Below are 72,089 nucleotides of genomic sequence, written 5' to 3' on the forward strand. Positions count from 1 at the left end.
CATACATTCCCCAGTTTCCTCACTTTCCTCTTCTTAGATTTCTATGAACAGTTGTTCATACATATTGTAGCTCTAATATTAGGTGTGTCTGGAATCATTCTCACAGAAGAAGAAATGGATCTCAAGCAGTCACTTAATTAATCCTCTACACTAGTGAGAACATTTAGAAACTGGAATAAGCTCTAACCTCAGCTCCATGAATCTTGGAATAAAAGGAAATAGCTGTCTAGGGCCCTGTGCAGAGAGGAGCCTGTGCTGCAGCAGATTTGCTGGCAGGGGTTGTGACCCTGTGGGGACCCACCCTGGAGCAGCCTGCTCCTGAAGGCCTGCACTCCAGGGAAGGGAGCCATTCTGGAGCAGCTCATGAAGAACTGCAGCCTGTGGAAGGGATATGTGTCAGAGAAGTTTGTGGAGGACTGACTTCTGTGGGAATGACTCCACAGTGGAATGGAGGTGTGAGATGTCCTCCCTCTGGGGCAGAAGGAACAGCATAGAGGGTGTGTGATGAACTTACCACAGCCCTCATTTGCTGTCCCACTACACTGCTGGTGGGGAGAAGGTGCAGAATTTAGGCATGAAGTTGAGGAAGAAGGGAGTTGTGGGGAGGGAAGGTGTTTTTTAAAATTTAGGTTTTGTTTCTCATTAACCTACTCTGATTTGGTAATAAGTTAAATTAATTTTTTGCCCAGGTCATATCTTCATAACATTCATTATTTTTCCACTTCTACTTTGTTCTGTACAATGTTTCTTTTCCAGATAGCAGAGTCCAAGTCAGTTCTCACTTACATGGAATCCAATTCACAGGGCCTTTTGCAATAGAACAAGGGGTCATGGTTTTAAACTGAAGGAGGATTGATTTAGATTAGATATAAGAAAAATGATTTTTACAATGAGAATACTGAACAGATTGCCCGGAGAGGTGGATGCCACAGACCTGCAATTGTGTAAGGTCAGGTTGGACAGTGCTTTGAGCAACCTGATCTAGTTGAAGATGTCCCTGTTCATTGCAGAGAGGTTGGAATGGGTGACCTTTAAAAGTCTATTCCAATTTAAACCATCCCATGATTCTTGATTGTCTTGTTGTCCTTTCTGAACCCTTTTCAAATCTTAGATAGCTTTTCTTCATTTTTCCAACTCAGAGTCATTGGAGCACTTTACAGGATGAAACAATGCAAGCATTACACAGAACCAGATCACAACAGATCCCTGTGGAGTCCCATGTACTTTCTTGCATTTGGAAGTTGATAATGAATAAAATCTTGTTGGGGTATGTTTTCTTTACATTCAATTTTTACATAATTTTTTCATTCTCACTTTACAGCACTGTTATGTAGCCCATACTTTGGTTTGCCAAGATTATATCAACACCTGAAGCATCATTAAAGCCAAAATACCCAACACTGAATGCTCCTTCACGCTTGACAACATGTATTATTGTCCTAGAGGAAGAAATGAATTGACAGGCTCATGCTGGTAGTTGTTTCCTTGCACAGTTCCAAGTGTCTGTAGGTTTTGTGCCGGCACTAGAAGGGCAGTGAAGCTGGTGAAGGGTCTGGAGCTCCTGTGAGGAGCAGCTGAGGGACCTGGGGTTGTCTGGCCTGGAGAAAAGGAGGCTCAGGGGTGACCTTACCACCTGAAACGGGGCTGTAGCCAGGTGGGATTGGTCTCTTCACTCAGGCATCCAAGCCACAGGATGATAGGACATAGTGTTAAACTTCACCAGGGGAGGTTTAGGCTGGACATCAGGAAGAAGTTCTTCACAAAAAGGATGATGAGGCATTGGAATGGTGGTGGAATCACCATCCCTGGAGGGGTTTAAGAAAAGACTGAGTGTGGCACTTGGTGCCACGGTCTAGGTGACATGGTGGTGTTCAGTCATGGGTTGGACTCGGTGATTTCAGAGGTCTTTTCCAACATGATCGGTTCTGTCATTCTGTCCCGCCTAGGCGCGTTTGCAGCCCCATTCCCCGCCGTGCTTCCGGGGAAATGAGCCCGCACGGGCAGGATCACCTGGCAGGGGCGGCTTCAAAAGGCATCACATTTTTATTTTTATTTATAACAAGCAGACGTTTAAAGATCCCTTTTTCCACGAGATTTGAAAACCCATCGCCCACACCCCTTTCCTTCCTTGGGGAAAAAAGCAAAACTGGGGGAATTCGCCACCGCCCCCAGCTCCGCCCCGCGCATGCGCGCAGCCTCCCGGAGTGGCGGCGGCCTGGGCGGCCTCGGCGCCGCCAGCGCCGCGATGGGCTGAGAGAGGGCGGGCGGTGGCAGCGAGGGGTGTCCGTGGCTCCGGGCTGGCCGCTCCGAGGATGGAGAGAGCCATGGAGCAGCTCAACCGGCTGACCAGGTCCCTGCGCCGCGCCCGCACCGTGGAGCTGCCGGACGGTAGGAGCGGGGCCTTGACAGAGCGGTCGGTCCGGGCGGCCTCCGCACCCGGGCCGGCGGGGATGAGTTGAGGCGGCTGGGCAGGATGGGAGCGGGCTCTGTCCGCCTCTGACAGGCTCTGTTCGTTTGTTTGTGGTGCTGACAGCAGCAGCGGCTCCCCTTCCTTCCTTCCCCCGCCGGCTCCGTGGCGGGCGCGGGGGATCCGATCAGCCGGGGCTGCCGCCCTGAGCCCGGGAGCGGCTGCCCGGGGTGCCGGACACCGGCTGCGTTCGCTGCTGCATCCTTCGCCAGGTGCCTCGTCCATGACAGAGTAGTGATGAAAAGTCGTCGTGGGTTTTTTTTTTTTTTTTGTGTTTTTTTTGTCTTTTAGTAGTGCTGAATTTTGTAAGTCACTGTCACCCGTCACAGCCTAATTTTTTTGGCTCTAAACCGCTTCACATGGGTGCTGGTCCCCCATATCAGGATGGGTTTGAAAGCAGAGCTTCAGGCTCTTAGGGCAAGTGGTTTGTTGGGAGGACTCCCAAGTTTTTGGTAGGACTAACTGTAAAACTCTTGGACGGGAAGAATTCCTTTTCTTGTGAGTCATGTGCGGTCACTGTGCTTTCTTCAGTGTTTGCTTTAATGGATGAGTCCTTGGCTGCCTGTCTGCCAGCTTTCATCTCCAGTGGTGGAGGAGAGGGAGTAATATTCTGTTTTCTCTGTGCGTTCCCTGTTTGGACTTCCTGGTGTCCTGCTGAACTGTGCTACTACACCCTTCACTTATTGTCGCCTGTCGGTTCCAGTGCCTTGCAGTGCAGTTGCTAATGAATTTCACTTGACAGGCAAGTTTCAGGCAGATTTTGCTGCTGCTTGTAAGCCTTTGAATGGCAGCAGTGAAAATTGATGTAATACTATTAACTGAAGCTTAGACTTACAGAAATAATGGAGTAGCGCCAGTTCAACTGATTGAAGATGCTAATATGAATAACACTTTGCACAGCCTTTGTCAGTTGGAGCTGCTTTAAATTTACTTCAGTAGTAATGTAGGCAAATTGATTCTGAATTTTGTCTGTTTTCTTCACATCTTGGGCATTTTTATCTTGCACTTTATAGGTAGTTGTGTCTGTGGAATGGCAGTGCAAGTGTAAGCCTTGAGACCTTTGGAACGAGTACTTCTGTCATCCTGTAGTGCAGGTGCAAGCCCTGAGACCTTTGGAACGAGTACTTCTGTCATCCTGTAGTGCAAGTGCAAGCCCTGAGACCTTTGGAACAAGTACTTCTGTCATCCTGTAGTGCAGGTGCAAGCCCTGAGACCTTTGGAACAAGTACTTCTGTCATCCTGTAGTGCAGAAGGAGTGTGAGTTCTAGGATTCCTTAGGAGTTGCATGAAACAAATCAGTGGGACTGATATAAGGAGATAAATGGGCTTAAAGCTTTCCACACTGAAGTGTCAAACTGCATTGCAAGAAGGTCTCTGTTCAGTGGCCATCCAGCTTTGGGTCTGTCTTAGCTCGTTAGGTATCTTCTTTCTTGACCTTGGTGTTCCTTAGGTTCATGCAGGTCTGCCTAAACTCTTCCTGAGAAGCAGGTTTGGCTTGTAGTATGTTGTTGCAAACATGTACTGACAGGATCAGCTTGGAATATTCCACACTGGGCTAGGATAATACGTAGTTTGGTGGCTTGTTGTGTGCTGTGTCTGGCCTCTTGAATTAGGACTCCCCCCTCTTTACCCCCACTGTATTTGAATAATTTGGAAGATACATAGTTTACCCCTCCATCCTTAAAGTGGGAGTCATGGTTCTCTCACAGGAGATGGAGATGTATCTTTAAATTTATTTATGCTGAAGAAGGCAATAAATCCCAATAAATGAAAGTATTAAACTTCCATTGCATGTGTCATAGCCACTAGGGTATGATGTGCACAGTGCTGACACCTCTTTGAGATTGTGATCTCTGCCAACTTCACAACAGTATCTCTGAGGAAGTAAAGTAGTCAGTGTGTTTTGCCAAGGCAGGATTCTAGATTATGAATTTCTAGTGTTTTTTTTCTTAAAGCAAGTCTTAACACCTGAGTCCAGTGCCAGTGAATACCCTGAGCTTGCAAGTAGAACTTTTTTTTTTAAATCACTCTCCCAAAGTATCCTTCAGCAACTGTTTTGTGGACACTTGAGAACTGCACACAAATTTCTGGATGCTGCTATTTAGGCTCAGTGCCTGAAAACAAGGTCTTGCAGCCCAGAGCTGTGACACTATGATTGGTGTGCCTTTTTTTTGTCTTTATATAATCAAGATTTGAAAAGCAGGCAAATAAGTTTGGTGAGTCCGTGAGGTGTATAATGCTTTTTCTCTACCTGCTGTCATGTAGTTTGTGTCATTTGGAGCTTTTTTTCATTACTAGAGAAAATAATCACCAAAGATCGGTATGAAAGCTCCTTAGTCCCACACCCTCTTAATTACTTCTTACAGAAAAAACTCTGGGAAAATCTGCATGTGCTCCACAGTGTAATTTCTGTTAATAGAATAGCAAAAGGCTTGGGTTTGTAACTGTGCCATAAATGCCTGTTATGGCCCAGCTACACTTGGATTTAACTATTGACTTTTTCTAGATCACTGCACTTGCAATATAGTTAAATATAGTTAGAATCAATATTAAGCATTTCAATTAAATGTGCTGATATTTAAAAGTTTTTTTCACCTTTTTTGATGTCTTGTAAAGGGCCTGATTGTGGAAATATATAAGGATGTAATGTTTAAATTTAGTTGATATTGTTAAGTTTGGTTTTTTTGTTTTATTTGGAAAGCTTTATCTTCCTGCCCAGAGCTCTTTGAAACAGAGCTCGAGATATATTTTTGTTTTAGTTTGTGTATACTGGGAGCTAATCATGGATAGATTTTTTCGAAATGCTCAAATATTTTTCACAATTGATATTATTTAGCATCTATTTAATTTTGTTTCAGGATTCTTTCTCTCTGTGTCCCTTCCCTCCCAGCTTGTTCTTTCCCTAGCAGTCAAATCCTAGGGGTTTGTGTTGGAGATGGAGTTTTCTGATGCTCACAGAACTCTGCCATAAGAAACAATTTGTAGAGAGTTCAAACTTGAACTTAGTGATAGTTGGTGACTCCCTGCAATGTTTAATCATAATTTGGTGTTTTGAGAGGCTTGTGTCTCTTGCACCATGTGTTTTGTATAAGCAATGTTGATTTTTTAAAATTTTGTTTTAAAATTTTTATAGCTGATGAAATGTGATTTGAATTTTACTTATCTCTGTCCAGTGTTCAGAGGTAATAATAATGGATTATTAGAAAGAAGCATTGCTGCTTTCTTTTGCTAGCTAGGGACACACAACTTCAACTGGCTGATAGCAGCAGTAACCTTGGAGCAGTGGAGAACAATAATAGCAACAAACAGCAGAGCTGCAGCATGATAACAACTTCCTGGATTCCACTTCATAATTCTGAAGAATCTTTACTTAAAATAAATTCAGTAGATGTCACCTTGCCTACCTAGTGGAAGTAGTGAATATGTAGAGCATGGTCTGTAAAAGACACAAGATACTCTGCTGGTTTTAATTCTTCCTGTTCTGGTTGCTTTGTGACTTTGGTTCGATGAAGGTGATGAGAAAAAACTTGAAAATAAGAATTTTTGAGAACAGTCCTGTGTTTCCATATCCTGAAGCCATATACCTGGCTTCTCAGAAAGCACAGTCCCTCCTGTCATAAGTTGGTATCTACATGAACATTCTGTGGAGATTGTACTCTCAAAACGGGGTAGCTTGTTGAAGGGAAAAAATATAATAATTGTCCATAATAAAAGAAAAAATTGTTGTGCATTAAAACAATTCATAATTATTATATGTTAAAAGATTTTAAGTTTTGTCAAATTAATCTTCTAAAAATAGTATTTTATTTCAGGAAGTCTGTAAGTGACCAGACAGGCTCATCACAGCCATGCAGTGTGCTGGCACTTGCAGCAGCAGTGATGACAGAGTCTGTGTGACTGAATGTCTGTGTGTTCCCACCACTGACATGGATCTTTGACTTCTGGCCTTTTTTTGTTCCCTTCAAGTGTGAAATATGAAACTGATTAGAGATTAAAAAGTAAAATGAAACTTATTGCACTCAGGTTTTCAAGTATAGAGACAAATGGAATGGTTATGAAGTAATTTAAAAAAGTCACTACTACAAAATCATAGTCTCAGGACTGTGGAAGTCACTTTGGAAGACAGGAAACTTCTTTCTTTGTAAAATTAAATAGTTAAGTGTTTGAGTTTTGTTTGGGTTTTTTAAGAGATGTGCATTAAAAAACTTGGATTTAGTTAACAGAATTGTCAATTCAAAGAAACTGACACTCCAGTGAAAATTCTGTATTTTTTACTTTGTAAAAGAAAAAAAACCACATTGAAATTTCATATATTGCAATTCTGTTAATTCTGTCTTTTATCTAAGTAAGTGTAATGCCTTTTTCTTTTTAATGAAACTTTGTGTGCGTAGAATCTGTGTAAAAAAATATCTATTTCAAGTGGACACTTGAAAATGTAAATAAGTGTTGCTAGATACATTTATTTTACATGAAAGATATCCTTATGGTAACAGAGTAACTGAATTTCTTCCCAGATAATGAAACTGCTGTCTATACACTGATGCCTATGGTTATGGCTGACCAGCACAGGTGAGAGCTTCTTTAAATTTACCTTTTTTTTCGTTTTTTAAATCTCAGCCTGTTTGCTGAAGTCCTGTCTCCTAAAGCACTCTCAGAAGTCCAGCTGCTGAATTGCTGAGTTGTGTTCTAATTTGAAGTTAGTCACTGACTGTGCATCCCAGCTTTGTTTTACCTGTTTTGATTTATGCCATAGACCAGAACTGGGATTTGTTCTGTTGAGGCACATGGGAAAATTTATCCTAAGATAAGAACAAAATTGTTGTTTTGTAACTGTGTGTTAATTCTGTGTGTGTATTTATGGGTGACATAGAAGCTCTTAGTCTCATTTGACATCTGGAATTCCTCAGATGAGCAGCTGTTTCTCTTACTGAGTTGTCCTCGAAGTGCTTGGACCTGGAGGCTGCATAATGCCAGCTAAGTGGTGCTTCCTTCACAGGAATTTTGTAGGGAAGCAGTCAGTAACTCTTACTGCAAGAGAAAGCTGCTTTTCCAGCCAAGATAAACATTTGTTCTGCTATGTAGTATTTTGAGATCCCATGCAAGGGTTTTCAATTATGTGATCAGCTCATAACTGGAAGTTGAAAGGTCCTATTTAAATTTTTTATCCTGATCTTGTATCCTTCTACTTCATCATCATGATTTCACATACTGGTCTTCCCTCTGAACTTTGCCTACGTTTGGGAAAACTGTTGGATATGTGGTTGGGATGATTGTGATAAGGGGGAAAATGGGAATTTATATTTTGTTTAAACCAAAGCTGTTGAAGTGCTTGTTTTTTGTATTTGTAAAGAAGTGATTCAGTTGTTTGGTCTAATTCTTACTAGTTTAGATACTTACTTACTAGTTTGAAACAGTTTCCCAGTGTCACAGTTCATTTTTTATTACAGTAAATGGCATGGAAAGGTATTCTTAATCAGCAAATGCTTAAAAACTATGTGATCTCTTAGTAATTAGTTATATGGAGAAGAAATAGTGATTAAGTAAAGAAATAGAGTACTTGTGTACAACTTAGAGTATGAATTTTGCTTGGATACTGTGAGCTATTTTTAAAATTAAAAAAATTATTTTTCTCTTTGAAGGTCTGTCTCAGAGCTGCTGTCAAATTCAAAATTTGATGTGAATTATGCCTTTGGACGTGTGAAGAGAAGTTTGCTTCATATTGCAGCAAAGTAAGACTTACTTGAGTCCAGTCCAGAAGTTAACAATGAAAATATTGCCACAAATCTAAGGCACCAATGTAAGCTGGAAAACTCTATAGTGTCAGTTAACATTTCGTTTTCACACTTTTTGTATCTTGTTTGTTCTGCCTAGTAATGTACCGGCCTCATAAAGAGGATTTTACACATGGTATCAAATGGCTCTCCAAATTCCAGTGAAGGAAGTCTGGCTAGATACTTTTTTACCTTTCTGTGAAATCTCAAGTCTTTTAAAAAAATGCAGCCATGATGTGCATCCTGTATAGCTGGGTTACTCTTGCCTTTGTAGAGGCAGAGAACTCTCATTTGCAGGTGCTGATTGTTTTTGAGGTGTTCTGTAACAGTGGGAAGTGTTTGGATGTTTGTTGGGAAGCAGCTGTTCCAAAGTACTTCATGTGACCGTAACTGAAGGGACTCAGTTACTCAGGAGCTCACTTCTAATAAGTTTTGTATCCTGGATAGCTTCAGTGAAAATTTTGATCTACATTATTTGTTGTTTGTATAGCTCTTCAATGGGGATGACTCCATTTTATATGTAACTCTGCCAAGAAACAGACAGATTACTATCATAAATAGAAATTAACCAGATAGTGTGTGATGTGACTTTTCAGGAAACTAAACTGATGAATGAATGCTCTGTATTTATCTTCCCTTTTAAATATCTTGAAAGTTCTTACATTTAAATGGTTAAAAAAGTACAAAAAACAGAAAAGGAAATAGTAGTAGTATTGCATATATATAGCAGTATTTGGTCACAATAGAGGTTGAAATTCCAGCTTCTTAAACAGACTATTAGAAATAGCTGTTTCCCAACTATTTCATCTAAGAATTACATAGTGCTTATATAAAATTTACTTAAGGAAGGACTTACAAAAATGCAAGCAAATTTTTAGCATATCCTTTAGAATTATATTTGAAAATACACTGTACTTGCTGATTCTAAAGATACAAGAAGTTGTGTTACACTTAGTTTCTGGATTGTCTTTTATCTTGACTTAGTTATTGGGTCACAAAGGGGTCATCAAGCTGCTGGTTTTGCAACATATTGTACAGTTAGTCTTCAGTTTCTTGGAGTTGTTGTGTAGCAGTTCTGATGTTGGGAAGATTTATAAAAATTGATTAGCTGGTCACAACAGATACAAAAGTACTCTGTTTATCTTTTCAATCAGCTCTTCCTCTTACAGAGTTCAGGAGCAAGATAAATATGTAAAACAGAGTTTCTGTCCTCTTAGTGACATTGGTTATCCTGAAGAGCTGCTATATTATGTAAAGTAAAAGAGTTCAGCTCTTTATGACAGGTTCAAAGTTGCTAGCAAAGAAATATTTGTACTAGCAAATAAATATTTGTACAAGTTTTAGAATTTTCCTGATATTCAGACTTCTAAACATAACTTCCAGACACAGAAGCATAACAAACCCCAAAATCTCTAATGGAAAATTCAGTCCTGCTAATAGATTAGGGATGAGGAAGGTGAGAGGAAATTGAAAGCAAAACTTACATAGTTTTGTTTATAGTTTAAAGATTAACAGTCCTAAAGACTCACTGTTGTGTTTTAAAGTAATTAAAATCAAAGAGAAGGCTGCCATCTCTTCAATGCTACCGTTATATTTGGTCACTTCTCACTGCATTAAGTGACTTTCCTTTAGCTTTGTGTAGCCTGAGCTATGAGGTGTAACACAATTTTATGTAAAGATGTTCTAGTGAGTGTGATCTGCACATAATATTGCTGTTGTCTTTATGCCAATATTGATTTGTAAATATTCTTGTTACAGTTTTTCCCTTTCTTATTTTCTTCTTAGCTGTGGATCAGTTGAATGCCTTGTTCTATTATTAAAAAAAGGAGCAAATCCAAACTATCAGGACATCTCAGGATGTACTCCTCTCCATTTAGCAGCAAGGAATGGGTAAGTTTTTAAAATCCTTAAACTCTTAAAAATTTTTTGCATAATGCCCTTGAGCTGGCATCTTCCGTAATATTTTTGCATAGTTAAAAAAACACCTTTGGTTTTTGCTTTTGAAAATTGAGAACATGGAGGTTAAAATCCTTATTTTGAGTACTCACAGAGTAATATTTTATAAATAGTAAGTCATGTCTGAAATAGCACTTCCAGTCATTTTAGTGTTTTCTGTTAATCAGGGGTGTGGTGGTTTTCGCAGGGGTCCCAGGACCAGGAAAGAGATGAGAATGTTGACTCCATGTTTCAGAAGGCTGGTTTATTATTTTATGATATGTATTATATTAAAACCATACTAAAAGAGTAGAAGAAAGGATTTCATCAGAAGGCCTGAAAGGAAAGGAAAAGAATGGAAATGGAATGATAATAAAATCTTGTGACTGACTGCACAGTCCAAGACATCTGGACTGTGTTTGGCCATTAATTAGAAACAAGCACATGAGATCAATCAAAGATGCACCTGTTGCCTTCTACAGCAGCAGATAATAATTGTTTACATTTTGTTCCTGAGGCTTGTCAGCTTCCCAGGAGAAAAAATCCTAAGGAAAGGATTTTTCATAAAATGTGTCTGTGACACAGGGGCATAATGATTCTTACAACAGTAATGGAACGAGGGATACTTTCATCTTTCAGTTAGCTGAGTAAGAAAAGGTTTTGTAGGGCTTGGAGAGGGTCAAAGACTTTGGATTTTTCTGAGATAGTGTCTCTAAGAAAATTTTTCCTGCAAGAAAAGGAGTACAAAATTGGCACAGTGTTAGGAGAGAGTCAGAGAAAGAACTCTAAACCAGCGAGCAAGTACCTTTTAAAGATCCTACTTCTGGAATTGTAGTATGTGAAAACATCCAGTTGTGAAGGTAATGTTCTCTTTTTTCCTTTTAGGACATGTGTGTGATACAATAACTGAATTGTATCACAGGTGGTACTTCAGGTGAGGAGGTGGTAGAGTTTAGTGGCTTCTGGGTATGTGTGAGGTCTGTTTGTAGGAGAGGAAAGAAGCAGGCAAGTGGTTTATGAGGAAATGCAGAAAAACACACAGGAGACAGTTATGTGGAAATGAGTTATAAGAAAGGTACCAAATAAAAAGGAAAAGCAAAATAAATTTGTAAAGGTAAAGCACTTAGAGCATTAAAATGTTAAAAAACCAAACAAAACATGAATTAGGAAAAAATACCTCTAGTTTTATTCAGAAAGTGCCTGTACTTAACAAGGATTTGCATAGTTTTACAATGACTGTCTCATTAAGTTATGATTTAGTGGTGTACTGTAAACATGTCCACTGACATGTACAGGCAACAGTGAACTTCATGGACTTCTATTGGCTGAACTCTGGCTTTTTGTCTTGAAAGGGTAGTTCATGCAGAGCTGAAACTGTTACAGTAATGGTTAAGTGCTTCTGCACTTTCCACAAAACCAGCTGTGATTTTAGCCCTGTGTTGTTGTTTGCTACCCTTGCACTGTCTGAGTCTCTGTGAAGATCACTTCTCTCTTTCACATGCTCAGTACTGTGCTCCTTATAAATTGGAACTACCTGTTATGCTTAGAAAAATGATAAATTAGAGTGAGTGGAGCTCTAATAAGATATTTAGTCTTAGTAAGTGATTTTCCCTGACTGGATTTTAATGTGTTCTTTTGCTTATAGCCAGAAAAAATGTATGAGCAAGCTGCTGGAATACAGTGCAGATGTCAACATTTGTAATAATGAAGGCTTGACTGCAGTAAGTGCTATTAATTATCATAAAATGAATGAAGAATTTGGAGATTCTTGGTTTTTAAGCTTTTGCCATCTTACACATAAAACCAAACTGCTGTGTGTCCAGTGCCATCAAGAATCAAAAGATGTGATCAAAATACCCAAGCATATGATTGCATTGTTGAAAGCTTCTCTTAATATTATGCAAAGCTTCTCTTTGTGAAAGTGTTGACAATAATACAGTCAGGTTTGAAATAATTTTTATGGTGTATATATGCCATTGCTAAAGGAAACACATGTGTCATCATTTTGTGCTTAGATTCATTGGTTGGCTGTCAATGGACGAACAGAATTGCTTCATGATCTGGTTCAGCACGTCAGTAATGTCGATGTTGAAGATGCCATGGGACAGACAGCCCTTCATGTAGCTTGTCAAAATGGACACAAGACAGTAAGTTTCTAAACTGTATGAACACAATTGATTTGTGAAGATCTTGGTAATGCCTCAAAGTTGTTGTGGTTTTGTTATAAACTTCAGAGTAGTAATGCACATGATAGTGGCTACAAGTGTGAAGAATGCTGTTGGGTCTTAGTATTGACTGCATGCACTTTTTGGGAGTAACTTATTTATTCTTGTCGAGCTGATTGATCTCAGTGCCTATGGGAGTTGAGATGATTTACTGTATACTCTTCAGCTCTTCTGTAGTGCTATTATTGGCTTGTTAATTTCAAGTTTTTATGTAATTGTAAATGTTTGAAAATGTTTTGCCTTATTTTTCAGAATATGTTCAATTCATAATTGTGTAAGCTATTCTGTGATTTTGAAATCTGAAATATTAATTTACTGTGAATAAAAAATGAAAACAGAGTTGGATCAGTTACAGTTTAACTTTAGAAGTAAACAAGTTCAAATAAACTCTTTCATTATTGATCTGTGTGAATAATTTTTATATCTGGCCTTGTGTTAGGGATGACTATTTATATTCAGAGTATAAGTTTGGATACTTGAACTTTACTTGAACTGCATTAGAGCCCTCTAGAGTTATACAGATTGCCACTAGAACTATTTACTACTAAAAAGAATAAATTGTAATTCTACCTAGATCCTTTCTGTTGTTTGTCAGTGCTGGATTTTGGAAGGCCAAATTCTGAAAAACAGTTACCTATAAATATAGCCAATTTATGTGACTGAAATATAACATGAGAGTCTGCTCAGTATTTTCATATTTTAGGCATGCATTAAATATTTGCAGTAGGGTTTTCCACTGCTCTTTTTCTAAAGGCGATGTTTTGTTCTCTTGTAGACAGTGCAGTGCTTGCTGGACAGCGGTGCGGACATAAACAGGCCGAACGTTTCTGGGGCAACTCCGCTTTATTTTGCTTGCAGGTTATATACTTTTCACTTTTGAATACTGGCCTAAAAGTGAAATATTTTTCCCCTTTTGCAATAACTGATTAGAAATGACAAAATATAGGAAATATAAAAGCTGACTGGTGTTTAATCTTGTCTCGTTTTTGAGTGTGGTTTAGTATCTTATCTAAATACTTAGGTTTGTACTGCAGGCTTATGTACCTCTTTCTAACAGACATGTTAAACACATACCTGTACATGTTCTAGCATGAGTCATAAATTGATGGCTGCTGAACCCTTTTCTGAAAAAATGAATTCTGCCAACTTGGATTATTTGGAGTACACTAAAACTCAGAGCCTTTTATAAAGCAAGTTTGGCTATTACTTAATGTACAGTATGGTACTACAATATACATGTAATGTGCATATATGTGTCAAAGTTACAATATGGAATGGAAATTACATTGTTGCTTTGATCAATTATGCTTTCTTCATAGTTATATTTCAAAATTAAACACATATGATGAATGAACTTCTGTTTTAATTAGAGCATTTCTGCAATTTGTTAGAGCATTGACAATTTTTGCAATCCCTGTGCTTTGATTACAGGTTAAATAGTTCACATAAGATTAACTGTTACTATAAGCAAAAGTAGAAATAGACTGACCTGCTGGTCTGCTAAGAGTTACATTCTGGGAGCTGTGGTCTCTGGAGTGTTGACTTGTGTATGTTGACTTGTGGCAGTTAAGAAGAAGGGAAGTGGAGAATAAATAGCTGCTAGCCTTGGTCATTGATTTAGAGACTGGTATTTGCACACATTTTAAAAGAAGTAAGCAGCTTGTCTTGGCTTGGAGGTTTTTCACAGGAAGGGACCGTGGCAAGTACAGGAGTTAAATTCCTTAGAAATTACCAACTGGAGCATCTGGCAGGGTAGAATGAACAGGGTGTGTACTGCAGCAAACCTGGAAAGAAAGGTTGTAGGTTCTTGATGACAGGGAGGGTGGGATGTGGTAGCAGTGGCAGGTGGTAGCTGCAGGAAGGGTATCAGTATTCAGAGTCTGAAACACCTGTTTTGTCAATGTGTTGGGTTGTGCACTTAGTCTAGAGAATTACAGTGAAGATGCTGCAAGCAGGCCATTAGTCTTAGCTCCTTTCTGACCTTCAGTGTTTATTTGCATTGGGACAAAGTCTAGTACATTAGGTTAACCTGTTGGCTTCCTGGGCTGGAAGGACAGGACTGAGGAGAACTCATCTGTGAGTTATTGAGAGATCAGTGAAGCTACTTCTTGTCCCTCAGCTGTTAGTTGTCACTTTTCCTGTGCCCTATGTGAACTGATAGGCTGCACCTATCAGGCAGCCTCTTGTATGTTCCAGGATGCCAAATACTCATATCCATTGGTGTAAAGGGTGTACTGCAAACCAATTTAAGGAATAAAACTTCACTGAAAAAACTTGTATCTATAACCCTAATTGCTGTGTCTTTTTTATCAGTCTTTCATTTCACCCTTTAGATGCTTCTCTATTATGTTTGGCAGTGTATGCACTTAATGCTGGTGAAGGCAATATGCAAATAATCATTGTATGTGTTTTTAATGAAGTAAGCCTCAGGTACTCAATTTCTCATTTTTTTCCAAAGAAAGGATTTGGGAAAGTGTTGAGAGGTATAAATAGTTGTTTTTTTCTGTTTTCTAGGCAATGCTAGCATGCTGAGAAATTTTTAACTTGAGAGACTTGAGGGTCCTATACAGCCTATAAGCAGATTAGTGAGCAGACTTTGAATGCAAGAGTAAAACCCATCATTTCTAGAGCCTATGCAAGATATGTATATAGAAATTAGAGCCATTTGAGTGATGTATTTATCTCTTGTAAAAAAAAGTAATTATGTCTTGTACAAAAAAAAATTATCAATAAAAATATCTTGCTAATATTTTATTGATGGTTGAAGCACAATTAGATTGTTTTTCCCCAAATATGGTAAAAGTGAGCAAAGAATTTGACAAAGATAATTTCCTCTGTGAAGTAAATTAGGATGTAAATTGAGAAAGAGCTCTCTTTTTTCAGGAAATGCAGCTCATAAATATTTGAGGCAAGGCTAAGATGAATCATTTCTGAAAGATGAGAGTGACTCTGACTTCATAAATAGGCTGAATTTTGCACTGCTCTTTTGCAGTAACTATTTTCTTCTAGCTTATGTTAGTCTTGTTTGTTAGATGCAGTAAAGACACGTTTATGACTCAGATCATAAATGCTCTATTGACTGTCTTTCTTCTCTTTTCAACAGCCATGGTCAGAGAGACACTGCACAAATTCTTTTGATGAGAGGAGCCAAATATTTACCAGACAAGAACGGTGTTACTCCACTGGACCTCTGTGTACAGGTATTAAGTTAGAAACACTTTTTCAGTGAATTTCTCTGACTTGCCACAGTGTCACCTGATCAATATTACCTTTTCTTATTCTTAAGGCCTCTGGAAGATGGTAGTCCTTTGGCGAAACAAGTGAAAAATGTAATTCTTTAATAATGAAATTGATCCTACAGGCAGGTTCATAATTTCTACCCTTTGCATAAGTCAGATACAAGAATCATGAAAAAGAGTTTCCAGAACTCCATTTGACTAGAAAGTTTTGGAATCCTTGGTATAATGGTAGTACACAATTTAGGTGCTTACCTGTTAACAAGAGGTAAAGGCATGTAGAAAGGAGTGATTTTTTTAATCTCAAATAATAGATTTTCTTTTCTGTTGAGGAGATGTTGCTATTAAAAACAAACAAAACTTACATGATGATGGCTCTTACTTTTCAAAGATATTTCTATATCTGGATGAGGAACAAAATTCTTACATATTTTCAAGTAATGTGACAACTGCAAAATGATTTCCTCATCACCTACTGCTTGTACTGCTTCCTAAAGTGACTTTTTTTGATTTGTGAACACTTAAACTTTTTCTGTCAGATGAGTTGCAGGTCATTGGGTAAATAACACGATTGAATGGAAGCCTTTGAACCTTTGCTAGTAATTAGAGTAGAAAACTGAACTGAAAGCTGAAAAAATTAAGTCATTGGAGTGAGTGGACATCACCCTACCTTTGTGCATGTCATTAGTTTGTCAGGATAAAATTGAAATTTTCTATTTTTTTCCTGTATTTTCAGACTATTTTAACCTCAAGAGATTTAATTTCTGAGGTGTCCTCGTGTGCCTAAGACTTGCACTTGAAATAGTTGTGTGCATGTGCAGGAGTGCTGTCTCCAAAAATATCTGTGGGATATTTTTGGAGTGTTTAACTCTGAAAGCTTTATTTCATAGACTGTCTGTGTAAAACCTTGCTCCAGTTGGATTATTTACAGTATTTCTCTTTGCATATAAGAAACCAGGTAAGTCCTCAGCTCTGGTCACTGGGAAGTGCCAGATCACTACACTATTTCACTGCTAACTTGATTGTGAAACTCATCAGATTTTTTTTTTCTTTGCTATGACAGAATGACTTATTACATAAAGCCACACAGAGTCTGATCAGTTTCAAGGCTTTCTGCAGCCACAGTCCTGTAATACAGTATATGGCAGGAGAGGTTTAGATTGGATATTAGGAATAATTTCTTTGTGGAAAGAGCTATAAAGCATTGGAGAAGACTGCCCAGGGAAGTGGTGGAGTCTCCACCCCTGAAAATGTTTAAAAAAATGGTGGATATGGCACTTGAGGATGTGGTTAAGTAGCATACGTAGGGGTGGTGCCAGGCTGATGTTTGGCCTTGATGATCTTAAAGGTATTTTCCAACCTAAATGATTCTATAGCAGTGTGTGCTTAAGTGTAGAGTTTTTATTTTTTATGATTAATGTTTTGAGTTTCTGCTTCAGTCTCCAGTTTTGGAATCCCTAGGGCATGTTTGTACACAAAAAACTTAGGTTAACTTTTTTTAGGTGTGAGTAGTGACACCTGGTGTTTCTTTGTAGTGATGATCTTACTGTGTTCGAGATCATGCAGTATTACAAGTTCATGATGCCAAGTAAGAATGGAGAAAATAATATGTTTTCTTTCTTTTTACTTTGTGGCTTTTATTCTATGCTTAAAAGTTTGTTTTTCAAACAAACACATGCTTTCAGAAGACTGAAATTAGAGACTCATACACTTCTTGCAAACATTGCCTTGATCTTGAAGATTTGACTTTCATTAATTTTTACAGAATCTGGATGGGTTTATTTTTAATACTTAATTTCTTGGTACCAGACACAATTAAATTAATATTTTTAATGTATGGGTTTCACTGAGATAATGTCAACTGTCATTCACAGAGGCAACTGTCCCTGAAGTTGCAGTAGTTAATACATTGTATGTCAACTTCCCAGAGTAGAAGTTCATGCATATTCAGGTGTTAGGTGTCTGCTTAAAAATGCAGCTGTGTTAAATAAGATTTGATACAAATAAATCACAAAATCAGGTTATCTTCTTTCCAGGAAACATTTTTTCTCAGAAGTGTGTGAAGTCAGTCTAAGGCACATTCTAAGGAATTATACTTGGGTATTGATTTTAAAGTTAAGTAACCCTTTCATGGGTTTATCCTGTTTCTTCTTGTAACAAGTCAGATATGTCTTGAATCTTTAAAAAATGTTTATTTTGAACAAGTCTATGGACCTTTAGAAAATGCTTGTTCTGAAGAGTTAGATGCTGGGTGTAAATAAGTAGGTATCAGCAGGAGGAAGAGAAGTAAAATACCTCCACTGTTTTTAATCTGGTGATTGTTAGCTGAAATGCTGTTCAACTGTACCTTTATTTTGGTAAGTAGGAAAATGTTTTAAAAAACAGAAAAACTGGAGTGGATATATGTGAGCCAGCATACTGGAAAAAATTGATTCTGTCTTCTCCCAAGCATTTTGGGATACCTAACTTTGCTACACTTTTTCAATTTCAAATTATTTTAGAATAGGATTTCTCCAGCATTAAAAAAAATTGTTATCCTTAATAGATGTTATTGTCTGTAACAGTCTAACTCTCAATTCTAATGTTTCTTTTAATTAAAATGTTTTCTTAGGGTGGTTATGGAGAGACTTGTGAAGTCTTGATACAGTACCATCCTCGGCTTTTCCAGACAATAATTCAGATGACCCAGAATGAGGATCTGCGGGAAAACATGGTAATGTGGGACTCTGTGTGTTAGAGCCAGGGGTCTCTGTGTGTGGAGGAGAGCTTAGTGCTGAATATGAGTGGCAGTCAGTACCACAGTAGCTGACCACTAGATATCTTTCTTTCCTCATGGAAAATGGGCACTCTTCACATAATTTTAAACACAAGAATTTGGAATTAAATGTAGGATCTGTTTTCATTTAGTGTTCTAACTTTGTACATTTGGCAAAGTGATCTAGACAGTTTAAAGAGCAGACATTGCAAGCTTCAATACAAAGGTACTGGCAGAGCATTCCTAGAGCATCCTATATATAGTTACTTTGTGTAACAGGGCCTATTTGCCTTCATTTAGTCATTATCTGCAGACATCCTAGGATCCAGACATTCTAGGATGTGTCTTGAGGCTGCATCATCTGGAATTAACTTAAAAGTCTGTGGTATGAGCACTCATCTGTATGAAGTTCCTCCTTGTAAATCTAGCTTGCTGTGGGTTTTTAATACATTAGTTGTTTTAAAATGGCTGAAAATAACCTTACAGACTGTAAAAAAAAGAAAAAAAATTAGTAAGGTGTTGGCTGCCAATTTACTTAATTTAGTTTGCTAGATTTTTTTTCTCTATAACTCAATTAATTCCACTATAACACTGAGGATTTCCAAATCAGTGTTTAAATTTCTGAGATAGGGTTGAGTTTTTCAGAGTGAAATGATGCAGGTGAGAATTCTCAAAGTGTATGTTAGGTGTGAGGGGAGATGCTATAGATGATTTCAACTAAAAGAGAAAGAACTAAAACAATGTAACAAAAAGACCTTTTGTTTATTGCAGAAGTGAAGCAAAAAAGTGAGAAAAATTTTTCATCTGTCTGAGTAATGGCAGAGCTGTGTGCAAAAACAAGGTCTTAATGAGAGTGTATACAGGATATATTAGCTAATACATGGTCCAGTTCTGCTTCATTGCCAAAATGTGATCATATATTGAAAATTATTTTCTATGGCCAAGTCTGAGCTGTTCTGCTTAGTCTTGGGTAATGACCAGTTCATATTATCTGAAAGTGATGACATAAGGAAACTGGGTATGTGTTACAAGTCAGGACTTGTATTTTAAATGTCATAACTTCTTATGAATTAATAATAAAGGGTTAAGCATTCAGTGTTTGTAACATTCTGTAATGTTAAATACCCTGTAGTACATGCATCAGCACTAGAATGTGTACCTTTGCACATCTGTAATCTTTGTAAATGATGATGAAACGTTAACTGAGGCTAGATTAGAGGTTGTACAGTACAGATATACATTATTATAATGCTTGGGTGATGGTGTTCTATGCAATGGATAAATGATTGTTGATCTGATGCTCCTTGACACAATGCAGTTGTTTTTGTTTGAATCCTTCAGTTGCGGCAGGTTCTGGAACACTTGTCTCAGCAGAGCGAAAGCCAGTATCTGAAAATCTTGACAAGTCTTGCTGAAGTTGCTACAACAAATGGTCACAAATTGCTCAGGTAAGTATAAAGTCACAGGTTGATAAACTACCCCACAGTTAGTGCCACTTCATAGTTTTAATAGTTCAAACTATCTGGTGCTCAGCACATGCTGGAGTAGATGGATCTCAAATCTGATTTATATGATAATGTCTGTTTAGATCACTGTCTTCACAAAGGCTTCAAGAGAAAAAGTTGGTGTCCTTGTATAGCTGCTGGTATCTAGAAGCCTGAGTTGCAGGGAAGTGTATTTTTTTGTTTGGTTAGTTTGGCTATGTCAGCCCTAGAAAGGGAAGCTTTTTAGACAGCTATCAAATAATTTTTTATTTGTCTTCATCCTTCTCACTTTTTCTTCCCTTCCACATTTTTACTTTTTTACATGCTTGAGGAGAGTTTTGTTACTTCTGACACCTGTCTCATATTTGCTGGCTGTCGTTGCCTTACATGGCTACTGATATATATGAGATCAAAAATTTCATCCATCAGTGTGCTGTCTCAGCAGCAGTAGCTTGAAGAGATGCATCACACAGGCAAGCATATTTACCTGATATGCTTTCCTAGTTTTTGTGGCATCTGTTTGAGTTTGTGCAAATCACTTTGTCTGCAATTTATTGGAACACCTTACTGCTCTCAACAGCTAACAGATTTTGGTGTAACCTTTATGCTTTACTAGAAAATCTTTACTGAAGGAGTCAAGGGTCTGAAAGCATGAGTGAAGTTCCTTATTAACATGTTTTAGATGGCATTTTGGCAAAGAGAGCTTTGGAAGTGTTCTGTAATCAGAGAAACATGTCAGCATAGGTGGTAGAGGATTGTGACTTGGGAAGCTTTTTTTCACTGGGGCTGGGGTCTGAGGAACCCATCAGTGAGATGGAAAATAAATAGCTTATTCTTACTCCTAGATACTTTATTTTTCTTCCTCATTAGTCATGTTAAATTTAAAAGGAGCTTGTAGATAGCAGATCAGAACTCTGGATGATGGTAGGAAATTCATTACATCATTAATAAATCTTATGCTGGTGGCTGTTCACTTTGATGAATTAATGTAAAGGTGTGAATCCCTTTAAACTTTGGGGTTTAAAGGGATTAAAGTGTGTAGACATTAATGAAATTTTGTTGCTGCAAAGATAACTTTCTGTAAAATTTCTGCTGTTGCAGTGTGTATCAGCTTAACTTGTAACACATTCCTTTTTGTCTCCAGACTTCCTTAGAGCCAGTAGATCTCCCACAAATAAATTGTGGTAAGGTGTAAAACCATAGTGCAGGAAAGGGTTTCAAACTTGCTCTGTATAGGGACATTACTGGAAGTTGTGGTAGCTGGATTGCATCATACAAGGTAGTATTTGCTTCTGTTTCAGTGTCCTCAGAGGTAAATTAAACTGATTATCATTTGGATTTGATTTGTTACTGTTACTGCTCTTCTAATTTGAGCAATACTCCCTCAGTGTGGCTGTAGAAACAGAAGCTCTGTGGCTGTGCTGTCTCTGAGTTTGAGCTCTGTGTGCTCCTGTGTGGCTGTGTAGGGGTGAGCCAGGATCAAAGGGTTGCATTGCAGTGGGTGAGAACTCATTTCCAGACATGCCAGTACTTGGAGTGTGCTGTGGACTCTTACTGGCCAGCTTCTCTTTTGTACTTTGTAATACAGAAATGTGATAGCAAAAGAAAGCAATTCCAAGACAGTTTCACAGATGCAGTTTTGCAAAAGCTGTCTCTCTTCTCTCCAGCTTGGTTTCCTGGCAGAAGCAGTGAATTACTACTTCAAGAAATATTTCTCAGTTGTTATAAACACAATGGGGATTAAGGTAGCACTTGGTGAATACTCTGAGCTTGGGCCTCTTTCCTCTTTCTCCTTCTTCCAACAAATGTGTAAAATGTACTTTGTACATGAAAACCTCCAATAATGATATTCTTGCATGGCTGAACTTGATGTAATCTCTATTTGTTTCCTGGGTGCTAACCCACAGCCACTTGCTTTTGCATTTGTCTATTGTTTAGTTCAAAATGATCTAAAATTGTCTCTTGTAAGCAAGTATCCAGGAGTGACACTGAATTTTTGCCTGAAGACTTTGGCCTTGAGTACAAGCAAAGACCCTGTTTCACTTAACATTATCTTCACCAAGTATTCCCTTTATCCAAGAAAATAATTGACATGTGGCATGATTTGGTCCTGCTGGTGCAGGTTAGGCCTAGATGAATGTTTACAAACACGACAGTGGAAGTTTCAGTAAACTATTAAAAGCTGTCTAAGGTTTTTTATACATGTTTGGGTCCTTATCCTGGAGACCAGGAAATTTCACCAGGAAAATACCACTTCTAAAACATGATAAACCTCAGTTGAAATGTTAAAAGTTTTTATTTTTTTCTCTTTTCAATAATTAATTAACTTCTTAAGTTAGCTTCTTGTATTCATAGATTCTTTTGGTATATAAGCAAAGATTTTACTAATGCTAGATTTTAGCTGTGATGAGAGCTTCTGGTAACACAATTGTAGACTGCCAGTCAGGGGATTTTCTTTACCTGGTTAAAAACTTTATATTCCTGCTCCTGCTCTAGCACTGTTTGCTCTCTCTGTTCCTTTCTTATATTGATTTACTGAAAATTTACCTGGTTAAAGTATAAATTGTCACAAGAAAGTTGTACTTTGTATGAGAGTTTGGTAAAATTCTTAGTACATTGCTTTTAAAAGTTAACTCAGTCATTAATTGGTATTTTGTTGATGACATTGGGTGAATGAGATCATAAAAAAGCTATGCTAGCTATTACAACTAACTCTGTTTCAGATTTGTGCATTAACAGATTGTTATTTGCAAGAGATGTTTACAGCACCCTATAAGATGTCAATTTTCTGGTGCTTACTGATCTGTCTAAGCATGCTTTTAAGTTGCAAGTACTTTAAGGATAGAATTGAGTATGTGCTTCTATTATAAGTTAGTAGGCTTTGATAGAAAAAGGATTAGTTTCTTGTAGTTTGTTATGCATTCAAGGCAGAAAAATTCTTACTACTTGGGATTTAAGGAAGAAAACCTAGTTGAGTTTGGTGGAGAATGTTCTGCTTGTGCATAAAGTAATGGTTATCTCATATTTTGCACTGTTTTGGTACAGAGTTCAGTGTTTGCCAGTTCAATTAAGGAGACATAAAACTTTTAGTATATTTGTTGGATAAATAAATCACATAGTAGTGGTTTTGTTTAGTATCTTTTAGATTACATTTTTCTTGAGTAGAAAAGTGACATCCTTACTGTCCTGATCCCTTGTCTGGTTGAGGTAGTTTATGGGCATCTAGAATAATAGCAGGTGAGGATGGGCTGTGGCAGCTTATCTGATCAGTCAGTAGGCTTTTACTGTTGGATGCTTTCTTTTCTGGGTTGAGAAACATTTTTAATCTGGATATCCCAATTTGCTTCATGCACTGAGATCCTTAGGAAGTTGGATTTCCTCCCAGGGGTTCATAAGAAATGTATTAAAAAAAAAAGGAAGTATTTTGAAAGATCTGGAATTTGCTGTTCTTCTAGTTAAAGTTACCTCTACATGTTAGTAAAATCATAATGTTTATATTTGACTTCTGGGGCTGGTGCAGGAAATGAAAGTTAAAATTTTCTAGGGTTTGAAGCTTAGGGTATTTTTTCAGCATATGTATCAGACCCTACCATTACATTGCTTGCTCCTTATTATACTAAATTGTTTCATCTAGGAAAAGAAACTTAAACATTCCATTTTTTTCCCCCAGCTTGTCAAGTAATTATGAAGCTCAAATGAAGAGTCTCTTAAGGATCGTGAGGATATTTTGCCATGTCTTTCGCATTGGCCCATCCTCTCCCAGTAATGGAAATGACATGGGCTACAATGGAAATAAAACTCCAAGAAGTCAGGTGTTCAAGGTCAGAAAAGTATATGATGTTGTTAGGAAGATAGACGTTAAAGAGATGAATTTCACAAAGCATGCATTCATTAATCAGACATCTCATGAACAGGAAGTAAGTTTGGTTGATGTTCCCTTTTTAAGTTAAACCTCCCTCTCTCCTTCTTCTGTATTTTTTTCCCACTGAATTAATTAATTTAGCCACTGATGCACATCTCATGTTATGATTTCTGTTGATTTCTTTAATAGATTGTTTGTTAGGTGTTGAAGGTTTAGCTATCCAGGTGACCTTGGTAAATTTTGGTTTTTTTTTCTGTTAAGAGCATAATAATATCAAAATATGGCGATATTAATCTAATAGATTATATTAATGTAATTTCAAAATGGTAGTTGGAGATACTCAGATGGGTTGCTGATCAGTAAGCTTTATCCAGCTTCACAAGACAAATGGAAACAATTGAATTCTCGATCTGTTTGTGGTTCTCACTGTGGTCATGAAACCTTTTCCCAAGTTGTTCTTGGTTTTTCTTACTACGTGCTTTGAAACATATCAGCTCACTACTGCCCTTGCAAGGTTACTGATTTATAGCTGCTTTCAAACACGTGCTTTAGGTAGTTGCCATTTAGAGGTTTAGTTCATGAAGGTGTTTGGTATTTTTATGTTTGTTTGTTATGGAATTTCTCTGTAGAAAGTCAAAGATCCTTTTTGTAAAGATGCCCCAGTTTCCTGTGTGCCACTCAGTCTTCATTGGATATACAACTGCCATATTTTTCACAGCACCTAATAAAAAAGAACTGCAGGATAATTTTTCTTCTCCCATCTTACTCCATACTCTTACATGGCACAGCTCATACCAAGAAATTTAGATGCCAGTAATTAAGGATTTTTCTTTCTTTTACATTTCTTCCACTGTGTTGTGAAAACAGTATTTTGAAATTACTGCAATTATTTGATGATATATGTACATCAGGTTACTTCTAAAGGGTTTTAAGACAGAACTATTTTGATAAGATTGTGGAAGGAGATACTCTTAATTCCTATTTATTTAGAGAAGTATCTGACTTTTTTTTTAAATTTCTTCTCTTGGAAGGAAGAAAAGCAGTAGACTGTTAAAAACAAAAAATATGCAAGCACAAATGTTTGTTTTTCTGGTAGCACAATAGTTTTAAGAACAAATTGATTTCTATAATGAATATGAAACTAGTGCTTGAGTCTAACAAAATGTAATGAGTCTGTACATTATGAGTCTGTACAAAATGTAATGCATTGTAGAGTGTGCAGTGTAATAATTGTCCTTTGGAATTGTTCATCAAAATAGGGCAATAATGTGGGTTTAACCAGAATTCTGTTTTTAAAAAACAAAACAGATACTGTTTTGTTTTTTAAAAGCTGTACCCAAATCACAAGAATTATTTTATTAAAGGCAGCACTTTCTGACAGTTTTAATGACAATTGCTCCAAGTATGCCAGATTAAATGACAAGCAGATGTTAAACACACTTCATACAAGAACTGTCTCCAGTAAGATATTCGGCTACCAAACTCAAAAAGAAAAAAAGGAAGGTTTCCTGCTTTTCAACTCTACATAATTTCAGAAGTCAGTATGAAATAAACAAAAACATTCAACTGCAATTTGCAAAGGAAGTGGTATATCAGTAAAATCACTTATCTGCATGCCCAAATGACTTCGTATGATGGAAGAATTTTCTTAAGTTACTGTGCATTTAAGTCTTGTGCAGTGGACTTACATTAAACAATTGCCACACTTGTCCCAGAAAATACCAGTAATTCTTTCACACTTGTGTGAAAACAACATGTATGTTTTATAAATAAGCAAAACGTATACTACTGTTCCATTACCTAACAAAACAAAAATTTCAGGATGTTCTAAAAATTATTATTGCAATTATTGTAATTTATTTATAAGTCTTAAGAGTGAGGCAACCCTGCAATAGGACCATTGATGTGTCCATGGTGTTTTAAAGGTTGATTCAAATTTCGAATTCAGAAATATAAAAGTGCTGAGAGAACTTATTGTTTGGGAATGGGCACACAAGTCTGGCAATGCTAACTTTATCTACAGTTGTGGTTGGTTTAGTCTGTTCTTCCCTGAATTTAGAGCAGACTGGATAGTAGGAGATTAGATATAGTTCTGAGTGAATTGGATGACTTCCAGTTTTCTCTTAGTGCTACCTTTCCTTCTCCATTTTTGGCCTTTCTTTGAAAATGTGCTTTTGATGGTCTTTTTCACCTTCTGGGAGGAGATAAAAAAGACCTGACTTTTTGTAATGCTTCATTAAATTTTTCTGTATCATGTACTGATTGAACATATTTTGAAGAGTTGTAACTGGAAAGGGATTAAAAATGTGAGTATTCTTGATCTGAGCCTACAGAGGAATGTTCCTGCTTGATGAGGTCAAGAAAATCACAAGGTTATCTGTGCTTTCATGGAATTCCCTGTATGTGATTCAGCATATCCAGGTGTTTTAAAGTGGAAGCACTTTTAATGATAACACATTCTTGCACTGATCCTTTGAAAGACACAAAAGAAGCATTGCATTTCATCTCCCAAGCTTGAAACAAGCTGCTAACTCAAATGAGATCTTTCCAGTGAGAAACTTTGAGTAGTAATTTTTATCAGGTTTACACTTGTTACTTTTCCATGGTTTGCTCTTCCAGTTGCTGTTCAGAGTGATCGCATTAGGGAAACTTGCTGCAAAATTTCCCTGTAATTGAACAAGTTGGGAAGTGCTTAATGTTTTTTGCTTGTTTCAGATACTGTTCTTTTCTAGATTTGAGGTAACTTCTCTGCTGTGACAAAGTCACTTCATGGATTAGTGATCTCCTGCACCCTGTGTCTTAAAAAGCTATCTGACATCTGCCAAAAGATTTTGCATCAGTGTTGCAGTTTGAATATGGATTTGGTTACTGGTCTTGCTTTCTAGATGGGTAAAGAGGAAGGCATTGCATAGGTAAATTCTTGCATTTGGGAGGTAAGGTGTGCAGCTGTAAAAGCTTGGTACTCCATCAGACTCAGCTGTATAATTCTAGAGAAACTTTTCTGCACTGTGAAATATGACAGCTGAAGTTTAAGTGGAGGTCTTTGTTTAATGTGAGGTTCATGGTAAGAATTAACAGAAGAATGCTGACTAGTAGTTTGAAAAAACCATTGCTAGTGGTTTGATTGAATATGTCCATATGCCACTTGAAAAGGTCTGGTCATGGATGACAACATAAAATGCTGACAGTCGTGGATATAGAGGTGATGGGCAATGTTTACAAGTGTTTTATATCCTGAAGTTGGACTAGAAAGAAAGAAAATGAAATGTTAAAAGTGCCATGCTTGACTAGACTTTTAAATGAGTTTATGATAAGAAGCTGTGAAGAACTAGCTTTGATAAAACAAATGGAGTGGAGAAGTTCTGAAAGGTATGCTAAATCTGTTGGAAATAAAAGATGAAACACAAGATAGTGGGGGGATATGGTGTCTGGCAAGCTAAACATTGACAAGTTTGAGGGAAAAAAAATAGATTTTAGTATTCTAGTAAATAACTACCTAGTTTCTCCTGAGTTGTAGGTTGAGAATACATCTGCATTTTAATTCTTCTGTGTATTCAATTAATCCTGTTTTCCATTAGAAAATTTCTTTACATTATGTTTTGTGGTTAGTGTCTGCCAGATGGGTCTTGGGAGGAGGATAACTTGAGCCTGTATGGCAGACATTTATGTAGAAAATGCTGCCTGTGCTGCAGATACTCAGATCACCATCTAGAGAAATGTGTGGTCACTAGGAGCACAAGCATTAAGTGAGTCACATACAAAGGATTGAGCAAAGCCTACCAGTATCAGAGATCAGGCTGGCTTCCCCCCACACTTCTATTGGGAAAAAATGAAAGCATAATAAGTTTTTAAATCGTGAATTTCAGCAGAATCTTGTAATATGGAGCTCTTATGAGAAGTAATTTATTGTGTATTGAGAGCGTGTCAACAATGAGGTGCAACTGACAGTGCTCCAGATAGTGTACAGATGCTGTGAGTAGCTCTTTGTTTTCAAAAGCAACCTGAGAATATGAGAACATAACTCTCAGTGTTTGCTATGTCTTTCATCTTTTCACTGATGAAAAACCTTGATGCAGCAGTAACATACGGAAAAAGGAATCCATGTAGAAGTTCACTCTTACTTTTGGAATGCTATGAAGTTTGAGTCGATTACCTGCTTGTAGGATTCATTTCTCTGTGGTCACTACACTGTGGGCTTGTGAAACAAGCCCTTAGACACCATTAAGGGACAACACAGCCCTTGTGGATTTTTTAGTGCTTGTGAGGTCTTACCCCTTTTTCTCCTCTGTAGCAGGCCTGCAGCTCAGAGTAATGGGCGAATTGTACTGGATTTCAATTATATTGGGTTTTAGCAGGTGATAGCAAAAAAAGCATGTCTTTGTTAAAGTAAAATAAAATGTATAGACTTATAATTTGATATGGGATTCTGCTGATACTTGTTTCTGTTTTGTAAAGCTAGATGTTAGTGACCTGTACAAAACATCTGAGGTACTGTCAAAATGAGCTGTATGAGCTCACACTGTGCATAAAGCACATTCTTACTAGACGTGAACCTGAATCTGTGAGGTGTTGTCTGGGATTTCCTCCATCTTCTTAGTGGAGGAAGTTCCTTTGACCAGGTTCTTCCTAAAGAACTGGCACTCTAGAAACTCAACCTGTGTATTACTGTTTCCCTGCTTGGCTGCAGTGGTTAGGCAGTAGTGTGCTGTGTGAAGCCAAACTTTGTGATATAGTTCTTCTGTAGTTCTTTCTAAATGAGTTTTTCTTTCTTCCATCTACTGCTTGATTTTCCTTCTATATGAAATTTTCTCTTTGTGCTATTTGGCTACAAGTGCAGAATTTTGTATGAGTATTTGCCTCTTATCTCTAACATGACCTCTAAAGGATCATTTAAAGCTTTAAAATGTGCATGATATTTATTTTCCTTAAGAGGATTATCACATTATTAATATTATCTGATGTCAGCATGTTTCTTTTTGTCTGTTTTTTCCTGTGTTTATTGCAGCCGCTGGAACTGCTCTGGCATTCTCTGGATGAATGGCTTGTGCTGATAGCCACAGAGCTGATGAAAAACAAAAGGGACTCTGCCAATATTACTTCTATTTTATTGAAGCAAAAAGGACCAGATCACCAAGATGCTACTTCTGCGCCTTCTTTTGCCACTGCAGGAGCTGAGGGAAGGAAAGAGCTGTCCACTGATGCTGTGGAGTTAAAAACATATGATGTTGCTGGGAAGCAGGAAGCTTGTGCTGATTGTCAGGATGTTATCTCCATGACAGCAAACAGGCTAAGTGCTGTCATTCAAGCCTTCTATATGTGCTGCTCCTGTCAGATGCCTCAGGGGTAAGGAGGTTATTCATTTTTCTTACTCAAACTATTACCATTTAAAAATCATACATACTTTCTGGGAAGAATGTTGATACTGACCATTGTCAAGGCTATGGTGTTTAATGCTTTCACTTGTTCAGTTATTTGAATGCTTTTTTTTTTTATGGTTCTAAAGGCACAGCACTGCAAGTTTTCCATAGTGCTGCTGCCTATGAATGTAGCTGCAGTGGGACACATTTTGTTTTGAATGTCTAATGGCTCTTTGTAATCATGTAATATACTTGTAGGTAGTAGGATTTTGATATTTTGAAGTTTAACTGTATTTGTTTTTGGTTCTTAATGTGAAATTAACCCTGAATTTAATGTGATTATCCAACAAGAAGAGCTATAAGCTCAGATGAAAAAAAAAAAGTGAGTTATCTTTGTGTATGAAAATGATGGCTGAGGCAAAACTTGCTTGACTGTATATAACTATGATATATAACAATATATATACATAACTATATATATATAACTATATATGTAACTATATATGTATAAAACTATATAGATATGTAACTATATATAACTATGATATATAACAAGGAAAGTTCAGTCTCAAAGTAGTGCTCACTTGGAATCCTGTACCAAGTTGACAAACATGTAGTTTTGTGTGGAACATGCAGTTCAGCTTAGGTAAGCCTAATATCATTGAGCTCTGGTTTAAAAAGGAAACAAGCGTGAGCACTTGTAACTGAGGTCCTAGTCTGTCCAGGATTGTTATGGATTGTATTTATGACTTTGGCCTTCATGACTAGAAGATTAGGCAAGTATTACAAGCTCCCTGAGGAATCTAGAAGCAAGGGTCCTACTACATGTCGACTCTTGGTTATTCCTAATCACAATAAGAGTTTTTCTTTCTCTGCCAAACTGAGTTGAATAAAAGCTTTCAAATTGGCCAGTAATATTTGTTTGGGGCATAGTTCTCTGTGGATGTTCTGGAAGATGGTTGCTTATTGACATTTTTGCCTTTTCTGTTAGAATTCTGAAATTTCTGTTTCTCGTTATGAGATCTTCATGCTGTTGAATATTTAGTTTCATGATGACTAGTTGAACAGCATCAGTTTGTATTTGTGTAGTATTTAAAAAAAACCCCAACAATTTATGTAATTTAAATTAGTTTTGATTGTGCTAACCAAAAACATCTTATGATTTTTGAACAGGATGACGTCACCTCGTTTTATAGAATTTGTTTGTAAACACGATGATGTCCTTAAGTGTTTTGTTAACCGGTAAGCTTCAACAAATATGGACCTTGTAATCCACCCCTCTGTTCCTCCCCAGCAGTAATTCATTTTTTTTCTTCTTGTTGAGTTGTATTTTTAGATTGTTGCTGTGATATATGAACAATATGCAATTTAATGGTCTTGCTGAACTCAGCAGTGTAGATTAATGATTCAGAGCTCAGACTTAAATGAACTCTTCTGCATATTTAAGTGATCTATTTGTAAGATTCATGAACAAACTCTATTTCACAGAGCAACAGAATAATTTGATGAATGGATTCTTTCCTTATATTTGTTCCAAATAAGGCCTTCCCTTTTAAGGTAGATGAAAACTTTCATTCTTCCTCAAATGTGTGATGACTTAAAGGAGTCTAAACCATCTTTGTACAGCTGGCTCTTTCCAGAGTTTCTCTGGGACTGCCAGGTTTATAACCTTCCTTTTGTGTGGGGAGCTGCTTCAAATCCTCCCATGTTTAACAGATGAGGTAGTATAAGTTTTTTGGGAACAAGAGTTAGGAAAAAGTGATAGAATAGAAGAATCTTGTTAAACTTGTCAGTATGATTAATTGCATTGTTTCTTTATGTAGACTTTTTGCATTGTGAAGCATTATTATTAAATCTCTAACAGGCTTCTAACCCATTTTTCTTTCAGAAATCCCAAAATAATTTTTGATCACTTTCATTTTCTTCTGGAGTGTCCTGAATTAATGTCCAGATTTATGCACATCATAAAAGCTCAGGTAAATGTCAGGAGGTGCTTAGTTACAACTTCTGTGAATATAAAAAGGGTGTTTTTTCAAAAAAACAATATTTAAAGAATTTCTGTTTGGGGAGGATGAAAGAACTAAACATGGCTTCTAGTGCTTCTGAATCTGTAATGTGGAAAGATCATATTAAACAGACATGGCAGCCAGATTTCTGTATTCATAATTCTGTAAAATACATGGGTGAGTCCATTTGAGATAACCAATATTGGATGTGTCTTACAAGTCCAACTTTCAGTTCAAGAGTGAAATTTCTGTTTGTAAATCTACTTGTGCACATCTAATAGATTGAACTTGAAAGTGCTTTACTTTCCCCTAAATGACTTATATTTTGAGACAAACCAGAGGATAAATATCACTATTACTTGATTTGGTCATAGTTAGTGGTAGCTCCTTTAATGAAACACCATGTCATCTTGTTGTCTGTTCCAAGAGCTTTATTTCCTAAGATGTGAACCATACTGTGCTTTTATTTTTAAAGATAAATTGCTTTTATTAATGCAGCTTCATTTTTGGGACATGGTGTAGGCGTTTTGTTTATTCAGTCTTTCATTGAAATGTGTGTTTTTGAAACTCACTACCTATGAGTAATGAGGAGACCCTTAGAACTGATATCCTGCTTGTTAGATAACTCACATGCTGTGAATTGCAGGGGATGAGAAAGGCCATAGTTGTGTCATATCTGTCTCAAAAGAGTTGCAAAATGTCAATATAAACACTGAGTCAAACAAGTTAGAAACTTCTCACCCAGGAATTGCCTTGTAAGGTTTCTGGTTCCTCTGGGCTGTTTTATATTGCCAGTGGACCTTACTGCAAGTAGGGCGGGTTCATATCACTTGTGCTTCTGTGCTCAGCTGTGGTTGATTATCAGTAGTTTTACAGAAGCCAGTGACTTATTTCTTATCTAAATTCCTTCATGCTCTCCCCTAACTTGTAAGGAGTTTTGTGCTATTTTTCTCTTCTGTGGAAAACTTAAATAGCTATTTGTGGATAGCTGGTGGTCCAGTCTTTCTGCAAGCACTCAAGTGCACATCTAGTCCTTTCTCCTTCCCAAAATACTGTATAGCATGCTGGGGTGACTCTGCACATCTCAAAAATTAATTGAGAACTATGCATAACCATTTGCTTATGGGAGAGGAATTATTCAGGGGAGTGCATGTGTGTAATGTGGTTTGCACCTTGTTTTGTAGCCATTTAAAGATCGCTGCGAGTGGTTCTATGAACATCTGCACGCCGGGCAGCCGGATTCAGACATGGTGCACAGGCCTGTCAATGAAAATGACATACTTTTGGTTCACAGAGGTATTGTGCTCTCAGTGGAATTAGTGTGTCTTTGGAAGATAATGAATGAAAATGAAAAATTAATTGGTATTTTGTATTTAGATTCTATTTTTAGGAGTAGCTGTGAAGTTGTGTCTAAAGCAAACTGTGCAAAATTAAAGCAGGGGATTGCTGTGAGATTTCATGGAGAAGAAGGAATGGTGGGTAAAAGTGCATGGAACTTTTATGTTTTTATGCCGTTTTCATATGGAAATATTAATTCTCATTCACAAGTGTGGTTTGGTGCTAAAGCCTATTTTAAAATTACTTAAAAAGAAATGTGTTACTCAGCATAACTATTGAGTGAAAGTTTTGTGTACTAATATGCTTTATTCTCTTGCCATGCAGGGACAGGGTGTGGTGCGTGAATGGTTTGATATTTTATCCAGTGAAATAGTTAACCCAGATTATGCCTTATTTACCCAGTCAGCTGATGGTATGTCTCTGCCCTTTTTTTTTCTTTTTTTTTCCTAAGTTTAGGGTGTCATTTTTTGTAAAAGCGTTTTTATAATCAAGGAAATCTTGTTGAGGCACAGATTAATCATGAAACTAAAAGAAGAGGTTCAGGTCTGCCTGTTGGAAGTAGTTTTCTTCAAGAAGGCTAGGACTGGACTGTCTCCTGCCTGCATCTGGCTGGAGACATATGAGAGGAAGTAGATATATTCTTATCCTTCCTTTGAGCCTGTTCACAAGGTGACAGAAGCCAAGCCCATTAGAATGAGTAAAACGTGTATAGCAATACAGTAAGATGGAGGACCAAATTTAGCAGTTGGGAATTACCTTTTTGTTGATGGTAATTATTTTAGAACAGTGCTTTGGAGAGTGGCTAAGCAGTATCATTGTAATAAGATGTTACATTCTAAAACATTTCTTTCTGACATCTTTTTGTGTAATTGAAAAACCCCAAACAGACTTTCAAAACCCCAAGAAAAAACTCTTGCACTGTTTTCAGAGGCTTAGAGTATTTGATAAATAAAAGCTTTATTAAAAAAAAAACAACAATGGAACATGATAATATTTTTGTTTTGTAGGAACAACATTCCAGCCAAACAGCAACTCTTCTGTAAATCCAGACCATTTGAACTATTTCCGTTTTGCAGGCCAGATCCTGGGGCTGGCTCTGAATCACAGGCAGCTGGTGAACATCTACTTCACAAGGTCATTCTACAAACATATTCTTGGTATGGTTTTATTAGAATCCTGCTCGTTAGTCATAACAGTTGGCTGAGAAGTAAACCTTTATTTTTTACTTTTGTGTGTGTTAGAAATGAAAAAGCCTTGGAAATTAATGTGTTGGTAGTCTTTCATGTACATCAGAGTCACAGCAATTCTTTCCATCACAGTTGTGAAATTCATTTATTCTTCTGCATAGTGTCATTCTTGAGAAATGAAAGTAATTGTTCCTTAGTTAACTTCAGATGGACAAAGTTGAGAATGTTTGTGAACTCTGGCAAAAATTCATTGGGCATTCTTGATCATGTCTGAAGTTTTTCACTTATGCACTGGTTTTTAAAAAGGTGAAGCCCTGCTGTTGAAAACCTCTCTGTCCACCTATTCCTACAAATACTACTTATTTCCCAAAACAGAGTGTTGGAACCAATGCAGGTTCTTCCTGTCTCCTTAATGAGAGAAGTTAATTGACATGCTTTTACTGTAGCTTTCAAGAGGATTGGACAGACATTTTTATAGAAATACAACTTTTCTAGTAGGATAACCTCTGTTAGCTGGTGATATCTGTGGTCTAGGGCTTTTCTCTGCTCTTCTTTAAGAACCTTTATGACTCTTGACTGCTGAACAAGATGCCTCTCTTCTGCATTGTCATGAAAGAACTTCTCTTGAAAGAAGATGTGATTCCCTGTGCATTCTTGTTACTCCTCCAAGTACATAAATTTATTTGCTGTTGCATGCAGAATTTCCTTGGTGTTCAGTCACTAATATTTGGAAGGATAAGATAGCTTGATGGTTTTCTGTCATCGTGTTGTCTACCTGCAGTCTTCCTGTGATGTTTGCTGAGTCCAGGACAGATTAACTCTTAACTTCAGGTTTGCTGTTTATCTTCCCTGGAAGTGTTCAGAGAAGTGTTCATTGAAGGTGCAGGCTCAGTCATCTTATCAAGATCTTCACAGAGGAGCGTATTTTCCTCCTCTCCCTCAGTATTGCTTTCTGTGGCAGAGCAGTGACTATGCTGGGCAAGAGCCAGTGGAGCACAGCCAGTCTGCAGCACCATGCTGGCAGTGCTTCCTCAGGCCCCCCAGGTCACTGATCTTCACCCAGGAAAGTGATTCTAAAGTAGAGGTATCATTGCATGGCACAGTTTGGTGCTGATCTAAGCCTTCTGACATCAAGAGTGAGTAGAAGAATCATGAATGATTTGGGTTTGAAGGGATCTTAGATACCTTGGGCAGGGTCACCTTCCTCTAGACCAGGTTGCTCAAAGCTCTGTATAACTTGGTCTTGGAACACTCCCAGGAATGGGGCATGCACAACTTCTCTGGGCAACCTGTTCCAGTCCTTCATCATCCCCACAGTAAAGAAATTCTTCCTAATATCTAATTTAAACTTACTGTCTTTCAAATTTAAACCATTCCCCCATGTCCTGTCATTGCTTGCCTGTGTAAAAAGTCCCTCTCCAGCTCTTTTGTAGGTTGCCTTCTGGTACTGGAAGGCTGCTTGAAGGTCTCTCTGGAGCTTTCTCCTCTCCAGGCTGAAAAAAGTCCAACTGTCTCAGGTTTCAGTCTTCATAGGAGAGGTGCTCTGGCCATCTGATCATCATTGTAACCTCATCTGGACTTGCTCTGACAGGTCTGTGTCCTTATGTTGGGGCCCCAGAGCTGGCTGCAGTAGTCCTGATGGGGTCTCATGAGTGTGGAGTAGAGGGGCAGAATCATTGCCTTTGACCTGCTGGCCATGCTGCTTTCATTGCTATGAATAACACTCACAGGCTAATTTCCTTGTGATACATTCACAAAAAAGAAAATCTCATTTTTCTGTTGTTCAGTGTTACCTTGAGAATAGTGAAGTGTTGTTCTTGTCACCTCTTTTGGAAATGACTTCCAGTGATTTTTGGGTTCTTTACTGGTTTTGGCTTGTGATGATGTGCTTGTTTTTTGATTTCTGAATTGACAAGACGAGCTATTGCATACTTCTTTCTTTTTTTTTTTTTTTTTCACTTTGCTAGAATAACTATTGCTAACCCAGCAACAGTCATTAGACTCTGTTAATGAGGTCTAACTGGTCTTAGTAAGGTCTTGTCATTCCAACATTCTGTTTTACAGGCATCCTGGAACTTCCTAGAGGTTTATACACATTAAACTTGTTTAAGGTCAAAATGCTCACAATTCTTTATCACTTCTTGTTACTTATCAGAGACAAAGAACTTGAAAAATTACACCTCCACTTCTCAAACTAGTTGCTTTTTCTGCCTCAATCATTGTGATTTGTTTAAACCTTTCCAAGGCCTTTTCCATGAACTTTGCACATCTCCTATCTTCTTGTTTAAGGAATTAGAATTGTGCAGCAGTGGGTGCTCCTGAGAAGATTTGTTTTATTTTTGCTAGCTCTTGTTCATGTCGAATACAAGTTATCTGGTTATAGAGATAGAAATTCCCTTCAGCTTCTTGTCAGGCCTTAAAAAAGGAGTATAAATTCTCTTGCAGTTTGAGACTGTTTTCATTCCTTTGGTTTTTCACCTTGCACTGAGATCCTTGTTTTCTGTAGTGAAATATATCCATCTGTTGATAGCACTGAAACCACCAGCTGTGTGCTAAGCCCTTCTGTGTCTGAGGAACACTGTGAATCTCTTTCAGAGAAGAACTCCTCTTTTTAGCCAATAGACATGATGTGGAAGTGACTTAATTAGAAGCTGAAACCTGTATGAACAAGTGTTCATACATTTCCTTGAGACTCAGGTGGGTGCATTACCGTTTTCCACTGTGGTGAGTTGAGATCTTCCTGCAACAACATCTGGTAGGTGAGGAAAGATCATTAACATATGTGATGACTCAGCTAACATACAACTAATGTGCTTTATAAGGTGTTATATATGTAGTGTGCATGATTGTTTTTTGTGTGTGTGCTGTGAAACCAAGCAGTGTTCCATAGGTCTGCATGTTTATTAGGGCTGCACTCTATTCCAGATGTAGCACAGGGAGAAGTAGTCAGAAATTAGTAAGACCTCATAGGTTTACTTTTCTCACACTTCTTATCTATCAGACTTCTGCTTAAACAGGGGAGGAGCAGATGGTTTCTCTATTCTCAAAATAACTGTTTTCCAGTTATTTTGTATTTCTTTACAGAACTGGTTACTTTCCTGTTAACTTCTGTCTTCAGCTTACAAAGACAGCATGTACATTCTTAACTGTCCTATCTACTCTTACATTCTACTCTATAATAGAAAGTAGTCCTTGAAATGGCATAAACAGAAGTGAAAATTAAATTCTGGCTAAGTGTATTTTGAAGTGGAGGCCTTAAATCTTGAATAATTAATAAGCTTGTCTCAGAACTTACCTGTATCTCTTGGAAGTTCTGTGTTGCACAGAACATACGTGCTTCTCAGAATTATGGTAAGATAGATTTCTCTTCAAACTACAGGGGCCTCAAGGGTATACAAGAGAAAGATACATAATATTTTGGGGGATTCACATTTTTCATGATAAATCTGATGGAATTTTTTATAACTGCCTGCTTTAATTGGTAAAATATCTATCAACCAAATGACTGAGCTTAGTGCTTTGGTCTCACAACATGCTGACTATGAGTGTACTCTCATCATAACATTTGTTGAGTTTCTTCTCTAAAGGAGCCTCTGACTCCTACTTTTCAGTCTTCTTTTTCCACATTTTGCACATATCCCTCAGAGACATCATTATTTCTACGTCTTGTGTGTCAAATGCACATATGCTTGCTAGTTAGCAAAAGTGAAAGTCCTCTGGAAACTACTAGACAGCTGTTAGGTTTTTTATTTTGAGAGAAGTGGCAGTGATATTTATTAGTAAGTTATCCCTCTCTTAAACTGGTGTGTTGCCTGATTTTATTTGAAAACCAATGCCTTACAGCTGTCTAAACACCATTGCAGTGCTTGTCAGCTCTTCCAGGGAAATACTGTAACATTTTTTACATTTGGATGTTTTGCAGTGGCTGCTAACCTTTGAATTTTGTGTTTCTCTGGGTACTGCATCCACAATCCATAGTGTGCTAAGTCTTCTACTAATGGGCACCCTTATGACACTGCACAGTGCATGGGAGATGGTGAAGCAAGGACAGTACTTCCCAATAACTTGCTTTTCCCTAAACCTACTGCTACCCTCACCCCCTGCCCCTGTCCCCAGATATTGTATCTGTCTTGGTAGCACTGAAGTATCTATCATGCCAGGGTTAAAATAATCGAGATCTGCTTGCTTGTGAAGAGGATAGCTCTCTTGCATCAACTAGGGTCACTTTGTCCTGGGCCCATTTGCTCAAATGTGCTTGAGTGACATCCCTTTGAAGGGGTTTGTAAATAGGCACTTTCTATACCTGGATAAAAGTCAGACTTCTAGCAACTCTCCTTTTAATGCTTCTAAATTACTTGCAAGTTCAGTTTGAAATGTAAAATTTCAATAACAACAACAACATCAACAACAACAACAACAACAACAACAATAATAATAACAATAATAATAATAATAATAATAGTTTTAAACTGTATGATAGATCTCATTTCAAGTATGATTAAAAAGAAGAACACTGAAGAGTAATAGAGTTTTCTGGGTACAGGAAGGTTGTCTCCCCCTCACCCCCCAAGTAATGCTCTGAGGGAAAAGATACTGTTATAGAGAAATATGGTATTTGCATTTCCAAAATTAGGTAGAAAACTTTAAGACTTTGTAGGAAACATTTAACATTTTGTGTTCAGAATGAGTAGATGCTTTTACTGAAATCCATTAGAGAGCTACAATGGTGCAAATTGGTTTTTTCTGAGTGGTATGTCATTTGCTTCACTAGGAGGAAAAGCATACAGAGGAAGCTTGATTCTGTAGTAGTTTAAAAATACAGTGTGCACAGTTCTGCTGTAGTTAGCAGCATTGCATCCCTTTTCCCCTTTTGCTATTACTGCATTATTCTGGTTTTTCTCTAGAGGGCAATCTTCTACCATGTATTAAGTTAGAATCCTTTTTGCTTTTTCCTGTTTATTTGAGCAGTTTTGTCTCTTTGTTTGTTTTTTTTTTTCCTAGGCATACCTGTAAATTATCAGGATGTAGCATCTATTGATCCAGAGTATGCAAAGAACTTGCAGTGGATTTTAGATAATGATATCAGTGATCTGGGTTTAGAGCTGACATTCTCTGTTGAGACTGATGTGTTTGGAGCAATGGAGGAAGTGCCATTGAAGCCAGGGGGTGCAAGTATACTTGTTACACAGGAAAACAAGGTGAGTGTACAGGTTTATTCAGAAGATGATAGCATAGTACAAGCCTTTGGAGTGACTTTATGAATAAATAGAAGCACGAATGGTATACCTGTTTTGGAGAAAATACAAAAAAGATTGCAGTTGCCAACACTCTTTCCTCTTTTTCTAAGTTAGCATGTTACAGAAATAGTACTAAAAATTTTTAAAAGAGTTCAGATTTGAGGTTGTTCTTTCTGATAGAACTGTAGAAGGAACACAGGATCAATTTAAATGAAGGATTTATTTTGAAAGTTACAAATATTCCTAAAGTTAAGTCTTGGGTGTATATACCCAGGAAGTAGAACAGTAGAACAGTAGTAGAACATAAAATTATAGGTGATGTTGCAAAGTGTGCTGCCTGCTAGGCCAGTCTATAGCACTGTATTGCTCTAATTAAAATGCAGCTAATGGACAGAGTAAAAGTCTGCAGGAAGATTTTTCAGCCATTTGTGAGTCACTTGATGTGTATGGAAATAACCTGCTTTTTGAATTTACTTTAATAGTAGCAGGTTGAAAAGCCCCTGATTCCTCTGCAGCATTAATTCAAAAAAAGAAATACAGGAAAACACAGCCAGATTTTGAAGATTGTCTAGAAATTATGATAAACACAAGTCTAATAGAATCCTGCAGTTCCTGACTAAACAGTTCTGAGTAACAGCAGGAGTGTCATGGGGTAGACCTGTAGTTTTCTATAACACTGGCTCTTGGTCCTGATGTCTGCTTTGTGTCCTGATTTTTATTCGTGTTTTTCTGTTGTATTTCTGTTTTTGTTGGGCTGGTTGAGCCTGTTCTCTGTGCTCAGTAAGCATTTGGCTTCAGGAGTGGCGCAGCAGCTGCTGCACTGGGAGCAGCCACTTGGTGTCAGCCTTTGTTGCAAGGACATTGCAGTCTGTACTGGAGCAATTGGCACTGGATTCTTGGAGCCTTAATCCTCATTTTCACTAAGGCAGAGTGTCATTCCAACAGCAGGAATACATCTTATTAGCCTGATTCTGCACCAATTCCTGCAATACAGTCACTTGTGAAAGAATACAGATGGTAAAAGAAGTCTAATTGTGGAGGTAGTGGATGCTTAATTTCCTTATTATCTGTTGGAGAAAACGTGAATGTTGATTCTTGTGTCTGGTCAGTCTTAGCTTCTCAGTATATAAAAAAGATGTATTTAACATAAATTGTAGTTTCATAACAACTGTTTAAAACCCATTTTCAACTAGCATAAAATTAGAAGTTTGCTCACATGAGGGTACTACCCATTGTCAGCCTTATTTGCTCTCTTAATTTTAGAGCTAGGGCACAGTCTAAAAAGGGTGATTGAAAATCTGTAGAGATGCTTCTTCTCTATCTCATTAAGCCTTTGTCAGCATGGCAGGAGGGGACTAGAGTTGGTGTAGCTTTAATTTGGAAGGTAAGAAAGAGGTGCTCTAGTGGTAGTTTTGAAGCTATTAATATTAATGCATTTTTTGAATTTGAACTTGCAAAATGGGAAGTCAAAAAACATCTGTAAGATGGCACTGTTTTGTTCACTGATGAAGTTGTTGACAATGACCAAGTTGTTAAAAATTGCAGATGTGTATTTTAGGGGTTTGGGGGGATTTTTTTCCTGTTCATTTAATGTAACATAGTTTTGCAGTATGTTTTGGTTTAGCTGTTCTATCAGTTTAAATAGGAACGTGTCTACTTTATAAACAAAAACCTCTTTTTCTCCTGCAAGTGATAGCATGGTTTTTTTTTCCACCTTTACCCAAGGAATAATAGATCACTGTTTAAAACTCATTGTATTTATTATACCCCTGGGAGAAGAAAATTCACCTTCCAAAAGAATTTGCTGTGTATGCACACTAGCAGATTACCTGTATATGAATGAATCTTTATCTCTTAAAAACATAAACAACAAGCACATACACAAAAAATCCCCTGTGCCAAAACCAGAATAAAACACACCCTTGCCCCTCCCTGCACAGAAACCACCCAGCAGTCCCTTTCCCTCATTGAAAACTGAAACAGAGTAAATGCACTACTAGTAAGAGCTATTTGTAAAGTGTTATTTTGTTTGAATGGGGCGATTTTCTTTTCTTATATCAACTGTGTAATAGGTGAATGGTTGTGGGACAATTATATGATGCAAATATTCATGTCTTGCAATTCCTGTCCATGTAGCCCAGCTGAAATACAGTTATAGCTTGGTTCAAATGCCTTTTCTCATGGTAATGGAGAGACTTCAAAGGGAAAAGTCAGGCTTTGTCCTGAATTTATCTTTGCTCTTTGCTGTGTATCATTTTGCAGCTTTCTACTTTTTAGGAAAAAAATAAAATCAGGTGTACTCAAGGTTTGACTTTATGTTATATTAAAGAATGATGCAGATCTCCACAATCCTGTGGCTTTCTCAGTCCTCCCAGAACCTGTCTGTGAGCTGGCCATTCTGTTTGGCAGTAAAATTGTAGGTATTTTTTTTTCCTGGCAGCTTTAAAATGGAGCTGCTCTCTGGATCTGAAACTCATCATAGCCATTGATCCTCATCTCACAGTATATGGGATTGTGAAATCGAGGAAGCATGATCCCTGCTTTATTTACCTCAAAGTAAAATACAGAACAACCCCTCACTCAGACTAGACTTTGCCATTATATTTGTGATGCCCATCTAATGTGTGTTCAATCAAATCTCTCTTCCTTAAAGAAGCCTGGATCATAACTTTATGTACTATGTAGGAATGCATATGTAGATCTGAAATGATGTAGGTATTTCTGTTTTGTAATGTACTCCTAAGGCTTCAGAGGGGAAAAAATGTAAATGAAGTGCACAGAAAGCAAAACAAATTGACCAGGTTGTTTACTGACATGTATTATGTAAATTCTGTGCTGCAGGTCTTTCATCACTTGCCAGTGCTGATAGCCAGGATGCTTGGCTGTTCCAGGCCATTTTAAACATTTCCTGGTACACCTAAACTACAGCAACTGCTTTCTCTCATAATTAAAGTGTTCAGTGTAGTGTTTTTGTCAAGCATAAAATAAGTAATTTTTTTAAAATTGATTTTTCAAAATAAGGTTGTGAATTTTTCTTTCCGCAGCCCTGTTTTTCTGGGTAGCCTAATTTACAAAAGAACAGTTTAAGAAATGTAAAACAAGCATTTCTGATCATTGAAAACAACCAGTGTTAACATTGTTTTTAATCCTGGTATTGCAAAAATTTCTGATTTCTTCTGTATTCACAGACTGACAATTTTGTCTAGTGCACATAATCTCCTTTGGCTGCCTCAGTCCTCAGAGAAGGGAGCTGTCTTCAGCTCCACTGATAGTAGAAACAACCTGGGGAGATTACTACACTGAAACTTGATTTTTTGGGACCAGTACTGCAGTTGAAGATATTCTTAGGTCATGTTCTTCTTCAGAGCACTTCACAAATTAATTGTTCTCTCAATCGAATAAAATGGTGATAATTCATTTTAAAGTACCTTTTAACTGCAAACAACCCCTCTGTACATCTGTGAATGTAAGGAGCTGGGTTTAACAAGTATCCTTCTGTTTTGAAATGTTGCATAGATATTCTCTTTCTCAGAAAGGGGGGAAAGAAAAAATGCTTGGTTGCTTTTGTGCAGGTTCAGAACATAAAAGTTTAGGTTGAAATATTTTAAAATTAAAAATCAAAGTAGTATTTTTGTAAGACTGTTCTATTGAAGGAAGCTGATAGTTGAGATGGTTTAATTGGGAGATACATTTCATGATTTTCTTATTAAGAGTCATGATTACAAAGTCAAAACATTTCTTTAAACAGAGTACCTAAATAATCTAGGAATAAATTTTTTTTTCAGGTAGAAAACTATTTTCTTGAGTAAAGAAACTTTATTAAACTTGTGTAATTTGGTCAGGGTAGATAAGACATTTTTATAGAATTTTAATGTAGGCACTTTTCCCTTCAAAAAGTCACTTGTCTCCCTCTAAAAGCCTTCTTCCATTAACGCCTCCTAGGCTTTTGTGTTCTTAACAAAAGCAAAGTTCTGGTGGATTCGTTTCTGGCTGGCATCTTTTAAAGGGAAAGGAGCCCCCAGATCTCTAAAGCATGTTATAGTCTGTTCACTTGCTATGATGGAAGTTGTTTTCTGGTGGTTTTCTTTTTTAAAAACCAAGGAGATTTTTCAAGACTTTCTTTAAAAAAATGTAATTCTTATTAAGACTAATAAACTCTGCAGGCTTTATTATGTCTTATTTTAGGTTTCCAGAGACAGGGAGGGGAAAGCAAGGAATCATTTTGTTTCACAAATATTCCTTCAGAAGTTAGCCCTTTTTCCTGAGTACTGTCAGTTTGCTTAAATAGAGTATTTTTGCTTACAAACATTGGTGTGCTTATGGCCTTAATTGAGCTTAAGAAGTGGCATTAGATGTGGGCATGACAAATGAAGTTTTGTTTACTTCCTTTATCCTAGACTGAGTCCCCATTTTTTGACTGGTTTTTGTAACAATTCAAACACTTCTGTTTTGTAATTGTCTTAGGAAGGAAGGCAGAAGAGCAGAAGGGGCTTATTTTGGGTTGCTTCCATGTGAAAAATAGAAAGAGACTCTTAGTACCTTACAGTGGAAGAGATTTGTGATGCATTGAGGACTGCATTTGTGTGTGTGAGTTTGTTTGAGCACTGTGTGGTTTTGCTGGGGTCTGTGTTAATATTGTTTTCTATTTTAGGCTGAGTATGTCCAGCTTGTGACAGAGCTCAGAATGACAAGAGCCATTCAGCCTCAGATAAATGCCTTTTTACAAGGCTTCCATATGTTCATTCCACCATCTTTGATCCAACTTTTTGATGAATATGAACTGGTAAGATGAAATGCCTACATGTTTTTAAGTGCTTTGTTCAGCATATTTCATCAGTAGTGGAAATGATGTAGATGTAAAGCTCAATAACTACAAAATAAAGATTTTGTAGATTTCACATTGGCTTTGTTTCCTGGGCATCTATCAGTGAGGATGTCATTATTTGTATTCCTGCTTTTTCTAGTTAGTCAGGATTTCCATCTTCCTGAAACGTCATGTGGCATTAATAAATGCCCTAAATTAAGGGCCTTTAAGTTGTGGCCTTTAAGTCTGCATATTTTCCTTGAAAACAGGAGTAAGGAGATGCTGTCTATTGTCTTTACTTTTTCTGAGTCACAGATTCAAATTCCAGTAAATACTTGTTGGTGATTTGATCTTCTGTAATCAACACATCTCAAATTGTGTCTGAAGCCATGGCAAGACTCAGAGATTTTTTCTTGTAGGTTCTTAGGCAATAATTTTTCTCTCTTGCTGGTGCATACTTAAATTAAACAGATCATATGAAGTTTTCTGAATTCAAGAATCTTCAATTATTAAAATTTAGTTGTCGGTTCCATAAGGTTGCAATAAACTAAAAAAGCACTGCAAGCTTTCTTCTTCTCAAAGTAGCATAAACTCTTGAAATAGGTGGTTAGTCAGGAGGACTAATGACAATCTATGTGCTTCTCCTGAAGGAGCTCTTGTTGTCTGGTATGCCAGAAATTGATGTGAATGACTGGTTAAAAAATACAGAATACACCAGTGGCTATGAGAGAGGAGACCAAGTTATTCAGGTAAAATTATTTATTTGTTTGTTTTCTTTTTTTCTTTTGAATAATGTAGACTGTTTAATTAAAAAAAAAAAAAAGTGGTTTTGTGGTTGTCATTATAAGTGTGTGTTTGTGGAAGCTTATTTTGGCTGAAATTTATGGAGGTTTTTTTATACTGTTATTTCTACATTAAGTGTCTTAATTATTTATGAATTTTGTTCAAAGAATTCCATAATTTAAATAGTAAACTTATATATATTCTATTTATTGTTTTCTCAGTATATTTTCAAGTACTACAAGTATTTAATGGAAAATACAAACTAACTTTTTTTCATTTAGTGGTTCTGGGACGTGGTGGAAGAACTAACTCAGGAAGAGAGAGTGTTACTATTACAGTTTGTTACTGGCAGGTGAGAGACTCTTCTGTAAGAACAAATACATTGTCTAGATACTCTGAAATGAGAGACTTGAGAGACCATAAAAGATCATCTAGAAACTGTTTTGCATACTGGTTGTTCTATACATTGATGGAAGTAGACAAAGTGTGTGTTAATACTTTTGCTGTCTCTGTTGCCTGCAAAATGATTGATTACTTATTTATTATACTTGATCACTTTGCAAGAGGCCTTTGTTGCTGTCCAGATTGTTTTTGACAAAGCCATAGTGAATTTAAATGAGCTTTATATTCTTTTTCCTGTTGCATGTTTATGTAACTCTTGGCTTTTCCAGCAATCAGCTGAGGCTGTAACATATGAGATAAGAACATTCAGCCAATATATACAGAATATCCTTCTCCTCAAGCTGAGTTGAATTTAACATTAGTGCAGTGTGTCAAGATAAGATGTAGCCTTATGGAAGACTGCTTTATAAAGGTTTTCTGTTCTAAATTCTGTTTGTTCTCTAGGGAAAGCCACTTTTATTTCCCTTATGGTTTGAGGGCAGTGAGGGAATATTTTAGCAAAAAATGCCCCTGTGAGCTGGGTGAGTTGTTGAGCTTGTGGGGACAGACATTTCACAAAGTGGATCCATAGACATAAATGTCACACCTGAGTAGTGCAATCCAGTCTTTTTCTGGTAGCAGGCAGAGATCACAGCATCTTCTTGGTTTGATGTTCCCTTAATATTCTAGGATTAGTAGAGTAGTTGACCTTTTGTGTATAAGTTTTGTGGTTAAACAAAGATAAAATACAAATTAAGATCATCAAAGCTACCTTTTATGTTAAGGAATTTCACAGCCACGGATGTATCATCAAATGGCCTGGTCTCCAAATTCTATTAGTTTCACTTGTTTTATTATGAATTTTCTTGGTTTTAGGGACCATGGATGATTTAAGAAGCTAGTTGTACACACATTGATCTTTTTGTCCTCTGAAGAAATGATTCCTGAAGTTGTAACTGCACATATGGGGCACGCCAACTGCTGGTCTTTCATTTTTAGTGGACCAGTCCATTTCTAAATCTAGATAGCAAATAAGGATCTTTAAAATGTGAGGTCATGTTTCAAATGCTTCTTAAAACATTCCAAATGATGCTGAAGTGGCATTCAGTATTTTCATGGCATTTGGGATTATCTACTGGACTCTAAGAAATGCTTTCTGTCAAGTAAACAGTTACACTGTCTGATTAATATGTGCATCAGCATAATTTGTTTTGGTCACAAATCACCTGCTGTCTTGTTCTTACCCATTTGCTTCTTAGTAGCAAAGAAATTTTTGGTGTGGCTTTAAGAACTCTGGTCTGGAATTTAAAAGCAATCAGTTTAGGATTTTTTTTCCTGTATCACCTAGGAGGAACCCTTTGTTTTTTCTTCAGTGTTTGAAATGCAATAGATGTATTTTCCCTGTTTTCCCATAAATATTTAACTTTTGAAAGTTACCTCTAATAGTGATATGCAGCTGACATTTTTTCACATAAGTCCCCAGACATTCCTACTTTCTTCTAAATGGAAGATTTAGATGCTGACTTTTCTGTGAGCCTAGTACAGTAGTCAGCTGATACCTTAAGTAAAATTTTACTTTTAAAGTATACCTGATTTCAAACTATGATGTTTTTTCTGGCCTTAGTGAAGAATTTGTTTCTATGGGTCCTGGTTGGCAGGCTACATTCAAAAGTCTTTTTTTCCCCCTCTGTTTCCCTTTATTCTCTTCTGTACTTTGACTTACTTGATTTTTGTGTGTGTGTGTGAAGTGGAACTGTTCTTTCCAATCAAAGACTATGAAATTAATTTAGTGAATTTAATAAAATAGATTTATGATTAAGTCTTTAGTGTTTTTCTGACATCTCCAAATATTTCTTAAACTTTTCCTTTTGCCTTCTTCCCCCATTTTTACATCTCTCTCTCTTTCTCTTATGAAGTCTTGCTTTTGTAGTTTCAGTGGAGATAACATTGCATTTATTGTTAATACCAATTTTGAGACTCTTTTAATAGTAGAGTAATTGTCATGAGCAAAGTTTGAACATATTTGGAGGTCTTAGCACACCCAAGAAAAAGTCTAAAAGTTTTTCTGGCTCATGTTGGGGATCTGAAAGTTCACTTATGATGCCATTTATTCTTTCTCATCTAACAGCTGCTTGAGACATTGCCAATACTACAAGCTTTTCTTATTTTTCCTCCTCTTGATCTGTTTGATATTTATAATGGTATTGGGCTAGTTTATTGTTAATTTTCTACTGGCAACTTCTGATAGAACTTGTAGTGAACAGTTGGAAGGAAGTGTTCACAACTTGATAGATTCTGAATGATAAATTCTACTTTATTTGAATTCTACAGCTGCAAAGATTGTATAGAACTTCTTTGGGGACTGTACTTTTTGTGGAGCAATAAGCAATATGCTTATGCTCTTTTGAGGAAAATTCAGCATAGTTGTTAAATATGAAAGATATGTGTGTCATATAGATTTAAGAATAAGAAAACATAAAGAAACAAGCTTAAAATATCTTCTACAGTGTTTTCATTCCATGCAAATTTATGCAAAACTTGTCAGTGGAAAAATGAGTAGAAAAGTCGTGATTCAAATGTAAACATAGAAATTTCCAAAGCTATAGAACTGTATTGTTGCTTTTGCACACAGCTATTGTGATATTTCTTGCATCTGTTTGGAAGGTTTTCTTCACTATATTGGCAGTGTTTTGCTTGGAGAGAAAACTTATTCTTGGAGGCAAAAGTTGGCAGCAATCTCTTCCTTTTAAATGTTCAAAGCCTTCCTTGCCCATGCTTTATGATTTTCACCTGTTTTATGGAAAGTATTATAAGTTACATTGAAAAAACCTTTAGATAATAGTGGACTGAAATAAGTTTTCAGCAGTTAGGTCTCTGTTTATTGCTGATTTGAATATGGGATGCTTATCAGAGGGGAGAAAGAAACAGTCATTGCAGAGGAGGCAGGACTGTATTGGAATGTGAGCCAAAACCATGGTATAAGAGTACTGATGTACCATCTTTACTGCTGCTCTGAATTGTTCCTGTAAGCACAATTCCTTTTGTATCAGAAATTATATACTGCAAATAATCAGCACTTCTCTCCATAGTGGTTACTTTGTCTAGCAGTGTTTGAACAACAGCTCAACATTGCTGTTGTTAAGCTGGGTAATACAGATTTATGTGTTGGATACTACAGCTAGTTCTAAAAGGTGTGTTTAAAAGGTGTTACTGTGAGTTGTGTCCCAGCTCCTTCACATTCTGCAGAAGCAAAGTTTATGCTTGTGCATTTTTGCTAGATAGTTTTCCTGTGAGTGGAAACATTACTTCTTCTGTTACACTTGCTTCTGGGTTTTTGGTTTTTTCTTAGGTTTTTGTGGATGCAAGAGCAGTGCTAGCAAGATGTTATCTTGTAGTGTATGTTGGCTTAAGTTGATATTATGAAAATATCTGAATTTTATTCTATTTGTTAGTTTCGAATTACAGAGAGGGAGTCTGAACAATAGGCTATTTCCCATTTACACCTGAAGTAATCTTTGAATAATATGTTGGTAAAGGGGAAAAAAAGAGTAATATGATTAAGTGAGATGGCATTCCTGAAGATGCTAGTGATTTTTTAGTGTGTGCTAGTTTTGCCATAGTTTGTCACTGGGCTATAGTGTGACTGATGTAATGGTTTATTAGTTACTTGAAATATTTGGTCTGATGTAGTACATGAACAGACATGTCAAGGACACTTTGCTCATTTGTCCCACAGATAGTAATCAGAGAATAAACTGTTTTGTGATGTAGCTTAAACTTGAAACATAAATAGACATGTTTGTCTTAACTGAGATAATGCCACAATCTAAGAAGGGTATAAATCTGTTAGAAGGCATCCAGAGAGGCCATGGAGATGGTGAAGGGCCTTGAGAGGAAGCTGTATAAGGAGCAGCTGAGGACACTTGGTCTGTTCAGCCTGGAGAAGGGGAGCTTGAGAGGGGACCTTGGAGAGCTCATTGCAGCCTGCAGCTTCCTCAGGAGGGGCTGTGCAGGAGCTGGCACTGATCTCTTCTCTGTGACCAGGGACAGCACCCAAGGGAATGATGCGAAGCTGTGTCAGGGAGGTTTAGGTTGGATGTTAGGGAAAGTTTTTTCCCCAGAGGGTGGTTGGGCACTGGAACAGACTCCCCAGGGAAGTGCTCACTGCCCCAGCCTGACAGAGTTCTAGAAGGATTTGGACTGCAGTTTCAGGCACAGGGTGTGATCCCTGCAGAGTTAGGAGTAGATTTCAGTCCTTGTGGGTCCTTTACAGCTCAGAATATTCTGATTCTATCAACATTCTGCATCAAAAACTGGTTATAGAAATGAGTCCTTCTTGCAGGCAGAATTATCTTAAATGTCAGCCAAACAATATGGTGCCTATTGTCAGTGGACTGATGTGTTATTTGGTCTTGTAATTAAAAACTTTTAAACAATGAGAATTTTGATACCAGTAAGAAAAAGGGAACTTTAGTAAAAGTATTAGTAACTGTCAAATTATCCTAAGTAAGAGATATTTTCAGTGTAAATGTTACATTTTTTTGTCTTATAACATCATTGCACTGCTCTAACTTCTGTACATTTTCTCAGTTCCAGGGTGCCTCATGGTGGCTTTGCCCATATAATGGGTGGCAGTGGATTGCAAAATTTTACTATTGCTGCTGTGCCATACACTGCAAATCTTTTACCAACATCAAGCACATGGTATGTTAACTATTCTCATTAAAGTATCTTAAAACCAGGGCTTTTTCATGTCAGTCACAGTCAAAAGTACAGTTCTTTAGCATATTGAAAGGTCAAAAAAAATTTAAACAGTTTCTGCAGTATTCACTCTCCAACATGAAAGTGGTGGCTTTATCCCAAAAGATGTTACATTATGTTTGCTCATTGTTTGCAACTCAAATTTGTCTAATTAAATGTAGTGAAATTAATAAAGGAATACTAAATTTAAATTACTGTATTATAACTTACTGAAGTGAAAAGCAACTTAATTTCTTACAACATATTCCATACATGTGATCTCTTCAGAGTTTTTGATCAGAAATCTTTACTGTTGAGTTTTTTCTGAACTGTGTTCTTTTTCCTTTTTTTTTGATTTCCAGTATCAACATGCTCAAGTTACCTGAATATCCAAGTAAAGAAATCCTGAAAGACAGGCTTCTTGTGGCATTGCACTGTGGAAGCTATGGTTACACAATGGCATAATGAAGTCTAGAAAACCTATCTGACTGCTAATGTGCAATTCTGAGTGGCAGAAGTAATTTTGGAAACTGTCAATAGAAGAGCATCTTAGATGCTGCAGCCCATTGAGGGGCTGGGTTTCAGAACAGCACCATCAGCTTTTTCTCCATTATTGTGTTGTCAAGGTAGCTCTGATACCATCATAACAAACCTCTCAGTATGCTGTATTTTCATTTTTTTAAATTACAGATCTGTATGGAAATCAGTTTACATGCTTTTCATTATTACTTCAATCTAAGAAAAGTTTGTCAGAATCTCTTTCCACAGTTTACATTTGATTTCCAACTCTGTGGTTAAATGACATTTGCATCATTGCAGTTTACTTTGCACTCAGATGGAATACTGCAAATGAAAAGAGTTGTACTTTATGCCTTGTTGCATGTGAAAGTGCCATTTATTTTTGCAGACCACTACAGAAAGTTCAATTGGAATATTGTACAGTAAGACAGAGCTGATGTATTTTCCATTTCTTTGCATAGTAACAGAAAGAAAATTTTATAACTTTTTAGTATTCTAATGTACATAATATGTAAAGATTAGACTGTTATGACTGGAAAAACCCAACAGATTGAATTCATCTAGTTTATATAAGAATTTACACTATATTCTACTAAATATTTAAAGTATTTGTGACTTTATAGTCAACTTGCAGTTCAGAATTTGTAAATATTGTTTAAGATCTATATCCATTGTTTGAATGCCTTTACTCTTTCCTTGATATAATTGTATGTTCCAAAGGTATTAATTAAATTTTAATATTTTAACCAGAATCTGAATGTGACAAATTTGTGTGTCTCTGTGGGCAGATTATTCTTTTTTCTACCAGGATTTTATTAATCTTTCTATAATTTAAATTGCCTTGGAACCAGTATTTGAGGAGTCATTGTCCAAGTGTATGGATAGACATAAAAAAAATGCACAAGGAAGTAAATTGAGCTTATGAGGGTAACTGACAAAATTGTGATTCTTAGAATCTCATGTCAAAAATTTATATAGAAGTATTTATTGCTGTTTTTTCAGATTATTTATTGCTGGTTATTTTCAGGTTTTATTAATTTTAATCTAAAGCATACATAACCTCTCTGGGGGAGTGAGAGAGAAATCCATGGACCATCTTGCCACAGTAATTTTCCTCTGGACTAAGCTTTATACATGAACTTATTAGCTTCATTTCCTTTTTGGTTCTGTTTATGCACATGTTGTGTAAATGTTGGTTTAAATTCTGAGTCTGTGGCTGCCATATGAGGAGAATACCAGTTTTAGGTAGTAGAAAGAGCAGACACTTCCAGCAGAACAGTCCAGGGAAAGCTGCTTGGCTGTTGCTTTCAGGAAAGGGAATGAAATCTTGAAATGAGATGACTAAAAAAAAAGTGCAATTGAAAAAAACCCTGAAAATTTGGAAATAGAATGACTACAACCAAATTAACTGAGATGAAATGAGGGGCAGTGAAAAGGACCAAAAATTGCCAAAATTACTCCAATTAAAATCCTGAAATGAGGGAAAATAGGTAAACAAACAGAGATTAGAAGAAACTAAAGAAATGAAATGTTGAGGCAAAAAAGGAAAAAAAGAATCCAAAATCAAGTGAAAGCAATAGAAGTGAATGGGATGACAAGAAGTGCAGGAAATGGACCAAAGCTTGCCCAATTAATCCTCATTGTAGTCACACAGATTTCATTCCCTTTCCTGAAAGGAAAAGGGGAGATGCTGTTCTTCTCTGGCATGCTTGAGGAAGCTTAGGCTGTTTGAATAGGTTGGATGTTTGAGAATGTGTGGGGTTTTCACATTTAATCCCAGTTGCTTTGGATCCTTCAGTTTAGCAAAAGTACTTGGCTTTCTTGCACAGCTGGGCTGTGCTTGGTTCCCTGGTTCTATTGCTTATTTTATTATGTGTTTCTGCAAGGTACATTGATAGAGGACAATATGAGGTGTTTGTCAGGCATTGGGTATTTGTTTTCTTTATGTAAACTGGGATTTTTGTCTTTATCTAAGGTTTTACTGTAAATAATGTTGTTTGTTAACTGCTATGCAATCTGTGCTTTTTTTTCCCCCCTTTCACATATTTTATTTACAGTAATATACAGCAGTTTCCAGGAAGCCAAAACATCCATGCTCCTGCAGTGTTCAAAATAAGTCATACTGCAAGGCTGAATGAAGACAAAAAAGAATTTTTCTTTTTTTCACATTTGTGTTATACTGTAGGTGACAACAAGCTGAGTTTGGTCTCAAACAGTTCACCTAGCATGCTTGGCAGCTGGCTTTGAAATGTAAGGGAGAGCAGAATTTTAATGCTCTCAACAGTTTCCTATGACACATCTCCCTGTTACAGCCTCACAATGGTAAAGCAAATTTTTCTTGTTGCCTCTGTGCCCCACATTAGTCATGTCCCTTATCATGCAGTTTGTAGGATTTCCTGTAATGTTTGCACTACTTACCCCCTTAAGAGATTAGAATGAAATTCCTCTGAAACTTTCTGTAATAAGAAAGCATGAAGTAAATATGTAGATAAAGGGAAGAGAGCTGTTGATGCTGGACTCTTGGTATAATATCAGCCTTTTTATTGCTTGTTTTGAGCAGGGTCTTTTCCTGCTGAAACTGAACAGTGCTGTTGACTGCAGCTGACCATGTGAAGTTAGCAGGATTTAATTACTGCATTGAAAGACTGTTTTTTAGGACACCTGTGCCCTATTAGCAACAGGGTATGAAAAGCCTGTTGAGAAACTATAACTTAATATAGCTTATAGTTTAGAATGGTTAATTGGTTTATATTTGTTCTCCTACTGTGCCAGAACAAGGCAGGGTGAGTGTTTTATCTTGGAAAGAACAGAGCAGATGTCTTGTCAGATCATAGATCATGAGTGCTCATTAGCTTTTATTATCTTTATGAAATGCTAGATAGCAGAGCCTAGTTTTTGATGCTTGAAAATGTATTGTGCATCTAATGTTGCAAAACCATTAAAACCATAAACTGTGAAATGCAGCTTAATGACTTCTACTGTATGTTCCATAGTCAAATAAGATGGAAAATGGAATGAGAGGAAGATGGTGGTTGGCCTGAATTTTCCAGATACTTGGAGACTTTCACATGCACAGTAGAAGAAAATGTTAGGATCACTTGTGCTTTAGAAATTATGGTTAAATCAGTAGTTTATGCAGCTATTACTGAGAATTTTTAGCATGTCTGTAGAACAGCATTTGTCTAGTTAAGAAGTAAAATCAGTGAAATACTAAACTGATGCTAAGAACCAAAGTTTTAAATCAACTAGATTAAACCTCCTCAGGGATTCTTGAGTTGTAAAGATAAGTGATTTTCAAGTCAGAACATCTGTTTTCATCCAGACTTACTATATCCAGACAAGAGACAAGATAGACAAGAGACTGTGATACATGTTTTATAGACACACTTGTCAATTCAACATTTTACACTCTAAGGGCACTAACAGAGTTGATGTACTTCTGTGGGGCTAGCTGCTGTTTAGAGGCAGTAGGAATCACACGACATAAAGAAACCTAGTGTAAGGTTACTGACTTAGTCTTAGGTAAATTACTGGCTAGTTTCATTTGAAAATAGCTCTGTGCAGTTAGGTGGATTGAAACATTTCTGTTTGTGTGTGTAAAGCAGCATTTCTAGTTTCAGTTTTAAAAATCTGCATGTAATTCAAACTAATAAAATATATTAATCAAAATGGAGTTTAGATAGACTACACCTTTAGTTTGGGTTTGACAATGGCATTATGGCCTGTCTTTCCATAAATGGTACATAATTTAGTTGGAGAACATTGTTTTTGAAATGGTCACTTAATATGTTTGAAATGCTACAAATTGGGCTCCAAACACCACTAAGAAGGGCTGCAGTGGTCCACTGAAATATTTCCTCTGAAATCAATGTCATTTGTGTGTCCATCCTTTGTGTTAAAAGGTCTCTCATTGGAAACACTTTGGTCTCCTTATTTTTTTAAGTACTTTATATTGATAGATTTTCTCTTATATCAGAGCTCTCCCAGATTTTTTCCTGATCTTTTTCTCTGAATGTAACATATAACCATTGGTAGGAATAGCAAATTACACCCCTAAATTTGTGTCAGGTTTTTCCTATAGGAAATTGTTTAAAAAAATAAAATATGCTAATATGATTGAAAACTAATGCCAAAAGAGCAGAAGTTGCTCAGGAGTACAAACACTATGCAGGGGTGTCCCTGAGCTCACTGTTTGCAGCTGCATATACTTGCTGCATTAAGTGTTTGTGACGTTCTGTGCCAAGAGTTCAACTCTTCAGTTTCATACAACGCCAAGTGATTCATTGGGATTATTAGGATACTCCTGGGATGGCTTTGCCATACTGATTGCCTCTGACATACCAGTTTGCTTAGATTAAAAAGCAATTGTTGCTGTCTAGTCAGATTTATAACCCCTGGTAAAAGGAAACTGAACCCTAGTGCTGTCCAGTATATAAAAACACCTTCAGTCTACAAATTACATGGATTGGAAAGAAAACTGAATACTTGCAGAATGATACTAGTTAACATGCATAGGGCAAAGATTTCACAGGTATCTCATAGACAGCTTTTCTGTGCTGGTCAGTTTATTCTGATGTATTTAGATCCATGTATAAGCACTATTTTAGATTAATTCTTCTAATTGCTGTCTGTATTTCTACAAAGTGATGCAGCTATTGATTGGTATTTGGATGCCTGTGGATGTTACGAGAGCATGGCTTTTTGGTGTATGTCAGCTAAAAATGGGATTGCACTATGGGGAATCTAAATTTTGTGTTAGATTAGGTCTGGAGAGGTGGCTTGGAGACAACTACTGTGCTTTACCCGTGATTTGTGGGACATATTAGGGATGCTCTTAGGTGTAGGACCATAAGCAAGAAAAAAGAGGAAATAAATGGTAGGAGTTCACTTCTGAAAGTGAAGAGTATCTTCAGGAAAGAGGTGAGTCGTGTCCTGAGTATAAATGTGGAATAACAGGGATGTTTTGAGAACAGATATGTCATTCAGCTGGCAGATGGGAAAAGTGCCTGTGCCTCGTAGAAATATGATCCTTTTTTCTTCTCTGCCTGGTCTGAAGGCTGCAGTCTGCTGCCCTGAGATTGGAAGACTGGTTGGGCTCAGCCAGGAGGGATGCTGGAGCATGGTGGATTTTCTTTATGTTTGATGCTAGCTCAGAATGAGCTTACTGCTGACTTGTCATTTTGGTATATCCCCCCCACCTCATGCCTTAAGGTAGATTTTTTGGCAGTGTTTGCTAAAGTGAGTTAAGGTTCTACTGAAAGGGCACCACTTCAAATTTTATGTGAGAAGGGGCTCCCTTCTGTGTAGGTGAGATGCTCCCCATTAAGCAGAGTGGCATGAATAACTGCTGAAATGTGTCTCCAGTTTAGGAAAATTCTAAATGTAAACTCCATGGGCAGGATATGTGGAGGTTAATAATCACAATTATGCTTTTGGTCCTTAGCACCTTGACATCATTTTGAAATGCACTTTATTTATGTTGTGTGTTTGTTTTGGAAATAGTCTCTGTGTGTCTTTGTTTAGGTTGTGGTTCTTTGTGGAAGTGTTTTTATTTTAGCATACTTAGAATCTCCATCTTCACCATTGACTGGATTGTGGCAATTTGAGAACTGTCTTAGACCAGGCAAATGTATTTTCAGTCTTTGCTATTTATTAGAGTTTCTGTGAATTGTGTGACAATCTCCTGTGTCTTCACTGGTAACACTACCAGAGGAATGGACTGAAATAATACAAATGTACGACTGATAAACTTTAATGTAAAGCTATGTTTCTTTAAAGTGCATTAATACTTTGGTTTAAACTGTCCAGCAGTGTGTAATTACAGCTCATAGCAATGTGCACTCTGTGTGTGTGTGTAAAAGCCTGAAGAAAAAGTTTTTCATACTGTCTTTTACAGAAAAAAAGAAAAAAAAGAAAAAAATGCCCTTGACCATATCTTGCCCTGCTGGCCTGTAGGTTTTGTTTCTGCTTGTCTCTCTGTCTTGTTTCCAGTACCAAGCTTCTCAGTTACTCAGTCTTGACTGGTTTGATGTGAGTTCACCAGGGGCGCTTGCTCTGTCATGTATCTTTGTAGTTATCAGACAGCAAAGTTCAATGGACAGGCAGATGACAGGGAGGCTGCTGTGGCTCGTGTTTGGTGTCTGCAGCTGGCACTGACCCCCTTTGTCACCTCGTGAACCCCTTCGTGTGTCTGCACAGAGGCTGTGCTATTGCAGTTAGACTTCTGAGGGATGGGGACAGCCTCTGTGTGTCTGTGTGACATTGTGCAGAGCAGATGAGTTTGGCAGGGACATGTGGAAGTATCCAGACATGCTGTCTGTGGTTTTAGCCAGGGTTTAGTTCTGTTCTGTTCCTTAGGGACTGTCCTTGAGTGGGGTCTCAGGAGTGTACTTGCTCTTCTGTCTCACCCATCCTGCTGAGCCCCTCTGGCCGCTGGAGCAAACTGGAGCAGATGGCTGTCATAAACTTGTGCTTAGGAAACCTTGGTATCTTAAAAATGCAGTTTAGTGTTCACCAGTTACAAATTTTGAAAATGGTAACAGAAGGGCTTCGTATCAACCAATTCTCTCCAAGGCTTGCTTCTGCTTCAGTGTCTCATCCTCCCCTGTCACCATGACTGCATGCTTGGTGAAGTGTGGGTAAATATGTCCATTTCTGTGGTCTGTCTGGAAAGCAGTCATGTCTGAAACCAGAGAACTGCTGGGGATGCTCCATCCAAGTGTGACTCAGGTGCTTTACCTTGCCCTAGAAGCACCATCTTCTCAAGAGCCTTTACAGCCTTGATGCTGGAGGCTTTTACACCTGGACACTGATGGTCTGAATGGAGAGGTGCTTCTGATAAGGTGGGAAATCCCCATGGGTTAATTCTGATTCCTTAACTTTCAGATAAATAAAGACCTAAGTGTTGCTTTCTGGTTTCTGACAAAGTTGAAAACAGACTTGAGTCTGTTTCTGTATCCATTCAACATCACCTGGCAACTTCTGTCCCAAGACTAACCACCTAAATTTGAACCCATTCCAAAAGTCCACCTTGTGTCGATCCTACCTTTTATTTATATATACAAGCTCTCACTAGTGCAATCTATGCTCAGAGTCTGCATTTTTTTCTGTTATGCAGAGAATCTAAATCTAATCTGGACCTTCAATATGTATTTGCAATGAATATGATTTTTGGTTGTGGAGAGATAGAACATAAGGAAATAAAGATAGTGCGAAGGTAGTCTCACACCTGAGGAGTTGCAGCTGTATTAATCACCAAAGATTAGGAGCAGGCCTGCCCTTAACAGGCCACAGCTGTGTCCAATAAGAAGAAGAGTGCTACAAAAGAGTGGGTTAGCAGGTTGGGGAGAGAGCTGGAGTTTGTTGGTTGTGCTGTGAAGAAGGAGGAGTCAGTGCTGTGAGGAGCTGGGTGTGAGAAATCACCAAGAAGGTAGGGGACTTTTGAAATAAGATGAACACCATTTTGTTTAATAAAATAAAGCCCACTGTACTTGTATCTTTTTAAGATGACCAGTTACATACATGAAAAAACTTTAGGTCTGTGTTTGAAGTGGGTAGCAGTCAAAGAAAAACCTCAATAATGTGGGGAATACCATGATTTTTCTAGAAACATGCTGGTCTCTTTATCCAGAGTGCTATCCTCCAGCTCTACAGAGATACCACTTTTTAAAAAATACCTTATTTTTCCTATTACTATGGAATATTAGATCTTTCAGTTTTGTGCAATTACATTTTCCTTCAGACACATCAAACTTCACAGCATCAGGAAGGCTTCTGAGCAGGCTGGAAGGCAGGATAGAAAGCTGTAAACCAGTAAAGAGTCTGCAGGGTCTGAAGGCCTCTAATTTCAAAGGTGACACATAGTTATGTGTTGATTTATACCAAGCAACTACTCCTACCATCCCTCAAAAAAGGACTGCCAAGTATTTAAAGTATTTCCATTGATTTTTCTGCCTTAGGACAGCTATTTACTCTGATCCTGGACCATAAAGCTGTGCTAGTTCAGTATGTCTGAACCTGCTTAAGTAAGGGAACTTAATTATTTTGACATTTTTATCTGATTTCAATCTTTGTAGGATACCAGGTCTTCCAGCTGCCAAAGGCCAAACTAAATGTGGGATATCCTGTTCATCAGACCCATGTAAATTGGTGGGTAAGGAAAGGTCTTTATTCAGAAACCTTTGCTGAAATTCCAAAGGCTTTTAACTTTTGAGCAAAAGTATCATTTTTATCAATGACTTGTTTAAGAAAATGGTCTCTTGCTTGTAAATTGGCAAAAGTTGCTGGAATTTGAGGATTGTACAATGTGCCCTAATGAATAGTATTTAATTCAGAGTTAATTAGTCCAATTATTCTTTCCTTTAATGAATTTAGTGTTTGTTATGTCAGCCTTTTTTCTGTCTGTCAGCTGTCTATGGGAGGTGTGAATTTGACCTCTGAATAATATCCCTTGAAATTTCCTCCCATTTTTGATTTCTTTTTATTGCTGAACTGCTAAATTTATGTTCTGTTAGTGGTTTATCTAAATCTTTACTGAATTCAGGTAATACAAATGAGGACACTTACCTTTAAGGAGTCTTTTACTCTCTTTAGATTCTCTCTCTCCAGGTATAAGACCACCTTGAAATATCAAAGTTAACATCTGCCCTACATTATGTATTTTCATATGCAGTCTTGAGTAGTTCTTAAAATTCTGAATTTTGGAGGAGCATGTGTTTCTGCTTATGTTGTCCTAAGACCATATTTCCTCCTTATTGCTGGATCTCAGTTGTGGCAGGAAAAGACTCTGATCAGCAGTCTCCAGAGAAAACATCAATGTCTAGATAAGGCATTTCTTCTGCTGCTTGTCACAGGGTACCGAGGGCAAACTGGGGAAGTTTCCACGGAAATGTGGAATGCTGAATACATCATCTCTTTGTTTCAGAGCTGGGGCTGCAAGCATCACTCAAATGTGTCAGCAAAACAGCTTTACTTAAAAGAGGATAAAATGAATGTCTTGAGGGAGAAGCCTGATGGGCAGACAAAGGGACTATAAAAACTGCTGAGGCCCCTTTGGGTGCATTGCCATGAGCAGGCTCCTTTCATTTCTGATTATTTGCAGAAACTGCAGGAGGGCTGCTGCAATGCTCACCTGAGGCTTGCCAGCTCTGGGATCTGCTCCACCTTTCTCTCCAACCTTGGTGTCCACAGCTGCCCTTCTCTTTCTGTTGCCTCTTCCTTTCTCTCTCTCCTTCCTCTCATCTTTCCCTGTTTTTCTGTGGACAAGGGGGAGTTATCCTTCTAGTTATTGCAAAGACAGCAGGTCAAAAAGAAAGAGCTCTGTGTTGTGGGAACACTTTAGCTATATTTTTTACTCTGCATCAAATCTTTAGTTCCTGGCACAAGAAGAAGCACAAGAAGAAGCAGCAATCTGAGATGTGCCCCACCATAGCCTCCCCAGCTGGCTCCTATTGCTTGTTTTGTGTGTGGATGCTGCTCTCCCTGCACATACACTGAGCACATGCCTGTGCCAGCCTTGAAAAATGTTAACTGTGAATCTCCCTTTAGCTTTCACAGCTACTTCCAGTTTTCTGATTATTAGGACAGATGCTTTAAAGGTTGGCACATATTAGAAAATGCAGTGAGGAAGATCATGGTGGTGTTGGAGGAGACTCTGAGACTGTTGTCACAGGTAAAAACAGGAAAGTTTAACACAAGTCAACTCTGAACAGTTAATGAAGGTCAGCTAAAATTAACTTGAGGCAGCAGCCACTTTAAAATGCTTCTTGCTCCAGTCCTACTGTGCTCTTGGTGCTATTCAATACTTAGACCATGTGTCCCAGCTGAACTTAAAAGATAACATTTTTAAGACTCTTGAAGGTAACACCTTAAAAGGCTCCACAGCCTCTCCCAAAGAAACAGCTTTGTGGTAGGTGCTCTGACTTTTATTTCTGTGAGAAAAATCTAATTTCTACAGAGGAAGGATGCTTCCATAGTAAGCATGGGTGGTTTTTGGTTTGGTGTTCTGGTGTTTATTTTTTTAATGTAAATTTCACCTAAGTGAAATTGAATCCATCTTACCTCAAACCTGATACCAAAATCCAGGTAGCATAAGCAATCACCTCGACTTATCAGGTTTACATCAAGGTGATTCCTTGTGCTACCTGGATTTTGGTTTGACTGCACAGCTGATATGAATTGAGTGGTGATGCCCTGAACACTCTGCCTAATGCAAACCCTAATGTGCTGATGTGTAAGATTTTCTGTATTTACTGCTGTGTGACCATGCAGGCAGTACTTCTGATCCAAGCACTGGCCAGTGCTGCTTGGGGCACTGGGTGAGATGGGAATGGTCAGCAGTAGATAAGATTCAGATAAGCCACTGGGACAGATCTAGCTAAACCTTACAGAGACTGTGGGACTCTTCTTGGAAAGCAAAGACCATAAATTTATTGATGCTGCAGTTACATTCTGGTGCCTCCTACCATTACCCACCCAGCAACTCTATTATTGGCAATAAAGTTATTTTGTCACCTATGGTTAGTAATTTTAACTTAATCATAGTAAATTTAATGCAGAGATATTTACTTACTGTAAATTTGTCTCCCATGAAACAAAGGGGCACTAACTTTGCAGACTTATGTAAAGGGTATCTGTTTCTGTTAAAAGTAATGGAAACTGCAGGTTAGGACATCTTGTAGAGTAAGTGTATAAACTAAGAATCAATAAGTGTTTTATTAGTGTCTGGAGATTGTTTGCCTATAAAGGATTAAAAAAATCCAATTGCTGTAAAAAGATAAAAACATTAACCATCTGCTTCACTTTCATTTAAAATTTTGTGTTTAATTTTGTCTTTGTAGGTAACGAATTTCTGTTATTTTGCTATAATGTTTGAGCTTGGAAGAAAGTGGCTTTAAATGATGGGTTTTATTTATTCAAAGGTATTGTTGCCATCATAGGTTTTACAGTTCCTATTAGAAGTTTGAAAAATATTTCTTGCTACACTGAAAGAGAACAAAATTCAATTTAGAAGTATAATTTCCTACCACTAAGACATTCCATAACCTGGGAGAGATTAATAGAGCCTTATGACAGAGACTTGATTTAAAGCAGGAGATTAACACTGCTTTATCAGCCCATACCACAAGTGAATTAGCTCAAGAAATCTGTTTGATGTTGCTGAGTTGTCTGTTAGAAAAGGATCTCTGGATATTTATTGGATCACTGCTGAGTACTTGCTATAGGTTTGTCTATCTGGTAACACAGGAACAAACTTCACACCGGCCATGCTTATTTTACAGTGACATGTTTTATGTTATTCTTTGTTATCCCACAGGAAGCTGGAGTGCTTTAGAGGTTAGCTATTGGCTCAGGGGGATCATCTCTAATAAACTAACTTAAAATTATCAAACAGAATTACAGTGTTGTTCTGAATTCATGGATATTGAGGACAAAAAAAAAAAGCTTAAGCTGTGTTTTAATTAGAAAGGTTCTTTCCCTACACTTGTTGTAAATCTTTTTTTATCAGCAAAAGAAGCCTCGTTTCCTATCCTACATATAGAAGTGTTTATCTCTGGAGCACATTGAAGGTGTTCAGAAGCTGGGCCTGACAGGCTGGTAGATGTACTGATGTACACAGCTAGCAGAGAGAGCTGGGAGCTGATGTGCCAGGCCTGCAGCTGATTGCTGATCCAGGCTGGAATTCCAGCTTCTGGTATAAATTATATCAGCACCAAATGAGGAAAAAAAAACCCCAAAAGTCTGTGGCAGTCAATCCATTTCTGTCACTTGGCAGCTGTGCTTTGTATCTGAAGACAAAGACACCAAATTAACTGGTAGTCCTTAAGATCCTGTATGCTTTATTTGGAGTGAAGGAGAAATCTTGTCAGGTGCTTAAATAAATATAATGTATGTGCCTGTGTGTATGCACAAGGTATGCACGTATACACACAAATGATTTTTCCTCCAGTACCTTTCAATTCTCTTGGAAAAGTGTCTGTAGCAGCTGTTCTTGTAAGTTCAGCTAGCCCAAAATGAGGTCTGCATGATTTTGTGTAACTTTGTTTTTATTTATCCTAGATTTGTAGCATCCAAGGTTTTATTTCTAAAGCTCTTTCTTCTAATAGTTTTTTGCCATGCTGACTATACAAATGAGTCTGCAGAATTGCCCTTCTAACATATAGATTGGATGATTGCCACAATGATATGATTTTAACACCAAACTTGTGCTTGTTGCCCACAATAAGGTAATATATACAGGTACATTCTCAAATGCTGCACTGCAGAGGTAAGTACAAAGAGTAGCATTTTGTTTACCCTAGATATGCAATGTCAAATTCTTTAAAAATGCCTTTTCTGGGTATCTCAAATGTTTCTTTGGTGCATATAAGAATTAACAAGCCAGGTAAGGTGTGTAAATTTTACTGGTGTGCATATCTGCATTTCATAAAGCCAAAAGAGTGTACTCAGGGTGTGCAGACAGAAGTATGGGTGGGAGAGCAGCATTTATGTGCAAACAACTTGAAACTTGTTTGTGAGACTTGTCTGAGGGAAGGGGAAATTCCTCTCTGCATCCAGGCAGGAGCTGTGGGCTTTGCCCCATGCCTGCAGATGGGCATGAAGTTCTGCTCATCACAGTGAAGTACCAAACCAAATAATAATCTGCAGCTTGGGGCTGGGACAGCAGCTGGTTAAAAAGGCCAGACTCAGATAGCAATAGAAGAGAGCTAAAAAAGGCTAGAAAAGAATTGCTGAGTGTAAGCAAATGATCAGAGACATAAGACCTGAACAATAAAGGACAGGTACCTGAGAAAATATTTTCCTTATTTATTTTCACTTTAGGATTGCTCCAAACTTTTTTTGATTCACTTCAGCAAAGGCTTGAGCTACCTTCATAAGCTTGTTTGGAGTAGGCCACAGTCTCTGAATACTGCAAGGAGCAGGTGACAGCTATGCCCATCCTGACAAGGTTCCCACATCTGTTTCTCTTGGTGAGCTCACACGCAGCCCCAGAGCTCACACAGAGCTGAGTTTACCCCCATGCAAAGGGCAAAGAGGCAAAGCCCTGTTACCCCAGGGAAGTTGCACTCAGTGGAGGTGTTACCTTGTGAACTCCTGAGGTTTCCTCTGTGCTGTTTCCAGGGGCTTCCCTTCCCCTGTGTGCCATCCAGGAGAGCGGTCGCCATCTGGCCCAAAGTGTTTGTAAAGGTCATTGCTGCAATAAATGTCACTCTGCAGGAACACAAACAGGCTGGTGCTCTACTGCAGTACTGGAGTGTTCACACCAGTGTGCCAAAGACTTGGAATTTATTAATGCCAGTAAAATTAAACTGGGTATTTTCCAGCAGAAATTGCCTTGGCAGAGCACTGGCTGTGGTGCTGTTTGGGACACCTCTGACTTACTATGGTGCCCACTGAGCCATTTTTTTTCTTGTAGGCAGAATCAAGAAGCTGCCTGCTTTATACTAGTTTCAATCTGAATGTAGAGGTCTATGCCTATGTTCTCTTTTGACTTCCTGTGTCAGAGGCCACAAGATATGTGGGGTTTTTTTCAGGAGTTAACTATTTGTGAAATATTAAATTACGTTTCCAGAAAGACTGTTGGCAAAGAGAACTGAAGATCTGGAGATTACACAAATGTGTTTTAATAGTTAGCGGACACACTGCATTAAAATCTTACATGTAATACAACTTACATATAACTTAAATTTACTTGGCTTCAACTGATGTTGGGAACTTGACCATTCAATTAAATATTCCTTCTGTAAGGTGTGTCTTCCATATCCATGGCGCTTGGACACTGTGGCCAAAATCTTTCTTGCTTCAAATTATTTAAAAGTCTCAAGAATTAATTAGAACTCTGTGCTCAGTATTGTGGAATGCTCTTCAATATTGGGGATTCGTATCAGTTTCTAAGTTTCCAATTGTATGTTCCTCCTATCTGTCCCATAACAGTCTCCTCAGACTTTATTTCACAATTTGCAGTTTTGCTGGGTTTGGGTTTTTTGTTTTCAGATTATGGACATGGGAGTATCTGATTCAATTTATGCAATCCATATATAGGAAGCTTTTAACTCGCTATTCCAATTTTTAAATAGCCAAGAACTGTGATAGCATTGATATGAATATAGATAAACAGAAATTCCAATGAGAAGCATGAAAGAGGACCATGTATTTACTTATTTTCTCTAAAGCCAGACTCTCTATCAAGTGTTTGTGCAGGTACATACATAGCAGGGAGAAAAGGTAGAAGGAATTTAAATCCACATGCAGCTGCAGACCTATGTCAGGGGAATAGCAGAAATGTGCAGAGGTGTAATTTGCATGACTGGATCTAATGGACTCTGCATCCAGTGACAGGCTGGGAGAGTGATGCTGAACTGAGTTAGGAGCAATTGAAGTCAACAGGGCAAACACCAGACTGTGGAATCACATAGGCTGCATCCAAGGGTGCCAGGCCTTGGCTGATAAACTTGCAAAATCCCTCTCTGTCATCTTGGAAATATGGTGACTGTCAGGAACAGGACAAACACCTTTTTAATGCCATTTTAATGAGGAGTCCTCCTTACTTTTGACCTATCAAATCTGAGGAATTTTCTGGGGAGCTTTTGACCTATCAGCCTAACCTCAGTTCTCAGGAAGGTCATGGAGCTTGCCTTCCTGGAAGCCATGTCCAAGCGTGTGAAGGATGAGGAGGTGACTGGGAACAGCCAGAGTGGATTTACCATGGGCAAATTGTGCCTGGCCAGTCTGTCATGCTCATGTAGTGGCAAGTAGATGAAAGGATTGTGTTGGGGGTTGTTTATCCTTTAGCTCCATTCTGTGAGGTGCAGAGGGAAAGAATGGCAGAGACCAGAGGCTAGCTGCAGCAAGGGAAATTCCAAGTAGATATTAGAAATTTTGTGTCCACGCACTATAGGAGTCTGGCCAGAGAGGTTTTGGTGTTTTTGCAGACATTCAGAGCTAGAATGTGGCTATGAACAGCCTGATCCAGCTGATTTACTTGGAAAAGGAGGTCAAACTACTTGATATGTTGAGATCCTTTTCATGCATACCTGGGATTTGAGAAAGACATAAGTCTCTAGTGTGCTTATCTCATGGTAGCATCTCAAATGCAGATCTCCCACTTTCCAAGTGACTGTCCTAACTAGTAGAAATGATGACATTTTCTTCATTAGAAATGTTGCCAAAACCTGGCTTTGTTTTCATTCTAGCAAGTTCTGGAGGAGGTAGAAATGACAGTTCTTGGGAGTTACTTTTTCCTATGCCCTGTTTCATCTAAAACCAGCTTATTTTTGAACAGATAAGACAGATAAAACCAGTTAACAGCACAACATATTTTTTATTAATAGATATTTTTTGTAATGTAGTGAAAACAAATGTTTATTGGGAGATTTTCTTTCACAGTGTTTTCTTTCAGAAAACATATTTGACATTAGTCAGAAAAGCAATTTTCCCAACAGAAAACAAGAAACAAATAGAACTTGCCTTGTGATTAAAGAGTATGTGATTTTGCTATTCATATTGTAAACTGCATGAAAGGATCTCTGATAGGATGAGAAAATCTTCAAGTTTAAGAGTCACAAGTTTGTTTAAGCCATTCTCTTTTAATTTGCCTGGGAGAATATGTTTTCAATGAGGGGCTGAAGTCTGCTGGTTCTTGCAGTCGTGCTGTCATGTTGCTGTGTCATCTGGACAGAATGAATTCTGCCTTTCCCCTCAGCCATTTGAAGGTATATTGCAGTGTGGTGACAGTCACCACCCTCTTCCCTTCATGTCCCTCCTACCCCAAGACAAGCTATTCCTCTGGTGAGAGAGGCCTGTTCCAGTGCAAAGGACTGAGAGAAGCTCTTTGGGCAGGAGTGAGGGGGTGACTGCATTGCTCCCTCTCTCGTGGCACTGGGCTGTCCGAACCCAGGAAATTCCTCTGGTGCCCTGGAGGACTCGAGCCCCAGCCCAGGGGGCTCAGAGACCTTGGCACAGAGCCCAAGACCCTGTGCCTTTGATCTTGACCCATGGAAAAAAAACCCCAACCTTATGTGAGGATTTATAACCCATGAAAGTTTAAGTAGAATGATAGTGAATTTATCACAGGGTTAAAACTAAATTTTTGAGGTTTTTAGAATGGGTGCTTGGGGGTCCCAAGATGGAGGAATTCAGGTGTACCTTGTCCTTTTTCCTTCTTCCTAGCCTCCATCTTCTGGGTGATGTTGGCATTTTTAGATTGGTTTAGAGCAGAAGCTCACTGTCTAACTTAGGTGATAGGTATTGGGAAGTTATGGTAAATAATGTACATGTAGTTTTTAGTACAAAAAGACAACACTGCCCCAAGGACAGGCAGTGTGTCTCAACCTGTGCTGCCAGACAGACCTTGGCAGGTCGGAGAAAGAATTTTACAGATAAGAAACAATAAGCAACCTTGAGAACAAGAATAGAAGAGTTCTGACTCTTTCTTTGCTTGCCAGGCTGGGAAAAGAGACTTTCTAACACATCTGGGGGCTGCTCTGACCAGCAGAGATTCTGAGACTGGGCAGGGTCCCGAGTGCCTCCCAGTCTGGCAGCTGGAAAACCATCACATTGTTGCTCCTCCTGCTGCTTTGTTCCTTAAAGCCTAGAGAGATGTGGCAAACTCCAAGTTGTTGAAATTTTGCTCGGGGAATATTTTGCAGATGATTCTAAGTGTATTTCTGCAGCCTGTCTTACACTGTCCATGTGGGATTTGTAAGGGGCCTGCAACACCTCCATAAATGAAGGGAAGACCGCGTTCTCCTGACTTCCCCAGCAGTGTGGCTGGGGACCAGAGACACTGTCCCTGAACACCCAATCAGTTGTCAGAGACTTCATGCTGTTCATAGCCACAAATTTTAAAAGGTGGTAAAAAAATTAAAAAAATATAAACAAAAAACCCAACAAAAACCCCACCAAAACTGGAAGAGCTTTAGAACTAGGTGAAGGTATCTCATGTTTTGAGATGCTAACTTAAACAGTTGAGGTAGGGATGAGATTTTTGTCACTCACCTTCACTTTTATTTAATGTGAAAACCCAATGGCAGGTGCAAGAGGCTGTTTGTGAGGTCCCCTAGAGCAAGGGCTGCCTACATGAAGCCCAGTGCTTGGGGAATGCAGAGGCTTCTGAAAAAGGATGCCTTAATATGGAGTCATTCACTGAAATGGGAATATTTGAAATTGGGAGTGAAGCTTTTAATTTTGGGGACCAGTTAATTTCCTTAGGGGCCATAAAGATGATCTATACCCTCAGACAAAAGTTCAGGCATCAAACAACTGCATCCTCCCCTTGTGGAAAAGGGGCTGCTGCTCAGCACAAGAAGCAGGTTTATGTAGATCATATTTCAACTATTCTTTTTGTCATTTTCTTCTTACATCTCTGAGCTGTCTATAAGAGTAAAAAAGTTATTGCTAGAGAAATTGGAAACTGGTAGTTGATAAATAGTGCTACATCTCTCTGCAAAGAACAGCTGATGAATGCTACCATTGTATGTGAAATGTTTCTTTTCCCCCCTCTTTAATAGCAACATTTTAAACTACATTGTCCCACGCAGGGGACTGCTAAGTAAACCAGAAGTGACATATGATAAATTTAGAGCTGTGGTTGCAGCTCCAGAAATCGATGAATTGCATGTCTCACATGTGGAAGGGCAGTCATGCTGTTGCTGCTTCCAGAGTGATAGATGTAATTCAAACTATGAGCAGCAAGACACGAGTGTAACTTGCTAATGCAAGTGCTTGCCTCCAAGAGGAAAGAAAAGTTTGTCAGAAACGGAACTGCTCTGCTGTGAAACCTCCTGCAAAAGTATTTAGTTCTAAACTTTGCAAGGAATCCAGGAGAGAACCGTGTTGGTGTATAAGTCAATAACCCAGAGAATGTTTCTCTAACAAATGTGGTTTAGCAGCTGTGATTATAGTTAATCCATCTCAGGCACAGGAGCACCAAACAAAATGTCACTTTGAGAGATACTGGAACAAGAAAGATAATAATGCTGTAGATGAAGGCCATTACTTATGCCACTATGAATGTGAAGATGGACCTCTGGGAATGACCCCCTACAACTCAGCAAGTTGGAAAGCATGTTTTGAAAGCTGCTCTGTGCAAGTGAGTAAAAACATTCTAGAATAAAGAGGAAAATAGAGGCTGAAATAGATTTCAGGGGCTGGAAATGAAGGTGACATGCTCCAGTTCTTGCTGGGAACCTTGATTTTGACATGTTCTTGGTGGGCTGCTAATCATGAGTGGTTTCTGATAAAGAGCATGGAGCAGCTTCCTGCCAAAGCTGCTTGATTTTCATGTTAATTCCATTTTGAAATCATATTTAATAAGGGATATATTTTTTTTTCCAGAGCAATTCAAGGAAATTCAGGCAGTGTCACCGTTCACTGAGCTTGTGCCAGGGCATTGCAGTGTTTCTGTGAGGTTCAAAAAGATAATTTTTCATGTTAATATGCTGTTAAACAAGCCAACCCTAGCTGTCAGGACTGCCACAGCAAGCCCTTATTGAAAGGTTGTTGTTAAAAGGCCAGCAGACCATTATTGAATGGGCATGCAGCAGCTGATAAATTCCTTATGTAGCTCTGACATATAGAAGGTTGAACAATAGCAATGTCTTACAGCAAATGGAAGTGCTCTAGGAAAGGTCCAGCCCTCCTGTCCCGTTAGAAGAAACTTGGGATGATTGTTTCAACAGCTGCTTTTCTTACAAGTTGGGATAATGATATATCCATTTTGAACAGAAGAAAGCCAGAAGTGTTTAATTTGGAAACAGAGCACTTTTGGCTTTTGCATTTTTACTGAAATGCCTTCCTACCCACAGAGCTTTTTCCTAGACCCTGGTTTTACACAGGGCAGATGCACAGGCAAATGCCTGCTTGGCATCACGTGGGCTCCTCTTTACTTTTCTAGAATTTACTGTAAATTTAACATAATTTTGATAGACTGAAAAGAAGATGTAAAAAAAAAAAAACAGACCATGTAACTGAATAGAAAAAGTGCAGCAGATTTCCTGGGTTTTCCCCCCCCCTCTTATTTTGGTTTAACACACTCCACCTTCAAGCTTTGAATGGGAAATATTGCATTTCCTTTTGGCACTGAGCTCCATCCCCTACTGGTCTCAGCAGGAGACAATGCTGCTTTCATGCTGCCCATCAACACGTTCTGTCCATGCAAATAAAGGTGCAGATGATGATTGCAAGTCCTTGTTCCACAGAAGTGCTTGGAGATCCAGATGGAGCAGGTGGGTGGAGATCTAAAGAAAGTGCTGCCCAGCATTACTGACTGCCAATGGTATAAAATAAAAGCATTACCTGTACAGCTACAAATGTGTGGGAACTTTCAGGCAAACATTAAATACAGGGCACCTAGCTGGCAGTAGATTATTAAGCTTCTGGAATGGGAGAAAGGATTGGATGCAAATGAGCAAACAAAGGCTCATCTGGTTACTTCATGGAACAGAAAAAATTTGAAATGAAAGACACATTTGTGATAAACACAATTGAAGTTCCTTGGGAGAGTGCATGTGTATTTAATATCTTAATATGAATGTTTTTTTTTAAATCAGAATAAAATGGTAAAACCAATCATGAGATACTGAAGCAAGGAAATCTCTGGATTATGGTGCAAGTAAATTCACAGCCCCCAAAACTATTTAAAAAAATGCTAATCAGAAGTGAACATCAAACTATGGTGTCACTTAATAGTGGATGAGAGATTCCAAATAGATATTCTTATCAAGAAATGAACTAGGAATACGTCCCCAGCTTCTAATAGATTGTTTCAAGAGGCGTTTTATTTAGAAATTGATGTCTTTTATGGCTGGATTTTAAAAAAAATCTTTTAGAACATCTCTCTAACCCTGGTGTGGTTTAAAGGTAATTATGCAGTCTTAAAAAACTGAACCACAATCCAGGTGAGTGTTATGCTGATAGTAGTTAGAAACCAAATGCTTTGTTATGGCTTAATTCTCTTTTTTTTGAGAGCTGGCGCCAAACCCTTATCAACTCAGTGAAAGTGATCAGTAACACTTCCCCCAAACTAGGAGAACTTTAAACCTTTTTTCTCTGCAGCTTCTTTTCAGAATGATTGAACAGTTGCTCCTGCACTGTGCCAGGTGCATTCCCTTTCTTCCTCCCTCTCCCTCCCTCAGGCAAGTTGAGGTGAGCAAACTGGATGAAAAAAGCATCTGTGTAGTTATTCCTCCTTTTTCTTCTGCTGGTAGTAGCCCCCTTGCTTGCAGTTATTCTTCCTCTAGCACAGCAGTAACTGGCTTCAGGACCCTAAACTGACCACTTTTTTTTTTTTTTTTAGTTTCTATCTCTTTGCAGACATACTGTCAAGGTTTTGAAAAATGCTGCTAGGCTATAGAGAGTTTAAAGCAAAATGTGGGGGAGCACTTCATGTGGCATGGCTTTCTGAACACCACTGGATATGCTGTTTGAAAACTGGTATTCAGGTGAAGTGTCCAGGTCTCTGTTTATCCCTCAATCATATTTTATCTGTTCTGACAGGGGAAAATATTCCATGAATCTGAAAACCCAGTTTTCAGGATTTCTGAGGAAAACTGAAAGTTTTGTTGAAAGATCCTGGGTCTAAGAACCTCTTGCACTTTACCCAGTAAGATATTATCGATAGGACTTCTTTAAAATCAGCCTTCTTCCTCCCTGCAGCCCCCAGATCCTGTGGCATGGGGTTCAATGTTTTGCCAAGCTGGGGACCACTGACAGCTTCTGACAGAAAGAGCATGATTGTCCTGAGTGACTGAGGTGCAGGTAGTTCTGTGGTTTGTTTGATTGGGGATTTTTTTGGTTTGTCAAAATTCACTTGAGAAGGTTTTACTCTTAGGTTTTTTGAGGTCAGAGAAGTGAGATGAAATCTTGCTAGAGTGTGGAAGTTGCAGTGCTCTGATTGTGCCAGGATAACAGCAGGGGCACACAGTTCCCTCCTGGCATGCAGGGCAGACGTGTGAGTACCACAGGAATGAGCCTGACAGCGTCCAGCCCTTGCCTCCTGAGCCGTGAGCAACAGGATCCCACTGCTGGATGATGTTGGGCTGGATGATGTTGGGCTGGATGTGCCTGGGCTGCCCTTGGGTCTGGCTGATGTTTTGCTCCATCCTGCCATGGAGCTCTGGGGTCTAAGGAGCTGCCATCCCATGCCCTTTCTTGTGACTTTGCCACTCCTCTCCCCTTGCCTTTCTGACATAAAAATTGGTTTTAATAGCTCTTGGTCATAGGGGTTTTGTGTACTGCTTACAGGGTCAGCAAGGCTTGTTGTCAGACTGCACAGGGAGAAAAAAATAATGTTTGTATATGAGACCATTGTGAAGCTGTTGGTGTCTACAATGAAGGGTTATGCTGATAATTAATCAAAAGTCACATCCATATCTGGCACAGTTCTATTTTTATTTCAGTCTGCCCTGGGACTGTAGAAGAGCTCTGAGAAACTGCTGTAAGGGATGAAAGAGCTTAAAAATTCCCAAATGACACCTAAATAATAGGCTACAAGAGCAGAGGGGTGGGAAAGGAGGCTCTCTGTTCATGTGTGAGGCTAAATGTTCAGCTTATCATCTTTGCAATAGCAGTGAAGAGATGGGCATCCGTTTCTCTGACCTCTTTCAAGACAGCATTTTTCTTTCTGTATCTGAAATCATTCCTGGTTCACCTTCTGAGGACCTTTCTAGTTCAATCTACAAAACCTTTCACAACTCACTGTTCCTCAGTGAAAAGCCATTTGGAAGGCAATGAATCATGAAGTGGTCTGATAAATAGTTGGCAGAGGAAAGATGCTCCAGTGCTTGGGGGACTAGTCTGGGATTTGGATGATCATGTTGGCTTTCCTTTTTTAATTTTTCTTTTTTTTTTTTTTTGTTTCCCCTCTACAGCAACGAAAGAAGCTTGGGCATGTAATTTAGCTTCACTTTGCAGCTCATGAAAGTGTTGTGGGAATGGCCTCTGAGATGATTGGTCATCACAGCAGGATGGTATCAAAAGAAAGATTGGAGCCTTCTCTATTGTTTT

The 72,089-nt window shown here is 38.0% G+C and overlaps 1 protein-coding gene across 3 annotated transcripts; it reads left to right on the forward strand.

The window, feature by feature from the left end:
- The first annotated feature begins 2,213 nt into the window (after positions 1-2,213).
- Positions 2,214-50,836, forward strand: HACE1 (HECT domain and ankyrin repeat containing E3 ubiquitin protein ligase 1). 3 transcript variants are annotated; one of them, XM_058020468.1, is made up of 24 exons: positions 2,214-2,388; positions 6,982-7,036; positions 8,107-8,196; positions 10,024-10,128; positions 11,819-11,894; positions 12,189-12,320; positions 13,174-13,256; positions 15,502-15,598; positions 18,246-18,347; positions 19,731-19,837; positions 23,544-23,790; positions 28,741-29,078; positions 30,266-30,334; positions 30,981-31,068; positions 32,283-32,394; positions 32,476-32,573; positions 32,761-32,848; positions 33,444-33,593; positions 38,625-38,821; positions 43,512-43,643; positions 44,315-44,413; positions 44,729-44,799; positions 49,419-49,532; positions 49,931-50,836. In XM_058020468.1, exons 1-24 carry the CDS (start codon positions 2,313-2,315, stop codon positions 50,031-50,033), a joined length of 2,829 nt encoding a protein of 942 aa, XP_057876451.1. In that variant the 5' UTR covers positions 2,214-2,312; the 3' UTR covers positions 50,034-50,836. The 3 variants fall into 3 exon arrangements, with proteins under 3 accessions (XP_057876451.1, XP_057876452.1, XP_057876453.1); XM_058020469.1 differs by having other exon boundaries at positions 23,544-23,694; XM_058020470.1 differs by lacking the exons at positions 2,214-2,388; positions 6,982-7,036 and having other exon boundaries at positions 8,182-8,264; positions 23,544-23,694.
- The last annotated feature ends 21,253 nt before the right edge of the window (positions 50,837-72,089 follow it).

The sequence above is a fragment of the Melospiza georgiana genome, chromosome 3 (assembly GCF_028018845.1).
Source record: "Melospiza georgiana isolate bMelGeo1 chromosome 3, bMelGeo1.pri, whole genome shotgun sequence".
Lineage (NCBI taxonomy): Eukaryota > Metazoa > Chordata > Aves > Passeriformes > Passerellidae > Melospiza > Melospiza georgiana.

What these genes read in the sequence shown, in the direction of transcription:
- HACE1 (XM_058020468.1), top strand. Translation starts at nt 2,313, where the DNA reads ATGGAGAGAGCCATGGAGCAGCTCAACCGGCTGACCAGGTCCCTGCGC. An exon ending in CTTAAGTGTTTTGTTAACCG is followed by an intron (nt 30,335 to 30,980) that starts GTAAGCTTCAAC and finishes TTTTTCTTTCAG; the next exon opens with AAATCCCAAAATAATTTTTG. An exon ending in ATTCTACAAACATATTCTTG is followed by an intron (nt 33,594 to 38,624) that starts GTATGGTTTTAT and finishes TTTTTTTCCTAG; the next exon opens with GCATACCTGTAAATTATCAG.